The sequence below is a fragment of the Columba livia genome, chromosome 3 (assembly GCF_036013475.1).
Source record: "Columba livia isolate bColLiv1 breed racing homer chromosome 3, bColLiv1.pat.W.v2, whole genome shotgun sequence".
NCBI lineage: Eukaryota > Metazoa > Chordata > Aves > Columbiformes > Columbidae > Columba > Columba livia.
In genome coordinates this window covers 50,262,970-50,335,058 of record NC_088604.1, presented here as the reverse complement: position 1 = coordinate 50,335,058, position 72,089 = coordinate 50,262,970, and the positions used below count along the sequence as shown (strand labels likewise).

The 72,089-nt window shown below is 37.9% G+C and overlaps 3 long non-coding RNA genes across 4 annotated transcripts in view; 1 reads left to right on the top strand and 2 right to left on the bottom strand.

Moving 5' to 3' along the window:
* Positions 1–3,860, bottom strand: part of LOC135579037 (uncharacterized) — a 16,114-nt gene extending 12,254 nt beyond the window's left edge. The window contains exons 1-2 of the long non-coding RNA XR_010471302.1: positions 3,746–3,860; positions 3,063–3,141 (exon numbers count right to left, since the gene is read on the bottom strand). This is a non-coding gene — a long non-coding RNA (uncharacterized LOC135579037). The remainder of the gene's footprint in view (positions 1–3,062; positions 3,142–3,745) is intronic.
* Positions 3,861–14,065: 10,205 nt separating this feature from the next.
* Positions 14,066–37,786, bottom strand: LOC135579036 (uncharacterized). The gene is made up of 3 exons (XR_010471301.1): positions 37,611–37,786; positions 15,996–16,094; positions 14,066–14,265 (listed from the first exon to the last, which is right to left on the bottom strand). It is a non-coding gene; the product is annotated as an uncharacterized LOC135579036 (long non-coding RNA).
* Positions 37,787–38,389: 603 nt separating this feature from the next.
* Positions 38,390–46,163, top strand: LOC110364545 (uncharacterized). 2 transcript variants are annotated; one of them, XR_002423400.2, is made up of 4 exons: positions 38,390–38,731; positions 39,902–40,053; positions 41,633–41,739; positions 43,174–46,163. It is a non-coding gene; the product is annotated as an uncharacterized LOC110364545 (long non-coding RNA). The 2 variants fall into 2 exon arrangements; XR_002423401.2 differs by having other exon boundaries at positions 38,596–38,731; positions 39,923–40,053; positions 43,174–46,060.
* The last annotated feature ends 25,926 nt before the right edge of the window (positions 46,164–72,089 follow it).

Below are 72,089 nucleotides of genomic sequence, written 5' to 3'. Positions count from 1 at the left end.
GAATGATCCCACATAGGTGCAAATAGCTTTAAAAGGATGATGGATTTTACCTCTATTAAGACATGGAGTGCTGTTTTCCAGAAGAGAGAAGAGATTGAATGATTCACAAAAGATCTGATATTTCTGTTGCTTCCCTACTGTCCTAACAAAGCTCTTCAGCCCACCTAATTTCTCAGAGAAGAGCTGCCTTATTTTTCCAGCAGCACAGTGCTTGTGTGGGCAATAGACAGCTGCCCAGAACTAATGTTTGTAACTCTGTCTGCGGAGAACCATCTTTAAAAACAAGACTATTTAGTGTTGTTAAATATTTCTAAGAGGCTGTTTGTTTTTATGAATTTTTCCTTTTTTACATGAATCACTGGAGACCAGTCAAATAACAGGAGAGAGAGCCTTTTAATCTCTGGGCAACTCTTCAAAGAAGTCGATGGGAATTTAGCCACATGATGGCTTCCATTGAAGGAAGATGTACAATTAGATCTATGTATTACTTGACCAGTGATTTTTGATCTTTGTCAGTCTGAAAAGCTGTAAACAATTTCTGTGGAACATATGGTCTCTTCAGAAATTTCACAAACATGGATAGTTCCATGCCTGTATGAAGATGTTTTTCCATAATTTGCACTAGAAACAGTATGTGAGCTGCTTTAGGCATCTACAGGCCATTCTTCAGAGGAATTTCATGAACCTTTTCTATCATAATTCTGTGCAGCTCACAACAACTAAAGTGAAAAAAAGTCTTGCTAATTTAGCTTTAGATGTCAGTTTTCTGTAGCATTAAGCAAGTGTGAGTTATAAGCAGTACAGAACTTCTGTTTTTTCTTCACAACTTGAGAATTGTGTAGGAGAAGAACCTGTAGGGCCTCATCCAAAATCTGCTGAAACATCTGGGATCCTTTCCATCAACGGAAACTTTTTTGGTCCTTGTTCTGACGATGATTAAAAAGAAAATGCTATTCTTCACCTAGCTTTGCTTTACTTTAATTTATTTTCTGTCCTCTGGCTACAATTTTTTTGCTGGCGTAATGACTGTATCCTCTGCACTCATAACGACAACTAGACTTCATGAAAATCTTTCATACACTGATGAGGTTTTCTCACCAAAAGCTTTAATGTCTAATTGACACTGCAGAGAAATTTTCCTTCTTGAATGACTCCATGAGTTACCTGTCCTGGTTAATCAGCACTTGAAGTACCTTAACTTATCATGGCTTCCCAGCAGAGAAAGCATTTCAGAGCTACTTGTTCCACCATAGACTACCGCACACTTGTCTGTCACATCTTGCATCTTCTGCTGTGATTGTAAGGGCTGACATAACCCAGAGCTGAACTGATCTTGTGGTTGGCAAGATGCATTGGGAGTCTTCTGCATGGAAGTTGTTCTTAGACATCAGTCCTAGCTACTGTACATAATTTTCTTTGCTTACTCTCATTAGAACAAGTTATCTAGTTGGAACTATAGAGGGAATGAATTTAGGGCATTCAGAGTATAATTACCCAGGCTGGCATTTGGCCAGGACATGGGAGGTAGCAACACTGAACTTCAGAAAAATGTTAGTGATGTTCATATATTTCCTTTCATTGTTACAAAGAAATTGCTTTTTCTGTAGTGACTGCTGCAGGTGACTGCACATCTGACAATGCCCTTATGATGCATTATAGCTTTATTTGTATTTCTACATTGCTAGAGAGAAGATGTGTCACTGTTTTTTTATTACTGATGGAAGAAGTTTAAATTGCGGATGGACTATGGTTGAAGGTGAGAAAGGAAAGATTACCGAAATAAGAGCTCCAGCTGCAGTGAAGAAAAGAACTGCCAAATAATGTTTAGCTACTTCATGTATGGATGGGCTTGTTCTGGGGTGGCAGGACTTAGCCATTTATCTGCACATAGCTAAGTGTAATGTGAATTTAGGGGTGAAGTCACTCAGTGCCACTGCATACTAGCATGCCCACTTCAAAAAAGGAAAGACTGAAAATTGGGTTATTAGGATGCTTTTAAAGGCTAAGATTTGAAAGACCTCAATTCTGTCTTCTACCAGAAGCTCCCTGTGTGACTGTAAGCAAAGCACATTCAAACTTGGAGATGTAGATTTTGCACAGGAACTAAGTACCTAAAAGTGAGATGCAGTGCCATGGAGCAGTTGTAGCGCTCAAGTACATTTTGTAGACTTGAACCTCAGTCTCTCTGTTTCTTAGTATCTGCTGTTTGCAAAATACAAGTAGATGTCCTTTCCTACCCAGGAAGTATGGTGAATGCAAGTGCCAGAGAACAGATGAGGCACTTTGGTATCTGTATAAGTACTGTGTTTAAGACAAGTGGATAAAGACAATGATTCATACAGAAAATCTGCTTAGTGCTATGGACATTTCTTAATAAAAGTTAAATATGTTCAGTGCTTTCTGGTAGCTAACACATATACAGGATGAAAGTCTGGTCCTGCTCCCAGAAAACAGGATGACATTAATCTCATTTGACTCAGCTGACAACCTGAGTCTTCCTGTCTAAACTTGCAGATTCTGTGTGTAGTCAGGGAAGGGGGTGAGCCCTTCCAGAAGGCAGCTCATACCAACCTAAAATAGGTGTTGAAGTCAGAAGGGGCTGAGTACAAACCCTTTTGAGGGGCCTATCTCTTTTCACAAGCTAGTGAGGAGGGTCTCTGGATGACTAGCTCTGCCAAGACACCTACTTGTTTGGTGACTAAGTAAGATTAAATAAATCTCACTGAGGTGTTTCTCCAGGTGACAGAAGACCCTTGAGGAAATTCAAGAGTTTAATTGCTCCTAAGGACCCATGGGATACGGTTAAATTAAAAATCTAGGTTCATAGAAAGATTTCTTTTTATAAAGCATTCTTACTAGGTAGTCTGTGATTAATCTTTTTTCCTTAGCTCTTGAAATTATTTCTTTACATGACTTAAACAAAATGACTTCTGATAAAACTCCATCCACTGGAAAAGAAAGGTTAATGTAGTTGAACTTACTTTATTTTGGATGGACAATGACAAATCATACTCCTCCTGTGTCAGCTAAATAATTAAAGCTTGATTCAAAATGTTACTTACCTGTAATGTGTCATCTGTGGTTAAGAGAGGAAACAGCAACCAGAAGGCAATGGATGTTTGGAAACTTGACTCATTTCGCCTAAGCCGAAGAAAAATCATGTGAAACTACTGCAATACAAACCTCTTTCCAGTTCCAGAGACATGTATTCAGCCTTACATTGTCACTTCTGCGATTATCTGAAGACAGGAAAGGAGTGTGTTGATGCTGAATTGCTCAGGAGTATACAGCTTGATCATTTGTCTCAATTTTCATGCTGTAGCAAGTCTCTAACTCTGGGAAATCAAGCCAGGTTTCTTCAAAGTAAAAATCTTAAACTGTATGCCACAGCTTGAATGGTCTGAAGGACTCTTTTATAGAGACAATAATTTGAACAGTTCATGAAGGCTTATGGGCTGTCACAGGAATGAACAACATACAATGCTGCAGTTTCAGTTGTGAGAGAAATACTGCACTCACAGCGTATGCTGTGGTAGAGACACTGTGACATATTTTATATACACTGCTACTTTTCCTTATATTTTATAACCCTTTCAGCTCTCTGTTGAAAATATATGTAAAATATACTTCTCATGTATTTAACATTATTCCAATGAATTACTTAAATATCACAATAAAATTAAGCATGGACAAAGGCATCTTTAAGTCATTCAGAAAATGAAAACTGATGTATGAAGTTCCTCACCTTTTCAGATCCTTCTCTTCCATGTTCTCTATTATTCCTTAATTCAGTGAATATATGCTTCTACTGTGGACACTCCCTGTGACCCCCTGAAATACAAGATGTGTGAAGCTTTTATCTATATTCCTTAAAGAAAAAAAAAAAAAGTGGGGGGGGAAGTGATGCAGATGGATCAATATAAACATATATGACAGTAGCTTGGAGCTGCATGCAGTAGCATAAGTAAACAGAGTGACAGGATGACTTTTCAAAACAAGCTTGTCATGTTTATGCTTGTTATCAGCTCTCCTGACAACGATTTTCCCATCAGCTAACTACAGACTTAATTAGGGCATTAACACAGTCCTGCCCCCACACCTCCTGTCTTCCCCAGCTAAACACTGGGTCATTACTGGGAGGAGAGAACATAAGCAAGGAAATGGGAAAGAAAGAAAAGAAAGAAAGAAAAGAAAGAAAGAAAAGAAAGAAAGAAAAGAAAGAAAGAAAAGAAAGAAAAGAAAGAAAAGAAAGAAAAGAAAGGAAAGAAAGGAAGAAAGAAAGGAAAGAAAGGAAGAAAGAAAGGAAAGAAAGGAAGAAAGAAAGGAAGAAAGGAAGGAAGAAAGGAAGAAAGAAAGAAAGAAAGAAAGAAAAAGAAAGAAAGAAAGAAAGAAAAAGAAAGAAAGAAAGAAAAAGAAAAAAAGAAAGAAAGAAAGAAAAAGAAAGAAAGAAAGAAAAAGAAAGAAAGAAAGAAAGAAAGGGAAGGAAGGATGAAGAAAAAGCATGGTTTTGACTAAATTGCATAGGGTTAAAGGGAAACAAGCAATACTTTTCCATGTACCAGGTTTTGCAAGACAGTCCATAAGAGCAAGCAAGCCAGACCACTCCACTGAGAGAAATGAGACTAATTTCTGTGACTTCTACTTGCAAATTCTTCAAAATGCAAGAAATCTGAATTCTTCCATTATTTTTAAGATACATCCCTCACCCTCATGCAGAGTAGCTGCTCTGTCTAATGAAGATCCTTCCTGTGCTCAAGACACTACATAGCAAATTGTAAGATGTTTTCGGCAGGCTGTGCTTTTTGAGGGTATAGATAATGGTTGCTCACCTGGAGCTTGTACAATGGATTCACAGCACTGAAAAAAATGTGGTGCCTTTTGCAGTATTCAATTGCTGTGGATAGTTCTTCCATATCACACCCATACTAGAGCTTAATGGCAGACACTAATAGTGACTGGAGTAACCTTGGACATTTTCATTGCAATGTTTTTCTTCATAATGACAGATTTTCATATACTACTACTTTTAAACCACTGTGGTTTTGTAACCAGTAAAAGACCTGAATCTCCTGGTTTTCTTTATTATTTCAATGATTTCCTGTTGTTTACCCTTTCCAGTATAGATGGTAGGCCAAGTCTTTAGTAGCAGGGAATTTTGCCTTGCTAATCTTTCCCCAATTCACTGCCATAAGACATTTCCAATTAAGCCCAGGTACTGTTAGTTGCGGCTTATTGCATCTGATCTGTAGAATTGCCTGGTCAGAACAAGCATTAATGATTCAAACCTTTTCTTCAGTTGTGTTACTGAAGTGCACAGTTGAAGGTCAATGATATGGCAACCTGCTGGATGCACTGGACCAGGATAAGCCCAGAAATTATGGTACCCAAACCCAAGACTAAACCATAGCGCAGATTCCTCTGCAGTGTGCAAAAGCAAATGTTATATACACTGGGTCACTTCCAGGCAAATTAATAAAATGGCTTCTATTTGAGTAACCAGAAGGTGTTAAACAGTAACTGTTACAAACCCAGGAGATTTTAAATCCGTGTGTCCAGATGACAGGTTTCTAAGAAGAGCTTGGAGGAGCTCTTGGAAGAGTTGTTCATATTTGGTTTGACTTTGGAAAAGACCTGGGAACCTTCTGAGGAATAAGTGTGGAAAAACTTCCAGAAAAACAAAGGAAATACTTAGATCACCTTAATCCTGGTGCTCTAGCCATTTGTCAGTCTAGGACAGAAAAATGGAATGAACAGTCTGAGTCTCCATTAAGGAGAAGGTAGTGAAAAATAATTAAACTAGTACCAATCAACACATGGAATATAGAAAGTAAAGCATGTTGTTACTGCTTAGGCGAGTTCACTTGATATAGATAATAGCATCGATCTAATAGATTTCTGTAAAATGTTTGACTGATGTTGTACTGCTTTTTGCATTAAAACCTATATAAAATAAAATGAACATGACGTGTATTAAAGAAACTAAAATTTGGAGGCATACCAAATCTCAGAATATAACTGTAAACAAGGATCCATCAATGAACAGATGCAGGGTTCTGAAGAGATCACTGTTTTTCCTACAATATTTAATGTTTTTACAAAGAATCTGGAAGGAAAAAACAATTAATGATTGAGCTTACAAAAAGTACAAAGATTGAGGGAAGAATTATAGGTCACTGTTGCCGAAAAACATAAGCCAGTATGTTTTAGTCAGGTCAAATAAGAAAATATGGTAGCAAGAAAGCAGATACGTTTTATCTATAAGAAGAATCTGGAAAGGACAAGAAAGTTATGATCAGCAGAGTAATATCTTTGGTTTTGCTAATACTAATTAATTGATATTAATATTAATATTAATTAATTCAGCACCTAGGAACACCTGCCTTCAGCAAGGACTATGTGATGCTACAGAGATACAGAATAAAAATGCAACTTCTGTCTTCCTGAATCTGCCAGTGAAATTCTGCATCCAAAAGGCTTGTGCCATTTTTGTATGTATAAACAGGACTTTTTTGAATGTAGGGTGGATGAGCACCCAAACTGGGTGCTAAGGTGACAGACAGACATATGGAGATGCATTGAAACCATGGACATTATTAAAGGACTGGAAAACCTTCCTTACATTAAATGCTCATGTTGTTCAACCCAGATAGAGTGTCCGAGAGAGGCTATGAGTATCTTCCCTACACTTTGTAAGTTATGAAGGGTTGAATAGCTGATAGTAAAGGGCTTTTCCAATTTATAAAACAAGGATATAAGCTAAATGTAGTTAGATTTGACATAGCCCCCTTTTTAAACAGTATGGATACAACTCACAAGGTCTTAAGTGGTGAATCAAGGCTGGTTGTTTTTTAAGCATATGCTCCAGTTAAGAAAGAAAAAAAAAGTAATTCAGAGAAAACATTTGGCTTGTGTTGCTTAGGAGATCAGACTACATCAATACATGAATCTAAGAAATCTATTATCATATTCTTTTTATCTAATTCTCCCTCTCTTTGCCAATGAAGAACAATGACCCAAAGCTACTGTTATACTCAGGGAATTGAAATTTTAATGGGCTTTGATCTAAGCATCTTACCTCTTAGTGTAAATTATATCCTCACTGTGATAAAAGAAGTGATAGCATCCTGGACCATTTGCTCTTATTGATTGCAGATATTTATTAAGACAAAAATGTCAGAAGTAATTCAAGCATATTTTTTCCCATAGTGCTTCTCAGAAGGTGTCTGGGTACCTGATATTTTTATCTGTTGTCACTGGCTTTCACAATATCCTTCCAGCTGAGAAGGCTTCAGTGAAATTATATGTTCTTTTAAGATGGGTCCCTTAGCTGAAAGAAGGCTGAAAATACCGCATGGAGTTTCAGCTGCCTAATTTCTAGTGATTATTGAGGGACCGTGTGTTCCTGGGCCTTGGGCAATGCTTTGAAAGAGAAGGGCTTATTGCTCAATCTTTATATCTCTGAAAGGAGATAAAATTAGACCAGTTTTTAGAGTAAGCCCTGCAGGTTCACAGAACAGCTGCCTTCAGAGGAAATTTCCTTGTCTTGATAAACAAGAAAACAGAAGCACCTGGGTTTGGACACATCAGTCTTATTTTTGGGAATACTATTTAAAATTTATTTAAAATTCAGGTGGGTGAAAACAAGAAGGTGTTATCATCAATGAAAAAATATAATGTATCTGTATGTGCTTTGTCCTAAAGTGATATGAAGTTCTAGTTATATAATCCCATTAGCCCAGAGTAAAATCATCAGGGTTTTATGAGTAGTTGAGTTACCTTGGACAAAGCATCTTAGTTTATATCTCTGCTTTTGACTCTGTTTGTGGATGTTCCAAAGGCACTAAGCTCTCTGAAAATGACTATTTTTTAAAAAAAGCTTTGAGAAATTCTTGTTAACTGGAATAAACAATGCTGCAATCATAACTCATATACAATCCACTTGAAAGTCTCTGTATAGGTTGATTTCATTCAGGCAAACGTAGTGTAGGTAGTCTCTACCATTCAGTAGAGACTGTAACAGTGGAAGTAAGTGTCAAACCTCTCACACAAGAAATTAAATTACAGATGATGTGGGCTAATGGAACATAGTACAGTATTTCAGCAGGACAGGTGAGGTAAGATTAAAGTACATTTTTGTTTGTTGATTCACTTTTCTGTCACTCCAAAACTGCTTTTAGTATGTATTGTGGTTTTGAATGCAATAACTTGGTTTTATTTACTGCAAATCAACCAAAGGAGGCCAGTTTATATTTGGTTAGGAATTTAAGCAATAAAAAGTAGAAGTTCCTTTCAAAAATTTAATCTCTGGGAGTGATTTAACTACTGTCAATTAGAGTATGAAAGATCAGGTTATTTAGGGGATAGATATCTCTGTGCAGTGTAATGGTCAATTTGTATTTATTTTAACAGTGTTAATCAGTACCTCTAAGTGTCCTTTGCTGGTCATGATGAGGGTGGCTGGCATGTCTGAAGACACAGACAAATGAAACAAATTGCTCATTTGTCCCTTAGTTGCAGCACACAAACTTGAATATTTCTTTGCTCTTGACATAAGCAGCTTTCTGATAAATGAGTAATTCCTGTTTCTGATTTTGTTTAAAGTGTACTTACTGTCAGGAGCCTAGTGGGAATTACGATAGAAGACTGCAGTGAGATTTTAGTACACAGAGACTCACAAGGTGTTCATGAACATCTGTCAATAATAGGAATAGACAAGTCTAGCTCAGAAGAAGTCTTTTACCATACAGGCTGATACTGAAAGTTTGCAATGTCCACATCACATTTGCTTTCTCTCCTTTAAGCTGTGATCTGGCAGCTGAAGTGGTACAGCCAAGCAGTTCTGTCACTAAATTCCTCTGAATTATCAAATTAAATGTCTGACAGCTGACATGATATGGAAAAACACAGCTATATCCATTGGTAAACCGTCTTAGGAAACATCACAGAGTTTTACTCTTCCTGATTTGGTCACCTAGAAAATACTAACTCGAGCATCATGAAAGTATTTTTAGAAGGCATAAAGGAAAATTTTCAGCACTTCCAACAGAAGACTGAAGCCTGTTGTTCAATGTGATCCTCCTGGCTTTATCAGTGTAACAGAATGATGCTGATTTGTATCATCTGAAACATGTCTGGAGGGACTGAAAGATGTCACCTCGCCAACACTCTCTCTCAAAAAAAGAATAGTGATAACATCTCAGTAAAATTTCTGTGAATGCTTGTTTTTTGCTCTCTTGATAGAGCAAAAATGAGGAGTCAAAGCAAGCCAATGGCCTCAGAGCATTAATGCTAAAAGCTAGCACCAGCTGACATTTTTTTTTCTCCTTTTCTGTATTACACTTTTTGGTTGGCAGTGAGTTTTCACACATCTCTGTCTTTAACCTTGAATACTGCAAACTGACCTGGGAATAAGGATTGTTAGTCTGCTGGCTCACTGTAGCTTTGGGCAAACCATCGACCTAAAGTTTCAGAAGTGGCTTGTAAGTCTAGTGCTGCCTTAGCCATTGCAGACCTCTCTGACCATATGCTGAAGGCACCTGCTGTCAGAGATGGGGAGGGAATCTTGACAGAATCTGCTAATGAAGATTTCATTGGTGCTGCCTTTCTCTGTGCAGGGCAAAGCCTGTCCTGCTTTCTGTGGGTGGGTCAGAGGAGTGAACGGGGAGACAAATTCTGCCCTCTGCCCTCCTCCCTCCTGTGGACCTCACAGCCTTGCTGAAAGTCTTGTATCTGTTTTGTAAAGCAATATCTTCAGAAACTGATGTTAGGTGCTGTGATCCAAACAGTGACACTTGGTCTGTCTCTAGACCTCCAGACTTGAGTTAGTTGTCATGTCGCACACCTCACTGGCACACTGTTAATGTGATTTCACCTCAAAACACAGGGACATAAATAAGAATGATATGGAAATTATGACTGCAATAAAATGGAAAGAATAATAACAATAACAGTAGCAATAACAATAATAGTGATAATAATAGTAGTGTGTCAGAGTCACACAGTGAATTAATTTACTATATTCATACCATCAGAAAATTAATAATCTCTACAATGTTAAGTCAAGTGTACAGTAACCCTATGTGTACTTCCCTTCTCTTCCACTCTCCCACTCTCAACACCCTCTTTCTCTAAACCATCCTCCAGCATTTGCTGCCTCCTCTCCCACCTCTTTCTGTGCTGCTCAACACACCAGCCCAGCTCTGCATCGCCCAAGCCACCACTAACCTGCCTGCAGCCAAGCAGCCTGTGCCTGCAGGACCTGTGCTGCCTGCAGGAGTTCAGCAGGGCTTTGGAGAGGCTGTCTTCAGGGGCCTAAGGAAACAAAACAGCCATGCGATTCTTTAGACAAGCTTATTTATTGTGTAGAGGTAAAATATGACTGAGTTGTAAGAGGTAGCCAGCTTTACATTTGCAAAAATTCAGGCTGGCTTAACCCTTAATGTATATGAACCTTACCAATGAGTGAGAGTTGATCTTGTCTACAAGTAACAAATGGGCAGTACCAAGACTGTCATAGTGCCTCGAAGTAAAGCTATCTCTGCAGCATTTTGGCAGTGACTTCAAATCCCAGATGAATTACAGAGCATATGTTTCCATTTCCATAAAAGCTGATTGCTAAATTCCAAAAAACTTTAGTTTTGGGGTCTCTTTTCCAAATTACCTCAAAGCTAATTTATCTTTTCGTGGAGGCTGGTTGGCTGAAGCAACCTTGCAGTGATTGGGACCCAGCTGTTTTCAGTGCAGCGATAAGTAAACAGTATTTTATCAAGAGGTCTGTCTTGCAAATGATTTGATCAAGTGATTAATACAATGAGTAACAAAGTTATGTTCTACCAAAACCTTCTACTGCCTTATTTGAGTAAGTTAATTCCTTTGCTCAATGCTGAGGATAAGTGAAAAGAAAATAAAAATGCAAAGAAAAGTTTAATATTTAGGAATGTGTAGCTCCAAAAGAGTTATGGTCTTAAACTGGATCAGGCTAATCTCTGGTTTAGAAATTATTTTGTTTGCAAATAGTAACACCATGTGCTGGTCATAAATCATATAAATTTTAATGTCTCAGCAGAAGGAATGTTGTTAACAGTTACTTAACTTAAGAGGAGAAACAATCTTCCCTCTCAACCCCCGTTAGCCAAAATGGATTAGATCCCAATTCTGTAAAGTACTAACTATGTGCCTTTGCTTTTCAGGGAGCACTCACTTTTCTAAGTGCCTGGGAAGAACACTTTTGGCCCTGTCTTCCTTTTGCATCTAACAATTTGGCATAACTGATTATTTGGTGCTGTGAAGGTAGAGTTTATAGTTGCAAGCCAATAAGCGGCAATACTGACCTAACATCTTGCTGCTGTCACAGAAGAAGGTCCCACTCCCTCCTCCTCCCCATTCTGTGCTTTCCTTTCTTGTTCTTCCCTCTCACAGTCCTGTCCCCAGTGCTTTGTCTCACCCTTTGCATCTTTCTTTGAGTCAATTCAGCCAGTCAATTCAAAAGAGAATTATCCAGCTTTCTTATTATTTTCTTCCAAGTCATGGAGATGAATTGATGGACGGTGGCATCTGAAGAGCATAGTGGTCAGCAAAAGGTGAGTGGCAGTACTGCATAGCCAGGATAGTACATGGAAAACACGTGTGGGAGGAGGTAGGATCTGCACTTTCTTTCAGGAATGAGCTGTTAGATCCATCTACCACATCTTGCACAAGTGGACTGTGGATTATGTTTGGTCTGATTCTCTGCTGTCAGTGAAATATATGTGATTGTAAAAAACACACATGGAAAAGTGTCAACAAGTTAGGGCAGCAATGTTTTATCTCTTTCATTTGGATTGCCTCTATCTCCCTGTACAAGCAGTGGAAAATCAGAACAAACATACCAGCTCTTTTTCCTTTTAGGAAAGTGGACTCATTTTGAGAATGATAGGTGGTGCTTGAAGGGATAAGTAATTTTGGAAAAGGACTAAAAATAATAAATATATGAGCAAACATTATTATCAGAGGATTTGTTTTGTTTGTTTGTTTTTTTGTTTTGTTTTGTTTTGTTTTGTTTTGCTTTGTTTTTTGAGCTTGGAAAAAACCCCAAACATCTGTTAATCCCTCAGCAGTGGAACAGATAAAAATCACAATGAACATCTCCAAGATGTATTCCATCTATGAGTATATTCAACTGAGAAAGCAGAATTCAACCTTCAGCTTTGTTCAGCAATAAAGTAGCATCCTTGATGATGCATGGAATTTATATATTTCTTAATGTATGTGATCATTTGGTTGATACTCTTGGATCACATTCAGCTGTTGGCTTACTCCTGAAGGAGAGGGCAAGGGAGCTTCAGCAAGGGCACTTACTAATATGACACGTTGTCCCATGTTGAGATGCAATTGTAACTATATGTTTGTGCCACGATCACTCAATGTATAATTTTCTTTGTCCTTGATTATGTTACACTCTTTTGCTTACTTGGAATAGTAAAGTCATATCTTCATGTGTAGGGAGTGCAGAGTATCCTGCTTGAGGTCTTCAGTGTCATTAGAGGAAAACTTTGCTCTGAGCGTGGACCCCAATTCCCTGTCAAATGTCAGTGGGTCTATAAAGGCCTTTTGAAAATAGTTTCTGTTGTACTTGAATGTAGGGGAGACTGGGGAAGTAAGGTCTCTGATTTCAAGCTACTTTCTTTGATGCCTCTCAGCCTGAGATGGATTGAAACCACTGAGATCGCATTACTATGCCAACACTTGAGGACAGAAATAAGTTTGAAATGGAAAGGCTGAATTTGGCTCTGAAGATTTCAAAATTATGTTCTATGTACAGTTTATTGCTTTGGTGAATATTTTAAGAGTGCTTTTGAGCTCAATTCTGTTAATATAAAATCTACAGACTTCAGTGCATGTGTAAAGTGCAGTGGAAAAAAAAATCAAAGTTCTTTATATGCACCTTGTTTCCACCAAGCATGTAGCTTTGACCAAACTGTTTCTGTAAATTTCAGATATTTTTGCAATAGTCTTTGACCAGACAGCATGTAAGAGAATTAAATTATTATTCTCTCAGCTTTCCTTGCTGTATTTTATCTTCCCATTTCCAGACTATGGATTTTTATGATGCCTTTTGTAAGAAATAGGAAAGTGCTTTATAAGTATCATACACAACTGAATTAGCTGAAAACATTGTTGATTTCTAAAACAGACTGCAGCAGCTGCATGAAAGGACATAACAATACTATTAACAAATTTAAATTTAGTAGTAAATAATACTTTTGAAGCTGAGGGAACATTTAGTTAGGTATTTTGTAATTACCTGAATTGAAAACTGGCCAGGACACCATGGTTGATATTACATCTGTTATGAAAAACTCCAAGTGATCTGTTTTTGTCATAAGTGAACAAGACTTTGTTCCTTCCTAGAATAATTTTTTTTTTTTTTTTTTTGTCTGTGTTTTTAAAACCTGTTCCAACTGCTACTTAACCATAAACCTGCTGCTTTCAACAAACATCTGAGGACACTTACTTTCTCCCAGGACACGTATCCTGAAATGCTGTGTAGTTCCATCACAGACTAACGTCCTGGCAGCCCTTGTGAAATTCCTTTCAATTTGGAGGAAGGTTAGAAAGCCATATAATGTGGAAAAAATACAGGATTTGTTATCTTTGAAACCATAACTCCATAACCACCCTCCTCAGTGTTTTTCACTCCACCTAGCATGCATGGGCTCAAAATCAAACTCAAGAGAGATTGAAAAGGCTTTTTTTTTGGCGATAAATTAAAAGGCATTATGTTTAATGAATAGAAACATATTTCCAGTCCTCTCCAGGAGAAAATTCTGCCTTTGTTTATTTCCTATTCTTACCTTTGGCTTTACCAGCTCTGAAAACCTTGGTTGTAAAAGGAAGCCCACTCTTGACAGTAGGCCTGGACTAGCCACAAGGCAGAGTGCATAAAACTCCTGGCTATTTCACCAGCCCATGCAGCTGTGATGAAGGAAGATCTCCTGTCAACACCAAAGACAGGTTTGTTTGTTCTTTTTTTTTTTCTGAGGAAACCTTTGCCATCCTCATTAGGCTGGCAGAAAGTCATACCTACCACAGAAACTCACATCCCTGTTACAAGGAGATGGATAATTCCACACAGCTTCTGTCTGGAGCCCTAGTGTCAGCATTGTTTTTAGGCAGGCATGTCTTCTCTCATGGGGTGCTCTGGCTGGCACAGGGATCTATGCAGGTGATGCTGTGGCTGAGTTGGCTGCTGAAGCCTTTGTTCTTCTGGAAGAAGCCTCAGGCCTACTGATGATGGGAAGAAATAAAAGACAGAGGAGACCCCTGGACCCATTTTTTGTCTTGCTAGGAATGACACACCAGTTTCCTGATTTATGAAGCAGAGTTACCCATGGATATGTTCTGCTTGTCTCACAACAAACCGTGTGATGCACAGCACATAATATCTTACTCATTGCTGTTTTAAAACTGTTCCAGCTTTTTACAGAAGTCTATTCCCCTGTCTGACAAAGCTGAAGGTGTTAAATATGTTCTTACAAATGGATTACTGTATGATTTTAATTATCTGCATTTTCCTTTTATTCATGTTGTTCTCATCACAAGTAGAATAGAATTGACTGTATTTTATGCAGATAAAATATTGAAATGTACACCGTAAAAAACTATAGGGGGTTTCATTAGAAACTGAAGACTTGTCTTTAGTAGTGGCTGACAGCACCAGGGATTTTGTCCAGTGCTACTTATTTTACCAGAGAAATAAAGCAGAGAAAGGTCAAAATGCGCTTTGGCACTTCTACAAAAATGTCCTGTGAACTTTGCTTTTTTAAATTTTCCACCTCTTACATTCTGTGCAGTCTTCTGGATAGTTAGGTCCAAAAGCTGATGGTCTTTTGTCACCCTTACTATTTAGTATTCGGTCCCCTCACAAATGCTTTCATGCTCAGGCTATTAGATCAACTGAAGCTGGTTCTAAGAATTCTCTGTCCACCCTACAATGAACAGTTTGTTTCCATTCAAACTAGTAGTAATAAGTATCTGAGGACATGGGCAGATTTTTCACTGGACAAAGATTTAATTAACTGTTGCATACATATGGACAGACTTTGGGAAAAAAAATACACTTAGCCCAGAGGAGCTGTATTTAAAAAGAAAAGAAACAGACTTTGGCTACGTGACATTGCCTACCTATCTGTAATATGGAAGTTGAAGAAAGCCACATTTGAGTGGAGTTTCCTAAAAAATTTAGATATCTCTTCTACTATTGACAGGATTCTGTGCTCCTACTTATGGTAAACTGTCTGCCAGCATTTTCTGCTACTTTATTGCCACAAATAGGTCAGAACAATTCTCTGATGAAAGAAACTAAAATGTAAAACCTAATTTAGTACTTCTTCCCATAAAAAACGGATGCCAACTGCCTCTACACTACTTACTAAAACAGGTCAGGCACTGTCCGTCAGTTCTGAAGTCAGTTTGCTTGACACATTTCACACTGCCATAGCTAATCTCTGCCAGCTCCCCAGAACAGGGTGATTGCATTCAAACTGCCTAATGGGAAGGGTCCTGGCGTGTGTTATCTCCTGCTTCTCTACAAGAAATGGTCTAGGAGTGCTGTAGTTGGCTTAGGTTGAAACTGTGCCCAGGGATCATGCTAGTGATTTAAAAGCTCATGTAGTAGCGGTTGAGCTGTCCCCTGGCCATGCTTGCTTAGCTAGTTGAGATGTAGCCTAGGGTTTTTGGGTCCTCAGTCATGTATGGTCAAATGTAGCCATAGACACAGAGCCGGAATTACCCAGAGGATACTGCAAGCCAACAGAAAAAATGTTATTATAGTAGCCATTTTCTTAAGAGTTTGTTTAATGGCTTGATGAAAAAGAAGCAGGAAAGGAAGCTCGTGCAATGACATTGAACCTGAACAATTTCCCTCTTATCAGTCCTTAGCTTCAAATGCACATATGATTGACCTAAATAATGAGTGAATACTGGAGATTTTGTCTGCGATATTTAAGCAATTTTACCTCTCACAGTTGGTGGCTGTGCTTTGATACGTGAAGGATGACAGATGACTCCACCTCTTCAGAGGCAGGGAGGGAGAACAGGGTAGTTACCAGCAAATTCTAAAAGAAAAAGGCTTTAATAAATAGTACTGATACAAAACACCAGTCACATCATGTAACACACTTCAACTTGTTTATTGCTGAAATAAGGATGAGGCTGTCACTGCAAAGATTTTTTGTAACTTCTTGCCTATGTAAAAATTGCATCATTCTAGATAGTGTAGATCAGGGGTGTCAAACTCATTTTCACTGGGGGCCACATCAACCTCACGGTTGCCTTCAAGGGGCCGAATGTAATTTTAGGACTGAATAAATGTAGGAGTAGTTACATTTATCCAGTCCTAAAATTACATTCGGCCCCTTGAAGGCAACCACGAGGCTGTTGTGGCCCCCGGTGAAAACGAGCTTAACACCCCTGGTGTAGATGGAAGGTTTTACAAACATCAATACTAAGTTACTTTACTGATTAACTTGAATCTGACTCTATGTGTGTACTTTTTGCTTCTCTTTGATCAGATTATCTCCACGTTCTGCAGCATCCACTGAAGAATTATATACTGTCTCTCAAAAATCTGCAGAAAGGAAGATTCTGGAGGAAATCTAGGAAATTCAGACTACTTCCATGAAACTACTGGTTTAAATGAGGGTAACTTGACCTTGTGGAGAAGCAGTAATCTCAACAAAAATGTATTAGAGATAAAACATATCAGTCATTGAGGTTGTTACAACCACTGTTGGCTTTAGAAAAGGGGATTTTCAAATGTACTTAGATTTTGAAGTGCAAAGACAGGCAGTGTAATTGTCAAAGTGACAATAAATAGCATCAGTGATAATAAATTCTATGTATTTTATGAGTGTCTTTTCAGAACATTTAAAGTTGTGTTCAAAAGCAATAAAAGACAAACAAATAAAAATGGGGGGTAGGGGGGAGGAAAGTAGAAGAATTGAAAGCAGTGTGTATGGCAAAGTTTAAAAGATAAGCAATACTGTGATTGTACTTGGCTGAAATCCTGCAATTCTTCTTCAAGGGTGTCTCACTCAGACTTTGGTAGGCTTTTTGTTTATAAATGAAGACCTGATCCAGTTCCATGTAGAAAGCTAATGGAACATTGCGTCAAGCCCTGAGGAAAGACTGATGAAAGTAGCATGTGTTTTTATGAAGGATAATAACAGTGTTGTATTCTGAGAGTAAAATTAGAGAGCTAATGATGCAAAAAAAATAGCAGTTCGGTGGTCCTGTTGCACTCCCCTACAATACTTGAAGGAGACACAAATATTGCCTCTAAGCAATCTGAAAACTCAAACAGTAAAAATTTGTTCTGGTGGAATATCTCTTGTATGATGACCTCAAAGCCATTACACATATAGGCATATTTTTCTTCTGAGAGAATTGTCTGTCTTTATGAAGGTTCCTTCACTTCAGCATCCTATGCTGAAGACTGCTGATTTATCCTGTCAGAAAGCCTCATCCTTCTTAACTCCTAGCAGTTGTTTCCTGTCTCTATTATGTTTATGTTCACATTAGCAAATATTGCATCTAACAGACCTTATCTGCAGAGCAAAACAGTTGGTAATGAGGATCCTGTGTCCTTAATATGAATTTTTTTGAGGAGTTTATTTTGAACTAGTTGTTTTCTGCTCCTGTAGACTGAAAACTCATTCTAGTTGGAGTGCTATTCGATCTCCTGAAGTACAACTTTTTGGTTTAGTTATGTTTGAGACAAGTCTACTTATTGTGCTCTGAGACTGCTCCATAGTATGAACTGAAGGGCAGTAAGCTGGACAACTGCTGCAAATGAGTGACAAAAGTGTACTACTTATTCCTAGGGCAACAACGCAGAGATACGAAGTTCTTTTTCCATGTGTGTGCTCATCTTGCCTCTCTCATGTCTTTTTGGTAGATTTTTGGTCAGCGGAATTAAAACCTGGTTTTGGAAGAGCTAAAAGAGCTACTGTGCTACAGATATATGAAGAAATGACTGTAGGTCACTCTGTTCTGTTGGAACAGGAATACTCATGATCTTCTCTTTGTCTTCTGGGCTATCTTTTTCCAAACAATGCTCCAAATAATGGACATGAAGGGCAATGACAGCTATCTCCTGAAGAAATGGTTTAAGTGTGGGACATAACCAAAGGTCTGGGGCAAGTAGTAATGAGAAATATGTGAGAGAAATATACAATTTGCTTTTATAAGGAAAACGAAAAGGCAAGGCAAGACAAGAAACATGTTCTGTGAGTATGAAAGCTAAAGAGCCTGATTCCCTACAGATTTCCGTCTCTTGTTTTTTGGTGTCTAAAGAGGAGTAACCTCCAACTGAAGTTTCTCCCATGGTGTGACCATTTAGGAGAGCTCCTGTGGGAGTTTTCTGATGATGGATGAGGAGTATGCTCATGCTTCTTATCAGCCGGGGCATCTATGAAAGACATACTTATGCACATACAAAGTCTGCCTGAACAACCCTCTTTTGTCATGGCAAATATAATTAAGGAACATCCTACGCTCTTATAAAGTGTTCAAAATCTTTTTCAAAAATACATAAAAATTAAGGTCATTTTTATTACTGCATTAAGCATCCATATTAAATACTTGTTTTGAAGGAAACAGAAATATGTGTCCTGTCCAAGAAAGTGCTAATATTCACAATTATTTTTACCTTATTTCTTTTTTTTTAAAAAAAAAAGAAACACGTCTATGAAGGTACTTCCCTACTTGCATGTTCGGATGAAGGTTGTTGTTAGGATAGCATGACTAAGCTTATTTTTGCTTACTAAAGAGAGGTGCACTGTGAAGCAATTTGATTGTCTGTAAAACGAAATTACTGAAAGAAATAAAAATGCGTGAAAGGAAGAGTGTCTGTAATGTGAGTTTTGTGTATTTTGACTGTAAGTGAGAGCAGATTAAAATACTTGCCAGAACGGGTGGCTGCCTCAGTGGGCTGAGGTGTAGGGACAAGCATGGGGTGTAATGCTTTCCCCCAACTCACCTGCAACGTGTCACCATCTCCCAGGTGATGGCAAGAGGCAGTTTCTGGCTCCTGGACCTGGCCTGGGCTTCATAAGGGGTGTGCCAACTGCTGATGCTCCGCAGGTGCTGCTGCCAAACTCCACATGGGCATGGCCACCGTAAAACTAGAATAATTCCTGACTCTGTCTTGGATCTTGGCTTGTTTCACTTTGGACTTCAGAGATGCAGAGCTGTCTCTGTACACCAGGGTTGTCAAACTCATTTTCACAGGGGCCACATCAACCTGTTGGTTGCCTTCAAAGGGTCGAATGGAACTTTAGGACTGTATAAATGTCAGAGTAGTTGCTACTACTAAGTAGTAGACATTAGTAGACATTTATAGACATTTATGTCTACTAATGTCTACTACTTAGTAGTAGCAACTACTCTGACATTTATACAGTCCTAAAGTTCCATTCGACCCTTTGAAGGCAACCAACAGGTTGATGTGGCCCCTGTGAAAATGAGTTTGACACCCCTGCTTTATATTATCTTCTCTGATCACAGAAGTGTTTAAATTCTGCTGAGGTATGCACATTATTTTTTTCTGCTCAAGCTGACATGTCAGAACCACCTGATTTTCATAATTGTCTAGAATAGTTAAGTGTTGAAAGGTCTTTTTTTTTTTTTTTTTTTTTAATTTGATCCCCCTAATACGTAATACTAAAGAAAAATAGCTCAAATAACACCAGAATTTGACAATAGTAATAATTTGCTCATTGTTTTCTTCTTATCTCTCGTTGCTGTAAGACCTTGATTCTTATCCACGGAGTAACCTTATTGATTGGTGACATTACGAGGATGTGAGCCAAGTGAACTTTGTAACTAATCACACTTTTTATTTGAAAAAAAGTAATTTGGTTTTGTTCTCCATAGTCTCACTTTTCTTCACATTATCATTTCCAAAAGTTTACCTTTCTTCATTAAAAAAGCGTGAAGAATTTCCTCTAATTAGTTTCTAATGGCAAACAACATCTTGACCTCATTTGTCAGAAAATGTGGAGCTGAACTGTATAATTTAACAAGGGAATACCACACATGTATGATTAATGTATGGCACTTTCCATGACCCTATTTGACTCCCTTTGTGCACATTTAATGTACTTAGCATTGTATTTTCAATCTCAGATGGCACAAAAGTCAAGAGCTCATAGCATACAGTGGTTCATCTTACCAAACGAGCAACAATAAATGAAAAACAGAGCTTTGAGATATTTTTATAATAATTACAGAAAATAAAAGACAATCGAAAATGATAGAAAATACATGTATTCCCTTTCTCTCTGTTCATCTTAAATCTAAACAGAAATGTCCTGAGGCAAAGGGAAGGTGGTGATGAGGAAAGACATGCATGTAAAAAATCTGGCAGGGTATCCAGACTTCAGACTAGGAAGCAAAAGCACAGTAAGAGAATGCTTTGAGAACACATCAAAATCCCCTCAGCTGACAGACTAGGATGCCCTATTACATCAGCAGTAATAAATGGGTTGACCTGACCAAGCTTATGTCATTTGTGGCCTCAAATCTATTACCAATTTTTATGCATATAGAGGATGGGGTCAGCTTCTCCAGAACATAAAAACTTCTGTTGATGGAACAATTCAGTTACCGTAAGATCCAAATACATACCTCTTTGTCTTCTACAGCACACACCATTCTGCAGGAGGGTGATATCACTTCATAGTCTTCACCTTTTTGCTCTCCATCCTTCTTGGAACAATGCCATGCATATTACTCAGACAAAACTCCCATTGAAAGCACTGGAATTCTGCTTGAGTCCAACATTAAGAACCAGCTCTTGTTTTGTCTCAAGGACAAAAGTACAAGGAGGATTCCCACTATTTTTTATTTAGCTGGGGGCCACATTATATTGCTTAAAACTATGCATGTCCTTCTCTAAGCAGCATGGAGACTATGCAGCCTATAAATCCTTTTTGAGGTTCAGTCTTTTAAACATGAGAGCCAGTGCTATCTAAACGGTTTATACACCTTTAGGTACAAATAAATAATAATAAGGCTGGTGCATATTTTATATGAGCAAATAGGTGTCCACATTGTAACTTCAAATTTTCTTTGGAATTTTCTTACTCTGCTCTCTTCAGTCACTTGAGTGATCACAGCATCATACAGTATGATTTTATTCCATCTTAATTTAATCAGTGCTCAAATGTCAGCTCGCAATACTCAAACTCAGGTGTGACTGAAGACTGCACTATGCTACTGTAATTTGCTACTAATTAGTAATTTGTGGCTATATCAGTATAATTTGTCACTTTGTGGTCATATAAATTAACCCAAGCTAGAAGTAAATGATATGTATACATAATAGTTACTAAAAAATTAGACATACTATTCCTTTATTTATTTTTATTTTCTGTTTATGGTGAATACCATATCAGAACAAACACAATGTTAAGAAGTGGAATTGTGTTTTTGCAGGTGTCAATACCAAAATTGTCATTGGTTATAGTAAGGGCAGATTTTTTATATGTATGTAAATTTAATAAGAATGTGTTCTTATGACAATAAGGTTATTAATCTACAGATGTATCTACTTTATATATATATTGTTATATTTTCTCATTCCCATCAAATACTACTCATTTTAAGGCTGAGTATCTTCCCAAAATGTAGGTTTATTTAAATTAAGAAAAATAGAAACACATGGATCAGAAAAAATAAACAGCTAAAATAATGTCTAATGATTTGAGAAGGCCACATAACGCTCATAGATTTTATCAGTGGTCATTTTAACAATGTGGTGTGTTCCTGGCATAGCACATCCTTAATGACAGTAAAGAAAAACTAGCTGCATGCATACATGGTGAAATATGAAGGTGCTATTGCAGAGTCATTTTCAGCAGCAGTTTGTTACCTTTCCACACTTGATTTTGCGTCTGAATCGTGTTCTGTATTTTGAGGTGTGAAATGTGAATTACAGACGCATTGAGAGACCAAATGATCCATGAGCAAGCCCTGTGCAACTGGATCCTCACAGCCTTCAGCTGGATTCATGGGAGAGGGCCTCTGGAGGGCAGCATGGAAGACTTGGAAGACTGGAATTAGGTTACCTGTCAACTTTTATTTTAAAATGTATTTTTTGCAGGCCATGATGAGCCTATAAGCACTAGTTCCAGGAAGATATAATAAATGCCTTGTTAAGAAATTTGAGAAATATGTGTTGAAACAAGATCTTTTTTTTTTTTTTTTTTCCTTTGAGAAACAGCCACAATAGTCTTTCAAAGTCATAGTGGTACCTATGTTTTTTAAACCATCCTTTGGAAACTGATGCCTTTCACTCTATCTACACTCATCATTCAGAGCTATTCCCAAAAGTTATTCTTAGTCCTACACAGTGGTTTGCAGTTGTTTATAGGTAGTGACACTACTGCCTCAGAGTTCGTTGTTGTAAAGTAGTTCGTGTACTATTCCTGATTTGCACAATGTAAATTGACAGTAAAGCAGCTGCTCCTATGTAGACCCAGCATCTAACAGAGAGATCTCATTAATAGAACTAAGTGGCCCAGAGAATTCCTATTTTGCAAGATTCCTCAGACCACCTTGATTTTAAATGGTTATAAATCATCTTTGTGTTACACTGCAGGAGGAATAACTCCCACACACCCTCTTCTGAAACAATCCTTTTTCACGTTAGGACAAAGTCAGTTGACAATTTTTGTTATAGGTGTGAAGAGGAATATACCCAGTCTCTGCTGTTGTACTGCTAGGTCAAACTTCAGCTTAGGCCAAGTATTCCTGGGTAATTAATAGACACTGTAGCAGCAGATAGATAATATGGTACCTCTGAAGCAGTAGAGTGACAACAGTATGCTGCTAAAGACACATTGCTCCAGAGTATTAAATGACTAACACTTGACACAATATTTATTCACTTGTCATTTATCATTCCTGAAATGTTTCAGGGAATATCTTGGCATCCAAGCATCTTACAAGAGATTAGTATTTTTAAGAGTTTTCTCACTGAAAATGAGTGATTCCTTTTTGTGCCTTTGATTGCAGCTCTCTGGAGGTCATTACACAAGACCTCCTTGAGTATGTAAAGAGCTTCATGTTGCCTTTCTGCTCCTATGATACCATTAGCTATGATGGAAAGGTTCTTAGATGCAGACTCTATTGATAATAATTATTGAGTTCAATGGCACACTATCACTCCACTCTACAATACCACTTCATACAACATTGTCTTCATAACACCAATACTAAAGCAATTGAGAATTTCTTGAGGCTAATAGAGTTTTTGCTTATTACTTTGAAGTAGTGCCAGAGGAGCTAATAAAAAAATTACGTTCATGTCTCATGCTGTTAGTCTGTCCATTTAATGTGGCCTTAGTCATACTTCCGTTTATGATTTTTCTGTACAAAACCAACATTGGCAACACAGTATAGTCTTTCTTAACCCTCCTTACCTGGCTTTTCTTTCCCTTAAAGATGTTTCTGAGAGGTTTGAGGCCCTCTATTCTTTATGTCTGAGGGCTGTTGTGCAAGGATAGCTTGCTGTAAAGTGTGGGTTTGAAGTTTCTTTCTGACCTGCACCCAGACGACCTCTCTTAGATAACCAGCAAACATTTGGGCTGACATGATTACAGTACACAGCCATTTTCCATTAGGCATAAAAGTAATTTTTTTTACTTTTCTATTATGGTGCCCAAGCTTTTATTTCTATTTTTTTTTTTTTCCTACACAGAGCAGCTAATTACTTATTGTATAACTTCTCTTTTGTCTTGGTTCAATTTCAGTACTAGCAGGTGTGGATTACTTCAAATGATCAAGACTTCTTTAAACACTCATGTTCATAATAACGCAGTACCAACTATGGAAAGCCTGTTCTGGCATGGAGAAGAAGATGGGAGTTCAAAATAGATAACAAAATATACACAGATTGATCTTCCTGCAAAACTGCCCAGAGTGGGGCACTTAATATAACTTTCGATTTTGTCTACTTTGATAGCGGTATCACAAAACTCCAGTGCTTTATACCACTGAGACACCAAAAAAAGGTTTGGAAGAATGCAAAATAAGGACTAGTTTCAATAGACACATCTCACCATATAAATAGACTCAAGAGAATAATAATATCCGCTGTGCTGGGATTCCTTAGTGGGATCCACTAGCATGACCATGATGGATTACAGCCTGAGTATTGTAACACTGTACAAAATAACCACTTGGCACAGGATTTAGGAGATCTGCCATGAGTAAAATCATTTGACTGCTCTGAAGTTTATGCATAACATGAAAGCAAATCTCTCTTATCAGAGACGTGGTGTTTGTAAAAATGGTAATGACTACGGGATTCTCAAATACAAGAGTGACAGGGGCTATATAACTAACATGTTAAGATAGTTCACATTCACTTCCATTTTACTAGAGCATTATAGTCCTGTGAGCTGTAGAGATGCCTGAATAGATTGTCACATATCATTATTGGATATTTCCAAGGAAATAATTACATCTGGAGAGAGACAGAAAGTTTTATTAATATGAAGAATGGTTTATTTTGTCTATCAATATTTCCAGGGAACATATTATTTAAATGTAACTGCATGAGTTCTTGCTCTTTCTTAACTGTACCCTGAGATGCAGATAAGAACAAGGTCATAATCTCAGACCAAATGACATTTTTGTTTAATTTCGTTTGCATAAAATACACTAATCATAATTGTTCATGTTTTTGCTAAGGAGCCTCAGTGTAATTTTGGAGTTTAGAACCAAATCTGAAGTCACACGAGTTTCATTTATGGATTAAATATGAGTGTGCTCAAGCTTCTTCTCTAAAATTAATTCTTCTGGTACATACATAATGTAGCATCCTAACATGATGCAATAGCAGCTACTTGTCATATTTTGGATCAAATGTAATATAAACACTATTATGTAAACGTAATAGAAACACTGAATACTAGAGATAATGAAAATACCTGAGGGCATTTTTTATCATTGTTGTTCTGTTCAGTTCTCTTGAATTATCATTCTGTTTTTACTCTGGTGGTTAAATAAATGTTACACTTCTTAAGATTATTTCTGTTAAAATGTAAAATTGGTAGTGGAGCTAGACCCCACTGGTGGAGTTATATCTGCAGTGAAAGCACATGTTTCTGCTTCTCCAACTGCAGCACATCACGGCATGAAACTTCTTGGCACACACTCTCACAGTCCATAAGACCACATTCAGGTGGTGCCTTCAGGACATTCCCACAGCCCAGTCCCTCTCTGTCTTCTTGGTTGGCTTTTACACTATTTCACAGACAGTTGAACATACATAAAAGTACTTGCAGCAAAAGATCTGCTCTCATGTTGCCTTTCTTTTGGGCAGTGGTCCATTCCTGCTTTTTAGGGAATGCGTATGGGATTTTTAGCCATCTTTTTCCTCAAAGGAATTTCAATAGGTTCTCACATTTACTCCTAAAAAGAATGACAGGCTTACCCACTGTTGTCAACATGTTTTATATAAAAACACAGCAGTATTAAATTCTCTTTTTTAAAGGTCTGATCTAACAATTCTTAGACAGCGGAGTATTTCTTCCAAAATATTAGTCTGACTCATTACATTCTGCCCACATAAACCCCCTTCTAGTTTCATTTGACTTAATGGCATTTTTCAATTCCTGTCCTAAACTATCAGACAGTGTTTCTGTGAACTGTAAACAGTGGTAAGTTTTCTACCTAAGAAACTTCTGCGTGATGTGTAAAGGCAGTTTAAGCAGAGCACGCTGGAAGTCTTTGCAGTGTCAGAGACTGATCTACCCATCTGTAGATTCCCGGCAAGGGGAGGTGTCAAATTAAATTCAAAATCCTGCAAGGCCTTTTTTACAGGAAATACTAAAATAGGATTGTGACCCATCACAGAAAGATGGTCATCCTGATTAAGAAGCATATTTCCCTGTTATTTCTACAATATAGTCAAGGCAGGCATTTCACCCTCTTCCACATTTGATTGCAGCGACTCTTTCTTTCTCTTTGTACTTTGTTGCCTGGAGAGTGCTCCTTTCCCCAGACCACTGTCACAGGCCACTAATCTGTGACAAAACTCAGTCTCAGTCTCCCACAATGCTGAAAAAGGGAAAGTCACAAAAGAGCCCTTTTTTCTTTTTTTTTGGGTTTTGCTTTTTTCCTCACCCAGGCTGCAACAGGAACTGCACACAGCATGGTGATACCTTGCAGCAGATGAGAGAGGGAGGCATGTCAGAGGCAGGAGCCAGCAACAAGGCCCCAGAGTATCTCATGTCAGAGATGATGTTTCTGTCTCTGCCTTTGCCATTTCTGTCCCAGTAGCCTTTGCTTTCATTTCTGTCAGTTCTTGCTCTACCTGCTTTGCAGCACATACTCTCTGAAAAGTGCTGAGCATTTTGGTTTCCTCCTTCACACTTATGAGATTGATCCTTTCACCATTCAGTCACGTAAGCAAGGCTTAAGAATCCAACTATTTGGGAACAATTTATTCAAATAGAAGTAGCATTTTTGTTCTGGTTTTAGAAATGTATAAATAAATTGAAATTATGTTTGCAGGAGTAATTATCTGAATATTACAGAATTTTATACAGCTATTTTCAGTAGACTGACAGTTCAAAGTTCGCTGATGCCGCCAGGGCTTAAAGCTAGACACAGTTAATTCACTACTACTAATCACATAACCTGAACTTCACAGGACACTGTGACAGAGCAGAAAACCCATCTGAGAATTCGAGTCTGGGATTATAGTTCACACTCCCCTTCAGCTTTCTCAGGGGCTATTGCTTAGTGATTGATGGTTTCACTTGGCGTACTTGGATTACTTAATGTTGATCTGTTGATACAGAATTTTGCTGCAGTGAAGACACAATCTAGACCAAGTCAGGGCTATGACAGACCCCAATAGTCAGAGGCTTCCATCATCTCCTTTCCTTTCCCCTATGATATACTCACTAAGGTTCCTCACTGTCAGGAACATGGGACTGATTAGTTAAAATTGAATCAAACTGTAAATTAAAATGCCTCAAAGTTTAGGTATCTCTATATAATTTTGTTCTGCAAGTTGATTTGCTGCCCTTATCGAGAACCGCCTCTCTCCCAGGGTGCCCAATCAATGATACCTTTCTTCTCATTGCATCCTATCAGGGTGTCCTGCTGAGTTTTGCTGTGGAGCTTTATCTGGCAGACATCCACAGAAAGTATCTTCTAAAACTGCAGAGGTGATGACAAGCTTCAAATTATGTTTGCACATTTGTCCTCCTTTTCTTAATACAGTAGTATCATGGTTAGAGCACCCAAAAAGGAGATGGGAAACCAAGGTAAACTTCCTTCTCTTTTTGATGGGGCAGAGTGGTAGTGGCATAAATTCAAATAACATAGGATACCTTCTTCAGTTGGCTACTACTGTTTACCTCTGCCTTCCATAGTCTTCATGAGATTTCTTGACTATGAGATCTCAGTGCATCTAAAAGGCCCAGTGCTGAAGATATCCAAGCTGACATCAATTTCCTGTGTAAGCATTTCCTTGTAATCAGAAAGATAAAGATTCTTTATTGCTTCACACAAGGAAGGGAAACAGTCTGTTTCCCTCCTGAAGGCAGAATGGGAGGGAGACTAATTTTATTCCATCTGATCAATTTGGCTGGGGAAAACTGGAATCTTGAGCTCTATTCCTCACATCAAGGACCTTCTCCAATTTCTGTCTCACTAAAACATCAAGAACAGCTAGACAGACACAGAGTATATCTAACTTAATTTGTCTCTTGAATCAAGGTTTGATTTTTATTTTACTCATCTGATTATTGCCAATCTAATGTCCTTATCAGGCAACAGCATTTTAAACTCTAAATGAGATATCTAGCTATATCCTCCATGTTTTGGAATGTAGATTATGCTTAGGAGCCTTAAATGTGATTAATTGTCTAGTTGTGCTTTGTATGCATTTACTTCTGTGCTACATTTATGTACAGGAAAAGATGATTATTGATGCACTTATAATCTTAGCCTAAGCAAAGTAGTATGTTTTTTGGTTACATTCCGTTATTATTTAGCTTCACATGGTGGAGAATGCAACTCACTAAGCTTTTTTTATTTTTTTTCTTTATAGTTTTACATGGTTATATGAAGTCAGTCCTGGAGTAAATCCATTAAATCTAATGAAATTCACTTCAGCATTGGTTTGGCCCAGTGTGTTTCTATTTTTAAGTGATAGATTTTCCATAAGAAGCACAGTCTTTTACTTTGCATGTGGTTAATTTCCCAAGAATGGCAACAATCATTTCTGAGGCTCAACATCCTTGGAAGTATCTTTGTGGGTCATGATGGGAATGAAAAATATTATGTATACATAGAATCAAAGACACTGCCATAAAGCTATAGTTTAAAAAGTCAGCATTCTTGTGGTATTAAAAGGAATTCATCTGAGGAAAATGGCAGAAATCATTCCTCTGAGAGGAGCAACACTAAGCAAATGTATGCATGTTAAAATGTCTAAATGTTTTACTGTTGTCTATAATTGAATTAGGTTCCAAGTGAATGAAAGGAAAATAAGGCTGTTTGAAAAGAACAATCAACAGTATTAGTCAATGGGAGATTAAAGAGGGAATGTGACAAATTGTTGAACCTGTGACTTTCCTTTACCTGAAAATAAGGAGACACTGGTCATGTTAAAGCAAAGCTATCAAAGAAGTTTTCTTCAAAATAACATCCAGGGCATTTCACATTCACAAATCATAGCATCATAAAATGTTTCAAGTTGGAAGGAACCTATAAGGATCATCAAGTCAAACTCCATGCTTCTCACGGAACTGCTTAAGTTTGAACCATGTGACCAAGAGTGTCATCCAGACAGTCCCTGAATTCTGACAGGCTTGGTGCCATGACCACTTCCCTGGGGAGCCTGTTCCAGTGCCCCAGCACCTTGATGTATGACCTGAATGCAAAGATGAACAAATACATCTTTGACAGGGAATTATCATAGTTATTTGTGAGGGGAATGACCAAATCAATAGTTTATGAAAAAGACATTAATAACCTCACTTCAAACTGATTCTTTATGTGGTTTTCTTACCATACCAGAAAATTCTGTGCTGAAATCAGCACATACAATGACATTCTTAATGACTAGATTCAATTAAGAATTAAAATGCTATAGTGAGTGCTTCTATTTACTGAACAAGCCATGAATTACACCTTGGTTCTCAACACACTTTCAAATCAAGGAAATAAGGACAGAGCAGTAAAGCTTCTGTCTCTGCTATTGAACTATTACAATGCAGGCCCTAGAATTTAGAGACTGTCATAAACTCATCTTGAAATTAACCTTCTCCTGTGGTACCATTGTTCTACTTTGTACAATCCTTCAAAATCCATGCAAATAGTAGCATACCTAATGATCATAACCCCCTAGTGCAATGGCTAGTGTATTCCTGGAGAAATGCAAGACCAGAACTTCTGTCTTTGGTCCAAAATGCACTTATTGAAAATGGAAAATCAACGGAAGATATAAGAGCAAAATATTCTACAGCCTACTTTCCTTAGAAGAGAAGTTAATGAACAAAAACCAGATGTAATAACTATCTTTTACAGTGTTTTTCTGAGAAGCATTTTTATTCTTCTGAAATGCAGTGCATTAGCTTAGGTGAAAAACCTGAATAAAATATTTCTTACAGAATTTTTTTTTTTTTTATTCTTTCCAGACTGCGTTATTTTCCTATTTAATTTTCCCAAGATTAATGAATTTAAAATCTGTTCTTCACAAGTTCCCATTCCAGACAAAATCATTCAGTCACAGAATAATTTAGGTCATAAGTGATCTCTGTGGGCCATCTAGACTAATTTCCCACTCGAAACAGGGCTGACTTCAAAGTCATATCAGGGTGCTGGGGCCTTATCTAGTCAAGTTTTTAAAATCTCCAGGAAGATAAATTTATTTTAATTGCTCTTAGAATAGACTATTAGCTCCTGATTTCTTTATTTAAATATTTTGGGCTGATATGTGATAAGAAGCTGTAGTGATAAGACAGTTTGTCTTAGATGCTAGCCATAAAGGACAATTTTATCTTGAAAAGGATGTGGTCTCTATACAATGAATGAACAAAATGTGCCCCCTGTGTAGTGTTTCACACAACAACCTACACTAGCTGCTCTGGGTCTCCTCTGAGGAGGTTCCCTCTGTGAAACTAAAGAACTGTCCTGGGTCTGGGTTATCCTTTGATATTCCATATTCACAGACTGCTCTTCAACACAAGCTTGCAGAAAATTTCCTGTTTCATTATTTTGAGTTGTTTTGATTGTATTTATCCTTATATAGGAGTGCTTGTATGACTTCGCCACATGGGTTCATTTTATGCTTACTGTACAAATTAAGACTTGTTTTGATTTCGAGCCAGGCAAGTCACCATTTATTTGTGCATCACCATATATTTGTGTGTGTTTCCAGAAATTACACTGTAATCAGTTCCACTATTTATTTTGAAATTCATTGTTCATTTTTTTTGTGTCACCAATAAAAAAAAGAAAAACAATAGCAGCAAAACTTAGACTTCTGTGAACATTTACCAAGAGAATGAAGTAAGATGGTGGTTTGTCTCTGCCTCACAATCAGAGCTTTATTTTTCTGCTTGTTCTCAAACAGATTCAGATTTTGATCTCTGCTATTTCTGCAGAAAATCATGTGGACTCTGCAACTAATTTGCTTTCTTTACAAGACATGATACCCCACAGCCTGATGCCCTTGTGTTTTGACTGCCTCCACATTTACTGTGTTTGTTGTTGCTCTCTCTGCAGTTTATTTACGTTTGCATTCAATCTTTTTGACTTTGCATCCACTTTGTATCAGATATATCTCAGTCCTTCAGCTATTTGCAAGCACTTTGATTTCCAGTTCCACTTCATCGAAAACATCCTCTCATTTTTTTGGAGAGGTTAGGTCAGTTCCACTTAGTGATATACCCTTTAACACTGCTGTTCCTGAAATAATTTTGTTTCTAATTAATCTCTTCATTAACCATTGCATTCATGCTACTTAGTTCAATTGGTTAGATTTGCAATGTAATGGTCAACAGTGTAAGCTGCCTGCTTTTGCTTTTAAAGATGTGTCTTTCCTTTCTGATCTGCTATTTCTCGTCTTTCCCGGTGCCAGGTACCCTAGATGTGAAGTATTTCTTAAAATTCACTGTTCTGTTTTCTGGCCAAGGGAATATTTCTTCAATCTTCTTGCAGTTCCAGTTTTGAACAATTGGGTTGTATTCCACATGGTTTCTCCATTGACCCTTGAATCAGACAAGAGACCAGAACTGCAGGAATAATTTTTCTAGAGATTCTTAGTTGGGGTTTGTCATCCTAACTCTGAGCTCTACCCTAAAGACACTGAAACTTTCAGCTCAGTTCTATGTTTGATTTCTCATAGATTTCATGTAAATTATTTTTAGGTTATATCACATACTATTTAAGTTTTCTGTCTTCCCATAATACTTTAAATTAAAATGTATTAATTTTATTCCTTCTTATTCTGTGCATGTGTCTTTTACTCTGTGTCCAGCTTTCAAGTCTAATAGAATAATATACTTTTGTTAGTCTTAAATTATCTATAGCTTGGTCTTTCTCAAATATGGCTCCATTTTGATGGTAGAGTAGACCTAACAGCCCTCTGTCAACAAAAAAAATATTTCTCTTTGCCTTTCTGGACTGTCCGTGCCAGCTCTGTTTCTTGCTTAAGTACTTAATGGATTCACATGATTAAAGAAGCTGAAAAATTATTCTTTTCCCAGGTTAGTTTTCTTTTACCTTAGTGATCTGACTTGTCTTGATAAAGTACCAGACGAATACTGCATCCAGAGAAAAAGAAGAGGTAGGAAATGGAAGACAGTGGCAAATGCAAGAGTCTTCCTCTGTGGTGGTGGGGACTTATTGGGACAGATCAAATGTGCTCATGGAATTGCAACTTTCATAGCTATTTAAGGCTAGGGACCCTACTTAGCAAAATGTAACAAGCTTTCCTGCTCTTTTCTGTGTGTTAATTTCTTACTCATAAAATTTATTATGTATTATTTAAGATGTCTTGATATTTATGGTCATAATGTGTTGATATCTGTGATGACCATTTAATAGATCAAATTTAACTTAACTCTGTGCATTTGATTTTATACACATTGACTGAAATATATTTTTCTTAATACTTGCTAACACAGTGTTAACAAGCTTTATTAAATCTACAGCAGACTATGAAAGAGCAGAGGCAGATCTCCTTTTCCTCCTGTGATTTAGTTTCTCAAGTCTTAGGGTTAGGTCATTCCTTCCTTTCCACAAATATTCAAGGGGAACATTAACAGCTCTTGATGTGTTGTTGTTCTTGTCCATTTTCACTATTTTCCACCTAATTTTGTTGCCTGAGTCTTCCACAGATAAATCCTGTCTCTGAACATTGACTGTGCTTTCCTTTTTCTTTTTTTAATTCCATTTTAAACTCGTTATATTACTCCATAATTATAATCTAAAAAATGAAAGGCTTTATTTTTATCTTTTTGTGCTCTCAACCTGGTATCTTTTTCCCCACATAGTTGTCTTTCAGAAACCCTTTTCAAGTATTAAACCCTATATCTCCTCCATTATGACATACAAATAGTTTATCTTTGTTTCAAAAGTCTTTTGGATTTTATTTTATTCTATTCTATTCTATTCTATTCTATTCTATTCTATTCTATTCTATTCTATTCTATTCTATTCTATTCTATTCTATTCTATTCTGAGTGGTATTTATAGTCTCTTCATCAGCTCTCCTTATCTCATGTCTGATAAATTCTTTCTGTAGCCTTCTCCGCAGTTTTAACACAATCTTTTAAAGTTTTAGGCTTGTTAATCTACTATATCAGCCTTTATTTTGTCTGTCTTTGATATCGTATAAGTGACTCCTCTCTTTTGTATGGTTCTTTCATGTTTCTTGTTTTCTCTCACTTTCTCATTAGTTCTTACGAAAGTGGCTGAAGTCACAGTTAGTTTTTGACAGTCAGATATTACTTCTGTTTCTTGAAACAATAAATATACAGGACTGATCATGGTACTTTTTTTTTTTAGTTACTTTGTTTAGCTTTTTCAGATCTCCAGTGAGTTTATTGACTCCAGCTTCTGATCAATAAGATGTGTTTCCAGGAAAATCTGGAAATGTCAGTCATCTCTACCGCTCTCCACCACGTTCCTCCCTCATAAAAGTCTCATAAAGATTTTTCCCCACTATTGTTCTCTTTAGACATTCAGTTTTCTTAGGCACCATGCAGCATAACTATGATGAAAAGGGCTATTGCTAGGAGACAGTTCTGTGTTTCTTGGCCACGCTCACCTGACATGTGCCAGTAAGATTACCAAATCTCATATTCCCTCATCATATGACAGGAGTCAGTATCCGCTTGAAACAAATGGCTACTAGCTGAATGTAGCTCTTGGCAACATTTTACTTTGTAAGTGGAAAACCATTCTTTTTTTCTTTTGATATTCATTGTAGTAACATAGCAGATGAACTTTTTTTTTTTTCTTTTGGCATTGACTGAAGTTTTATGGAAACCATTGCAATTTAGTATCAATTAATATCAACTTATAGCAAAGTGTTGACAATAACTTTCCAAAATTGTGAATTTGACATTTAGTGGCATCATGTAAGAGAGCAAGAGGAGCTTTCCAAACTATAGTTGAAAGTAAATTAACTAACTGTGATATGAATGTTTATAACTTTAGTCACTTACTGAGTGACTAAGGAAGCTTTTGTTACGGCTGGAGACTTCCACATGGATGACATGAGATACTTCCTCCACAGTTACCTTGCCAGACATTATGTTTTGCCTCAAGTATTTCTATTTAAAATGCTCATTATTTTAGCTTCCACAGTTGGAACTCAAATTCTGTGTACCAGGGCCAGTGTGCTCAAGGGATTTCTCTTTTTATTTCAAATCCTGTAGCAACAGGCTACTGCTTTAGTTCATCGTCCACTGTGAAGGGGTCCTAAGCAAGAAGTTTGGAGAGACTGGAGATCATACTCAAATAGCAGGTATCTGTCTCCATCAGTACTTGTGCTCATTTACTAAGTTACCATAAGAGCTGTCATATCCTTAATTTATACTTTTACCCAATGGCTGAATCTTAACCATGTAGTTTTTTACACATTCACAGAGAACCCTGTAGCCTGTTTGCTGAAGAATGTCTTTAAATGGTATTTGCCTGAGCTATGAAGAGCTCTAAAGTTCCTCCAAGTAGTTAGTTTTGTAGAGAAGGGATTTAATCCTTTCTGGATTTTCCCAACAGATTCCAGGGAGAGGAACATGGCATCAGACGTTTGTCTTTCTACACCTCATCAGTATTTGAAGAGGTATGAGGCAATAATTGCTCTGTTAAGGCATTCCCTGATGTCAGTAAACAAGAGTCCACAGTTACACTAAGTGATGGAGTGGGAAACTGCCAACACTCGTCTGACAAAATCCTCAACGTTGTTGTTGAGGCAGAGTGTATTGTACAGAGGAACAGTCATGAGCTTCAATCTGGAAAGTAGGTAATGTGTGTTTGCATCCTTCACAGAGGCGCTAGTAAAAATAGCTAAATTAACCTCCTTATTATTTCATTCTGAGAAAAAAAAAAAAAAAAAAAAAAAAAAAGAAGGAATGCTATATTTACTAAATGACCAGGAGATGAACTCTACTTGTCTACTTTTATCTCATTTAGGAAGACCATATATATGACATTGCTGTGATTATGATGGTCTTTAAATGTATAAGATGTGTCTTTTCATCAGCACATGAGCACCACTAAAATGCTATCAGCAGACACACTTATGCAAGTGCAACATGTATTTTAAATATAGCCTGAATAAAAGCTTTGCACAGGTATTTGTTTAACCAGCTAGACTCCTTCCTTCCTTCCTTCCTTCCTTCATACCTTCCTCCTTTTCTTCCTTTTCCTCCTTTTCTTCCTTTTCCTCCTTTTCCTCCTTTTCCTCCTTTTCCTCCTTTTCCTCCGTCCTTTCTCTCCTTTCCCTCCTTCCTCTCTCCTTTGAAAACATTTTCCAATAAGTAAAGTGAGAAGAAAATTAGTTAAGAAGAGAAATGTTTATCAGATAGTCTTTTCTGCAGCCCTCCTCCAGTCAACATCCACGCCACCCTGCTCAGAGAAGGAGTGTGACAGAAGTGTGTCAGGTACTTCAGATCCTCCAATGTATGGCATAGTTAATTAGCTCTTCTCTGTGAATTGCATGTTTGTCCAGGGGTAAGAAATTGACCCCTTATCGGGAACTCGTGGCCCTTTAGCAGTGGAATGTGCAGACAGACTGCAACAGGAGATTTATCTGGGAGTGATACTTCCATTGAATGTTTCTTTTCTGCCTATAGGGCCGTTCCTCCCTCCCTGCAACCTGCCATCCCTCCACTCCGTACATGTCTGCCTAGTTGCCTAAGTCTGTGATTTACTGCCTCTTTTTGAAAAAGGAAGCCTAAAGCTCTTTGTAAGTATAAAAATATATTCTGTCAGAGCTAAGAAATGAACTTTTTTTCCCCCAGCTTTTTGTTTGTTTGTTTGTTTTCCTCTCTTATATGTGTAGATTTTTGTAGACATGCTGCTATAGATAAAATGTCTTCAGAATATATGTGATCAAATCAAATGACAAATTCTACAGTATCAAACGAAAATCACAACCTTCTTGCTCCCTTTCCATCCAGGTAAGTTTCCAAGCCTGCCTGGTCCTCATGCCTGTCGTTCTGTAGACTTGGCCGTTAAGGTATCAGTGGCATGAAAAGAATTTTATCAACACAATAGCAGGTCTTTATATCTCTAGGGATATCTCTAAATGAGTCTGTTCTGGTGATCATTAGGCATAAACCTCATATGCAGAATGCTTCACCAATGATGAATTTGACTGTCCCATTTGAATGAAGTGCTATTTGTTTGCTTTACAGAGACAATGCCAAATAGACAAATATTTCCATCACTTGGCTATATCAGATGGGTTATTGAGACTGATCAGGCATCACTGAATAATCAAGGAGAACAATGCTGAAGGATTTAAGACAAATTGCTGTGGAAAACAGAGATGTACTATATGTGATAGGTGGAATAAGTCAAGGCCTTTTTTAATGTATATGATGTTTACTATCACTAAGTGAAGTTGTGAGGACCTTTTAAGAGAGAAAGCCATTCTTGAACCTGTCCTGACATTTTTTTCTCTTTCCCTTTTATTTCTGCTACTTTCCTCCTGAAGGAGTATTTTGCATTGCTTGTGTATGATGTACATGTCTACCTCCAGCATTTGAAAGCTATGTGTGCTGCTTTTCAACAGAATGAATGCATGGTTGCCCAGTGTGCTTGAATAGTGCTAACAGTTCTGTATGAAGAAATGAGAGATTTTACTTTGGTTACAAACTGACATTTGAAATATGGCCCTTACATGCCTCATCTTGTTTTTTCAGACATCTGTAAAGGCATGCACACAAGCAGTGCTCATGGTATATTTAAGACCTCACAAACGTGCATTATTTGTTAGTCTGTCCTGATTTGTTTTCTGCCCATGTCCTTGCCGGTGTTTCTCATATGGGCAGGTGAGACAGCTCACTATGGCTACCAGGTTCTTGTCAGATGCAGTTCAAGGCATTGACCATCAGCTGTATAAGAAACCTTCCCTTTGTCTGAGAGCTGAAATGTTTTCCCCAATAAAAATAGGTATTGTTATTTTTCTTTTTTTAGAAAAGCATAATTGATTTTAACAGCTAATTGAATAAGCTCTAGTGCCTCCTCTGTCTTTGGATGCTGATCTTGACATGGATTATTCTTGTCTAGTTTTTAAGTTATTCCTAACACATTTCTAATCTCAGCTGTCCATGTTAAAATGTGATATTTGGAGGGCAGGAACTTCATTGTCATACTTGATTTATGTAGGGGGCACTGATTCTGAGACTCCGAGTTATTGTTGCCCCTTGTCTTTCCTCTGCCCTCATACTCACTGGAAATGGGCAAAAAATCTTGAAACAGTATGAGAGACGTGACAATGAAAAAAAAAATTATATGGACCACTGTGTTTGGTCCAATGTATTTGTCTCAAGTGGAATGTCTAGTATCTTGTAGTTGTCAGAGGGAAAATTCACATCTGTCTAATACTGTCCCAAAACCACATCCGAAAGCTGAATATTTCATCATTTCATTAACATCTCTATCTAATGTTGCTATATGCTTGTGCCAGATTTTTACACAAAACAGAAAAAAATGAGATATGACAGTGACATGCCTGGCACTTGATGTGTCAGACACCTGTGTATATGGGATAAGAACTATCCAGCATCTGTGTCATGTGCCAGGAGACTTCTAGGGAACTTCAGAGCACTAGATGCTTCTTGTGGGGTTGATTACTGCATGTACAGTAAATCCGGTGTACCCTGGGAGCTCCAGGCTTACTCTTTATGCACTCAAGGCTGATATACCAGTGTGCAGAGGATGTATCCAGAATGTCTGCCGCATAGCCAGGAATCCCAGACAAATACAGCAAATTCTGCCTGGCAGAATTTCTAAACATAAGAAAGGAAAAGGCAGAAAAACCCAGTGACATAGTAGCCCTCATAGTCAAAACAGCTACCCACCTCATCATGTAGGAGTATAGCTTCCGTATATTCCATATGAATCTCAGTTATGGGTCATTTCATATCCCCTCTTGGGTGAGGACCATGTCTGTATGTAAGACTAAAGCCTGAGCCTGCGTAATCTCTTGTAGTTTCACCAGCATCAGCAGGGGGTATGCTGGTTTACTTCTGCCTCTGGTTTGGCCCCATTCCCTGGCTTTTTATTAACTGATTGTTGCTCCTTTTTTTTTTTTTTTAAACTGTCGCAGAATAGTAAATGATAATAAAAGATTACTGCATGGATGTGTGTATCAGCATATGTTTGTGGGGGGATGTGAGAGACTGAACTGTGGGACGACCTCCCTGACATTCTCCAAAGCCTTTTTTTCTTTTCCCAGGCTTTTTGGGAGGGTGTTTGTCTGAGGGGGAAAATTCATTAGGTATGCTGGGGAAGAGATTTCTTATGTTTGCTTGCAGATCTTTATAGCTTTCATGGAGTGGGATGCATGGTTCCCATAAATATGTGATAATGACCATTTGGAGTGTGAATGTTAATTTGTGTAATGGGTTCCCAAAATATGAGCCATGTGGCTGCTGAGTACGTTTTATTTTAAAATAAATGTGCATACATAATACACACACAGACACATGCTGCCTGGCTATGCATCCATAATTAAAAATCTAAAATTATAATTTGTTTTTGAAGGAGACAAAGCAACAGCTCCCCCAGTACACTCGTAGCCGTTGAGCAGGAGCCCAGCCGTCAGGATGGTTTTGTGAGCCTTGCCAGAGATCACAGTCCCACACGGACAGCTGCAGCTACAAAGCACCCCAGTGACCTAGATTCAGCTGTAGATTACTGTCTGCTTTGGCCTGTGCCTCCCATCGGTGCACCAGGAGTCTGATTTTGTTGCACAAGCTAACTTGCTTACTGCTCTGACCCATTTTACCATAGCAACCTGGTTTGCTGTACCAGAGCCTAGAAAAAGCACACAGGCGACTTTTTCAGGATTCCAAGATTAAGTTCACTCTCTGCTATTTTTTTTCCTTCCCCCCGCCCCCCCAAATGTGCTTAGCAGACATGACGAAGAAGAACTGACACTTTCCAACAACACTGGAAGCCAGGAAAAGATTTAGGCAAGGTATTACTTGTTTACTTCTAATACATTGTTCATCCTGATTAATGTTTTTGACTTATTTTTCCCAGCAAAATGAGCCAGATGCTTCCCTTGCCTCAAATGTCTCATTCCTGATTTTCACTCATCCATCCGCACTCCCTTTCCCCAATATCCTGCCCATTTTACTTTCATAAATATATTTCATTATGTCCCATATTTTTTATTTTCTTATAATACATGAATAAGTGCAATCAGATGTTCAGAAATAAAACTGCTTTCACTATAGTATGTTAGCTGTTATCCATATATTTGTGTGTTTACATGGTGTAGATATTAGAAACAGGAGGAGGCAGTTTAGAGGGAGCTCTTCAGACAATCTAGTCTTTTGTAGACATGATTCTGACTAGCAAAAAAAGAAAAAGATAAGCCAAAATGTTATCGATAATGGTCGTGAGATTTCATGAAATCATATGTTGATGATTTTTCAAAACTATCTCTTTTTTTTTTTAATGTTGCTGGGGAAACACTTCATGTTTGCTGAGCTTGGAGATGTGCATGTAGATGTAAGCATATGCAAAAATACATAAAATCACAGGGAAGTCAAAGGAGATAAGTGTATGAAAGAAATTGGCTTTTGCCTCCAAGTTTCACAGATTTCTGAGGTGCTCTTAAAACACCTGACTATTTTTGCTAGTCAGCCAAAATAACTTTGCTCAGCACCTCCCAAGCCCAGCCATGACTCTTTCTGCCTCTATGGGTCCTGGGAAAGGCACCGTCAGGCTTCCAGGCTGACAGGCATCATAGGTGCATTTAATTTTGTAAAATATTTTGGGAATCTGTTTTGCAACCCATACAGAGAGTCATAGATATTCACAAGTCATGACATTTTTGAGTTTTCTGGTGGCAGTGCTGCTCTGGGTGAGTGGTTTGGTTTAGGCTTGTTTCTGCTGTAGTTAGATAGCTCCAGGTTGTGTTGGTTCATTTATTTTTATCTTCTAGAAACTGGTAAGCAGTTTCATGTTTTGCTAATCATCCTTGGTATTGTATAAGGCTCCAGTTCTATATCTTTTCCAGCTGGCTAGTAAAACAAGGTATGGAAGTGGTACTATGTAAGACTCTCAAAATATTAGTGCAAGGTGCCAAAATGGTTTTGATGTAATTGAAAAGTACATCTCTCAACATTCCACCCTTCAGAAGGACTGTCCTTATCTCCAGGAAAGTAGATGTTTGAGCTGTTTGGACTGAGCACCCTTTCAAGCACTTCAGCTCTCATACAAGGGGAAGGTTTCCTACACAACTGGTGGTCAATGCCTTGAACTGTGTCTGACAAGAAAGTGGTAGCCAAGGTAAGCTGTCTGATCCCCCTGTGTGAGAAACACTTCCAAGGACATGGGCAGAAGAACAAATCAGCACAGACTAAGGAATAATGTGCATTTGTGAGGTCTTAGATACGCATGAGCACTGCTTGTGTGCATGCTTCTACTCCACAGTGAATGGGAAGCTGTCCAGAAGTCCTGTGAAAGCACCTCTCCTTGCCAACATGTTGCAAGGCAGTATCTGGGCTTACCTCAGCATAGCGTGTTGTCCCATATTCTCAGAATCGAACGGGAAGTTGGATCCTGTGTAAATGCATTTCCTAAGAGGTTTCAAACTGTAATTGCACGTGGATCATACATGAGCAAACCATTCCAGAGAGGGGAGAGAGGCAAAGGTGAATACACCAAGGTCTATTACATTCAGAAATTTGCAGGCTCCTTGTCAAAATGAAAGATTTCTTTAAAATCACATCACTGCTGTCATTTAACCCTGTGAAAAGACTGAAGCACCTCAGATCTTACACTTTATTGACAACCTCTCCCCAAAGAAAATAAAAAAAATATGTTGAAAAAAAACTCATAGCAATTACTACTTATTCACCTCAGTGTCTGGGTATTTGCCATCATTTCCACTTACTTGGACTGCAAGTCATCTACCAGTCCTTATACAGAGAATGTAGATCTGTCAGACAGATCTGACAGCTGCCAAGGCCAGCAGACCACTGTTGGTGGGCAGCAGTCCCATACCTGGTACTGGCTCTACAACTTCCTCCTCTACCTCCTTTGTCAGATGTAACTGTGAGCATTCCCTGTCAGCATAGCATGATACTCAGCTTTGAGGAAAGTAATTCTCTCTCTTCTTTTATTAGTGGAAAAAAAATGAAATTCCCTGTCCAGAGCTAGCCTTAATGAAGTCAAACAAGTCAAACTGCAGCAGGGAGGGCTTCCACAAAAATGGAAAAGAGGCACTAAGTTGATAGTCATCACTATGTTCACAGTACTGTAATTCTAAGATTTCCTTTGTCCTCTAGGCTGACCTAATTTACATGGTGAACATGGAAGTCAACAAGAAAGTAAATTAAAATGTTAAGGCTTGAAAACCTTGAAGACAGAATTACCCTTCTCAAAGATTTTGGAAACCTAAACGCTACTATATTTATCCTGATGAATTCTATTTTCTAAAGATTGCACCCGAGTGTCATTTTCTAGGCTTTCTGAAGGATTTAAGAAACGGTTATGTGTAAAGTGAGAGATATTCTCTCTAATGCTTCCACCGTCATATGCCCTTCAGTTATTTCATGGACTGCATGGGATTCATTAACCAGTCTTGTGGATGGACTCACCTTAGTGAATTGATCATTTCTTTACTGTTTCCTGGGGCTATAATGCCATAGGGACTTCCATAGGCACTTAGTCATAGGTTGCTTCCAAAATGAAGAACTGTCATAGTTGTAGTTGGCCAAATATGTGTTTTAAAGGAAGAAAGTGTATGCAGCCTAAATTGAATTTCAGTGGTCCCTGGCACTGAAGTCTTTGTGCAGGACCTTGAAAACCCTCAAAAAATTAGATCTTTACAGGCATAAATGTTGTCTTTTCTATCATTTCTCAGGTAACATGGTTCATGCTCTGGACAGCAACGTAACATACTCTTGGAGGTTATATTTGATCACTTCACTGGAAAGACTTCAGAGACTAAAAGTTACAGGTTGTGTACAGGTAGGTGTAGGAATTGTCTTTTACACATAATTCTCTCTTATCACTGACTAGAGAAATGTCCACCCAAAAAGCTATCAGACTCTGTGTCTGGGAATCCTCTTATGGCAGAGAGGTCCTCTAAAGTTAAGGAATAGGAAACCACTGCTGTGGGAAACTGAAGCTGATATCTGCTTCAGGGATACAGCAGAAATGTAACAAAATCCCTAAAAATCAAAGACAATGCCCTTTTTTGACTTCCTCTGAAAAGTGAACTGAGCCTCTTTTGCTGAGTGTCTCTTGAGGGGATATATCATAAACTGCAGATGCTAATTTATGGATGCTAATTTTACTGTTCTCACCCACCACAGTCAAATGGCTGCAATTTACATTCCCCAGTACACATCACCTTTGCTCTGGAACAGTCTTTTAACTAAATCTCACTATTCTTACTCATCTTTAGAAGCTAGTGTGTTTAACTTACTATTTTGCATATTACCAAAGCACCTAGAGGTGCTGGGTGTGGTCAACAACATACAAATTAAGTTTTCCATTTCTCTGTGTCATACTGGTAGAGGATAGGCAGTTCTTTTGTTTTTTTTTCTAAACACATAGTTAGAGATAAATCAATATTATCTAGTTAGTTAGAAAAATATAGAAAGCACTAGAAAGCTGTGGAAAGAGATGGAAACAAGTAAAGGAGAACATGATAAGCAGAAATAATAAAGCTGGCACAAGAGGACTTGAAAGAGAGAAGTGTGAGGAGATGGAAATATAGGTCTCAAGAGCTTGAGGAGGAAGATCCTCAGCTGGCAAAAGTGAAGCCAGAGTTGGAAAACACTGTTAGTGTCCAGTGCTTATGATGATGTGCAGCTGCTTCTGCTTTGGATTAATCCTTTATGCAGCTGCCGGCTCTGCCTAGGAATGTCTTCTGCCTCTGGGACTGTATGATACACATCAGTTTTGGGAAGGGACAGAGGACTGGCAAGTCTTTATTTCCATCGCAAACTTTACTGTCACACAGGATGAAGAGAAACATTTCTTGTTCAAGTAATAATTTAAAATAATTATTCTTATATTTCAGTTTATTAATTAAAGATTCCTTTTTTATTTTTATTCATGCCCACTGTCTCTAGCTGCGTCTGCATCTGCTCACTTTTCCCACAAGTCTTTTCACAGTAGGTAGGACTGTAGTAAGGCACATTTAAAATCACATAGGAAGAATAGTTTTCTTGGTTAATATTAATCCAGCATGAACTAAAAAAAAAATAAAACCAAGGTCATTTGCAAAGCCAATGAATTAACTGCTGACAATAAGAGTGGTTCTGGTTTTGCCAGAAGTCAGCAGTGCACGTCTCCTTTGAGCGGGGTTGGGTCTCTGCACACACTCCAGCAATGTTCGGATTAAATTTCAGTAACATATTCCTGTTTTAAAGTCTTTCTATTCTTCATTAATAGGTGCAACAACAGCAAGGGTACCTTGCCTGATGCAACACATTGAATAAGAGAAGGATGAACTGGGCTTCCTAAAAGCAAGGACTGGGGATTCAGAAGGCAACTGAAGTGAAAATAAGAATGGAAACACCAAACTAGGCTTTGTGAAGAGGAACGAAAGGAAGCAAAGACTTTTCTCCTGGGGTCAAGGTGAAGTTGATGGAGAAAATGCAAATGAATTTAACAGCTCAAACATCTCTACTCCCTGATTAGCCCCTTGTGGGAAGTAGCCTTTTCCAGAATCAACACTACTGAATGTACTGCTAAATACTGATTATCTGTGAAAAATTAGACTTGACATCCTATTATAAAGAAGATTCCCATTTTTCCAGAGTTGCACCATATTATTCATAAGGTTATAAACTACGTATATAATGGGCTTTATATTTTACCTTTTGTGTTACAGGAAAATATCTATGGTCAAATGAATGCTTCCGATTTAACAGATGAAGGATATGATATTATTTTAAGCTTCTCAGAGCTTGTGATGTGACACTGGTATGTAAATTTTTATACAGAAACAGCAAATATTAGATAGTTGTCACATTTAATAATTCGGTATGTGTAGCATGATCTGGTCAAATAAGACCAATATTGGAGGTATTAGACAGCTGTAAATCAGATGGGGCTGTGTTAGCTGAACAGTAAATAAAATTTCAGTTTGATAGTCATAGTTCTGTCCAGTGTTTTCTAGTAGCCCAAATATTTTCAGGAGAAGTAGAATTTTAAAATATGGCATAAATACAAAAACATAGTCATGCAAATCGTTTTCATATGCCTCCAGTGAAAGACTCCAACATTTTCTAATAATATTACTTAACCGCTAGAGGCATTTTTACTCATCAGACCATCTTTAGAGTTTATAAACTCAAGCATATAAAATTATGGTGCTTGAAAGTACCTGAAGTTGTCCACTAATAAGTGGACATTCAGTTTTTTTAAAGGCTTATGTCCACATTAACAAGTGTGCAGCTCTGTCATAATGGGGGCATAGAATGAACAGAAAGCTGAGCACTGGGTGTCTGTACCATGCATTTTTTCAGAGGGGGTTACTTTAACTCTCATCTAGTCCTATGGATCAATTTTAATTATGATTTAGAAAGCAGGAGAGGAAATATTTCAGAATATCTTTCATCCTAGCATCATCCAAAACCAAATCTAGTTCAGATGTTCCGAGACTGTTCTGTGATACAAACAAACCATTCATTGTAACTAAGGATGCACAAGGAGATTCCTTTAAAAATGTACTAACATGCTAACGGAGATGCATCCTGTTTTAATGAGCATCAGAAAATCTGTTTCATGTGACACAAAAGGCCAAGAAGTTCAGTTTTTGTCAATTATTCTTAAAACTCAGGTAAGAAACTTCCTTCCCACTGCAGACATAACAAAGCTGCCATGCATACAGAGCAAGGTCCAAATAATAGTATTGTTGGTTGTAGTTTGAAGCGAGCTAGGCATGCCTTATAAAGGTGAATATTCTGAATATTCTGGTCTCATTTACACTGTTCTGCTATGTTCTTCATGGCAATTATTCTGAGGTTAGGGGTCTGGTCACTAGAGATGACTGCAGTTTAATGACGTTTGGTTGCCAATGAGTCATCTTCTAAAATTCTTCATAGCACAGAAAGGAATATAAAAGGATATTTTTATTTTTTCCACTTCATATAAAAGAAAGCATAGAGTAATTTGAGTTTGAATGGATCTCAGAAGGCAATCTGGACTAGACCCTGTTCAAAGCAGGGCTAACTTCAACTGTCTTCCATGAGAACTAACATGTGCAATCATAAGGCTTTCCCTAGTAGCTTAAAAAAGTATTTTCCTTTTTCCTTGTCTTGATTGAGCAGTCTATAGCAGATGACCACCATTATGCCCACTTGTTAGCTTTGCCTCTGATCCCAACTCGTGTATCAGGGCCATACAAATCTTCTGCAACTGTGCAACTGCAAATGGATAAAGACTCTCCCTCCTCTTGTTAGAAGCATAAGTTTCCAAAATTGTCTGTCATGAAGTCCCAAGTCTCCATCACCTCTAGCCTAGATGTTCCTTCTTCTGTAAAATGCAGAATGTAGTTTCTTGACATGACAAGGATTCAGCAAAGAGCCACTTGGTCTCCTGCTCATCTTCCCTGGTGCTGCATAGTCTAGTCATCTCCAATATCAGATCTTTCACCAGGTAGCTCAGTGATTTGACCATAAAACACCTCCCATTGATGAGGTGACTATCTGTGGCAGCCTGTAAAAGCATCCTATTAAAAAACGTGTCATTCAAACTAGTGATGTTGAAGGAAATTCAAGTTATAAACAAGTTTTTATATTTAAGACTACTGCTGCCTCTCTGAGAGGCTAATTTTTTTTCTTGATTTGTATTTTATACAAACCCTCGGACACTTCAAACTCAGATGCAGAAATGATTTCTGTTGATCTGAATGTGGATTTTAAAGATAAGAAAAAAGCCAAGTGCAGGAACTCTCACTAAGATAATCAGCTTTGATATAAAGTTTTGTCCTTTCAGATAATTTCTCTTTGGTTCCTGGCTTTCACAGTGTCATTTTATGTTTCTTGTGAAACATTTTGTCTCCAGCTGTTTACTACTGCAGGCACAGGCAATGCTAGTGAAGGTTACAAAGAGCTTCTGACTTTGGGTGCTGGAGATGCACACAGACCAAGATGTTACTCTATTTTTCTGTAATGCTCAAAGATGAGCAAAGAGGCAAGACACTAAAATTGTCAGCGGAGAAGAAGAAAAAAATCATCAGAATCTACAAAATCCTCATGTGTACATAACTAGAATGCAACGTAATTTTCTTTCCCATTTTTATTCAAAAAATAAAGCTTATTTGTTTGTTGCTTATACCTGTGAAATTACCTGAAGTAGTGCAAAAAGAATGTAATATATGCAGAAAACACGGCTGCACTAGAAGAAACAGAGATTTAATAAAGTTTAGGAAATAAGGTATTTTGGGTGCCTCTCTGAAGGTGATTCCACGGAGGTTAAATGTATATTGAATGTGACACATCTATATGTTATTAAATAGCTGTTTATCAGAGTAGTTATGTCAGAAAAGTGAGCATTTTCCTAACAATTTTTCCTTATGCCAAATTTTCATTACCATTCAGTGGGAAGAAAGTAGGGAAAGGGGTGCGAAAGTTTTTTTCAACAGCTCTGAGGAGAGGAACATGTCACATCCATGCTGTATGCACTATTGTATATGCTCAAACAAGTTGCAGGGACAAGGGGAACCATTCCAGGTCCCCTGTAAAACTTGTGTCCTTCCTGAAGTGAGTAGACGTCAAGGGATTAGAAATTTACTCATTTACATGATGCAATGAGGTAGCTATTTTATGTTGCCTTATGTTTTGGAGGTATTCCTATAAATATTGTATACATCATGACTGGTCTTTGAAAACAAAGCTTTTATTTTATACCAAAGCCCTGAGATTCAAAATTTGATTTTCTTTACCTCTTTTACACTGAAGTAAACAATGAGACAGCAGGAGTTACTCTTGTAGGTCCACTAATTGGAGTGTCATATCTCCAGCATAACACCTGTGTAAATGGGGGTGGGCTTCACTGTTAAACTGCCTCTATGGAAAAAATTATCTTTTTTGGGGGATCACATTCCCAATAACAAACACTTCCTCTATTTACACCAAATAAGAAGTCCTGTAACAATAAGAAGATTGTATACCAAGGAGTGTGTGTTTCTTCTTCAGTTTTTAGTAGTTTTTCACCCCTTTTTTTGAAGCCAGACCCTGGGAACTGGGCATGGAAATCTTCAACAAAAAAGTCAAATGCATGTTAAATAGAAGTCTGCATAACAAATTAAGCAAGAAAAAAACGTGGTTATCTCTTGAATTATGAGGCAATTAAAATTATTTTGGTGGATAAATGGCCTGTAATCGTTACAGCAGTCAGGAGGAAGATCTAGTAAGAAGTTTGTGTAGTTAAAAGAAATACAAGAATCAAGTCATCTCTACAGAGAAAGACAGGAGGAGAGCTAAAGACAACCTCTCCCTCAACAACCATTTCACTTCCAGAGTTTTTTTTTCCTTTTACATGAAAATTGGAAAGTGTTCATGGCTTTAGCAACAGGCTTTTGGGGGGTTTTGTGTGAGGCTTTTCATATGATAATGGACAGATTCTATGGCAACCATTGAAAACGAAGGCCGGGAAACAAAAGCTGCAGCAGAAGAGGATCAGTACATATTCACTATGTCTGCAGGAATAACAGCAGAGACTCTTTCTTCAGAAAAGTATCTGATGGCAGCCTGTCAAAATAAAGGGTTCGTTTTAACTCAGGCAGAGTTAACTCAGTCTATGGTTAGTGCCAGGTTTTCATTACTCCAATTTTCAATCTAGGTTTTTTTCTGCAGAAAACCACATCTATAGTAGATGTGCAGGTAATGAGTGGTTAATACTGCTCTGCTCACACTTTGGGGTGTATGAAAGAAATGGGAGAAGGAAAAGAACATGTTTAGCAGCCAAATGCTGCTGGCTCCTTCATGACTGGGTACAGTATCAAAAGAGACTTCTCATATTATTACTGTAAGCAGGATTAGGTCTATAAGTGGTAGATGTCTTGTGAAATCACTGCTTAATCACATGCTACATGTACTTACTTATCTCTTGGCCCAAAAGAGAGTTTGTCATCTGAGCAAATGGAGATATGAAATATCAAGCCTAGTTGTTTGCAGAACAGCAAATTACTGTTTTGAAAATTGTGCTTTTGCCACAAAGATGGACTGAAGCAACAAACTATATAGTGTCATGTAAAATGATGATGCCAGTCATGAAATAGCCTACAGGATGAGCTAGTGTAAGTGTTCCTATTGACTGCAGAAAGAATATAAGTTCAAATCAAGTCTGGCTTTGGAAGAAAACAAAACAAAAACCTCTAAAGTAAGAAGTGATACAGAACACAAAATAATTTTAAGAGGAAATTAAAAGATAATGCTTTCTCTTTGCTCTCTACTGTCACTGTTTCTGTACTACTTAGTTTAGAAACCATCACAATGCAATTATACATTGAACTGGTCATTGCAGGTGGTTTTGCTATTCTTGTTTCTAAAGATTTGCTTTTTCCATGACCATATTGCAGATTTTCAACAAATCATTTTAAAAATAAATATCTCATAAACTTTTAAAAAGTTTTCATACCAGGGAAGAATTTTGCTAATGAACATGATGATATATTCTCTGTTTGAAGGAGTACTGCGACTTTATTACCATGGCTTTCCAAAAGAATGCTGTATCACAAGAACAGTACTACAAAAAGAAAACCAAAAAAACCAGCTTCATCATGTTTCACTCTCAGATGACTAGCAGTAATAATATCTATCGAGATTCAGAATGATATGCCAGTTGTTGAAAAGTATTGGTCTAGATAATTTTCCTAAGTCACTTCATTTACAAAGCTCAGGTTAACTATTGTATTTATAAATAAATGAATAAACTCTCAATGAATGAGTTCCAGGCTCCTAAGTCAAAGCCAGGGTAGGATTAGGTTCAGATTCATTGATAAATGCTTTTGAAAACTTCAAGCCCACTTACGCAGAATCCAGGTGAAAAGAGAAAAGGAAGAGTTGAAAAGCAAGGCTGAAATTAAAAAGAACAGTGCTGTGAATAACAAGGTTCCATTATCAAGGAAGGATGATTCACACTGCAGATTTATTTTTCAAATTTAACCAGTTTATTTAAATATTTATTCCACTCATACAGATATGCTCTTAAGCTTTTACATGAGTCCTGTGAATAGGTACCAACATACCCTTTTTTGCTCTTGTTTGTGCAAGTGTGTCCTTGTTGTTCTGGATGCAAAGAACATTCCAGTCCAAAGTTCATTCATTTCCTTGGTGGAAAGCTAATCACACAGTCCTCTAAAAGCACAGGACCCAGGGCTTCTATGACCCAGGCTTCCTCATGTGCCTCAGTAACCTAAGCTCACCCTCTCCAGGGTGTCCTTTCCATTCAAGATGTCTTTTGGTCTGCAAAGTAGTGAAAGTAAACAAACATGCATGTTTTATAAAGTTTCCAGAATAATTTTTATTTTTAATACAAAATTATATAGATGTAGTCAAACCATAAAAGTTTCCCACATTTCCCACAGTAGTTTTTCTGATCATTCTCACATTGTCTTTGAACTTAAGGAAAGTCTCTTTAGCTGTTTAATCTTCCTGCATTGGGCTTCTTCGGACTCTGAATTCTCTGCTTCTTCCTGACCCCTCTCTTCTAGTCCCTCTGCAGCCTCTTATTAATGACTGGGGAGAAACTTTTTCCTTCAGGCTCACCTTTTCACATGCTTTATCAAGTATTTCTGATTAGCTTCATCAGAAGACCCAAACTCTCTCCTTCTTCCCCTAGAACCTATTGCTTAATTCCACCTCCCTAACTTCAGACTTAAAATAAAATTTAAAATCCCAGGTGGCAGCTTTAGTTTTATTTTCAGGGACTCTCTACTGAATGGATGTTCATCGGACATTAGCAACACACTCGTTAGTCCTCTCATAGGTGTAAGTATTTCCTTTTTCAGTTCTAGTGAAAGTTATTATAATACAGAGGTGTGGAATAATTGGGATATAAAAAATTCACCTTTCCAATGCAAAACAGGCTTTGAGAAGTATCACTGTTTTGTGTTCCTAAAGAATTTCCATGTCAAACTGAATTCTTAAGCTGTATAGAGCCAGAAGTCACAAGTCACGGTAAACATATTCTGGATTATCATTTTTAGGGAAAAACATATTCAACCAAGTAACTGTTGGAAAATTGGAACAGCAGAGGAGGTCACTTAAACTGTGTCCTGTACAGTGTAGCTAAGTTAACATGCTCATAGGTGCCTTTTTTCCTTATTCTATTTGTCTTCTCTACTCATTTAATGTATCTTTTTTTGTAGTTGTTCCATTCCCTATTCCTTTTTCGATGTCAATGTGACAGGTGTCACTCAAAGACTCAGTTGGTCTTTTTCCCAGTGTAGCTGGAGGATTCATGGAGAGTGAAGTGGCTTCTGAGTTCTGCAAAGCACCACAGAATGGTTGAAACTGGGGGGACCTCTGGATGTCTTCTTGCCCAGGCCCTTGCTCAAGCAGAACCATCTAGGGCAGTCAGCTCGATGCCAGATTTCTGAAGATATTACAGAATTCAGCATAAAAAAAATCACACCAGAAAGAAACTGGAGGTGTAAAAAGCTTTGAGACCAACAATTAGCTTTAAAATATTTTAGGTTTTTTCCTTCAAAAAGGTCATGGTTTACACTGCAGCTTGTGGAAATTCCACCTTTTCTCTCTTCCTTTTCTCATGTTAGTGGATTTCCCCAAATACATTTCTGAAATAAAAAAGCAGAAGTGATGAGTGGACATTTGTGAAGAATTCTGACATAAATATGAAAAAAAATTTATTTATTTAAAAAGACAGATGAGCTATTGTCTGTTTGTCTCCCTGTTGTTTCCCCACAGGTTTGGACTTAAACTGATAATTCAAGTTAAAACAGAACATTCTCAATATTTCACTGCAACTTAATAGAAAGTCATTACTCCTCCATCCTCACACCAGATGTGAACATTGTCATGTCACCAAACATTTTAATCCAAGACTTGTTCTTTATTCTGTGGGAGTAGATTACTTTTCTGCTGAGTTGGACTTTATGAAAAAATGTGGACATGATATCATTTTCATGTAAGGGTGATGAATATGGTAAATCAGGTCATATCGTGTCTGGTCTGTGGTAATCAGACATGAACATGAAAGTCTTTCCTCAGGTCCCCAAAGAAATGCATCTATTGTCACTGGGGATGCTCAAGGCTGCAGGGAATTATATTCTTAACTTCTATTTCTTAGCCCAAAAGCATATGGTTTCCTTGCACAATGTGTACCACATCTGGCAATCCATTTTTGAAATACTGTAGTGTGTGTCTGAGACAGAACTAGATGACTAATTTTTGATAACTTCTATTGAAGTAGATCAAAGACTGTTAGACAACATTCCTGGGTACTGAAATTCAGTCCTCTGTGCTGCTAAAATCTTGCCACAGCACAAGGCAAGGTTTCGTTTCATACCTGCTAATATTCCTTAAATAAAACTTGGGCATAACTTGGCAATTAGTAGTAGCCAAAAGCAATTCCAATCAGTGTTTGGATGTTACCACTGTATTTTGGTGGGTGAGAAGGTTTCACATCATGGATGCAAGCTGATCTATGCTATTTGACGTTGGTGCCAAAAAATGGTCCTTCACTCTTTTAATTCACTTATATAGGCATTTCTAAATCCTAGTACTGCAAAGCCAATCACAAATTCTTTGGATAAGTTAAGTTTGACCCAGCAGAGTAAGACGACACTAGATAGCGATTTGTATGATGTTTTCGATGTGGTATGAGGAGTCCTAAAGCCAGACTGACTCTCTGGCTGAATCACATCCAGACTAAGTTAAGAACATAGTTTTCTACCCAGTGTGGAAATACTTCCAACATTTCAAAACAGCAGCTGTGTCTGAGGTGAGAAAATTGTGCTGATTCAGCTAACATAATATAGGTATACGTTTAGCGGAACCAGTACCACCGCAGTATGCAAACCCTTCTGTTTTGCTTGAAATGTGTCATTTCCACTTAATGGAGGTGGATTTCTTATTGCATTCAGCCATCTAAATTAAAGTGATTTCTTAATTAAACTGGTTACATATTTATATCACGTATCTGACATATTAATTCTTTAAATGGACATCAGGCTAAGTGGTCATAACTGGTCTGTGTAGATTTAGTAAGGACTGAAACTAGACAAAGTCCCTGGTGGTTTTCTTTGTTCTTTTTTTAAAGGTGGTTGGTATACACACATAATTCACACTACAGATGCCTTCTACTTCAGTTAGGGTCTAGGGGAAGCAGAGTGTTTCTCTCAGCCCAGCTTCTCTCTACTCACAGAAATGTTAAAAACAAGAAGCACTCAGATGTAGCTAAATCACAGAATGACAATAAATCTAACTATGCTCCAAAAATTCAGCTGTTCATTAATACTTTTATATTCTCTATGCAAAGCTCAAATAATGGCCAAAAGAAAAAAATCAAACTTCAGTTTGGAAGATGTTCCATGTAAGAGACTTTCTGCTTGCTTCCCGCAGTGGGCTGGAAGCATGAGTAAGAAAGGGAAGAAAGTGAGAAGATATTTTTTTAAAAAATAAGGGTATCTTCTTGTATCTTCTTTCTGGTAGTAATTAACTATATATCAGACTCTGCCTCTTTTACTCATGGTAAATACTATCTTGTTCTGCTGTTAGGAGCAGAGTTTCTCTGTCAGTGACCAGAATAACCTGCAGCAATCTACTATCAGAATTGAGTCAGGTAGGATCTTACTGCTCCTGGTGTTGCAGGTGCAAATGACCATGCCATCTCCCCCAAAAAAGCACCAGAAACTTCTAGGCTAGTGGACCACTATGGTCATGTACATGCCTCTTGGTTAACAGACAGGACCCTTGACCAATGAATTACCTTGGTTGAGAGAAGTTTCTAGGCCATTACCATAAATGACCACAGCCCAGCTTCAACTTAGGGTATAAATAGAGCCCACCAGAGGCCCCTTTTGAGTTGGTTGTCTTTGAAGGAATGGGTCAGTCTCCTTATTAGGCTGGGATGCCATGTGAGGAAATTTCCTCAAGAATTGATACACCTTGCCTTATTGCTAAGCAATCTTCTGAGTACCCTTGAGAGTTGTCACATTTTATGAGTGGGAAGATGCACATTTTGAGTCATCACTGTAGAGTTTTGGGATCCCTTGAGTCTGAATCAGCTATGTAGTAATTGAGCTCCTAACCAGTATTTGAATCTCTTTTATGATGTTGTTGGAGTGCTGAATCATTTTTGACAAATCCCATTTCTAATTGGTTCTTTGCTAAACAGTTCTGCTTACAACAAAGTCTATTTTGAGCTTAACGCCAGCATAAATTGGTTTTTGGGTGCCTCTGTGGCACCTAGACAGAAATGATTAGTAGCAGAGGAAAAACAGATTTTAAGAGGTTAATAAATTATATTAAAATGTTAAAGATTATGGCAAAAGGCAAAAAAAATGCTGCATTTCTAAGACATATTTCTTTCATTGTCCTCTGTTCAGTAAGATCATAAAGCACCACACCAGCTTGACCTAACAAAGTCCTTTTCCTAGTCTGTAGAGTTGAGTTGTTTTTTTTTTTATTTCTGATCCAGCTTACTTATAATGGTTGTTTTGTGTCTGCTCAGTTTGTGAGAGAGACTGCCATCAGGCAGACACTAACATTAAAAAAGAGGACTAGATCCTTGTTAAAACAGCAGCATCCCTGTCCAGAAGAGAAAATCCACTCTGCTCACATCGGAAGCTGAAAGGCCAACTCTAGAATCAAAGTTACGATGTAAAAGATGGTATGAATTATTAAAATAATATTGCCATGATACATCAAAATTTTTTTCTTATGTAATACCATGCAAACAGGAGAAATTAAAACATCATAAAAACAATGAAAAAAACCCTGAAAACGATCCTCGTGTTAAACTGAATGTGGCATATCAAAACATGCTTTATGCTTTGCTTTAAAGACAGCAATGCTATACTTTCAGGACCAGGTGAAAGGTAAAGAGTGAGAGAGGTACTTATTGGTGCTTGGCATGATTGCTAAAGGTTGAAAACACTTCGGCTTTGAACCCTTCTCTGTGAGTTATCTGAGCCCCTGTGTGTCACCGTACCTTGGATACCAGGGCAGAGAGTCAGAAGGTCACAAAAATGCATTGTAACCTTTTTTACAGGCAATGCAGATGGAAATACTATCCTGTTCCATTTTAAAATGAAAGTTTTCTAGCCAAATGTGTCTATTGACCTAGAAAAGTTAGTTTGAAAGACTTTTAAAAATCCCTATTAGATAATTGTATCTTCTGGCTAATAGAAATAAAGCATGTTCACTTCACATATAAAACATATTAACTTCCTTGCCTTTGGTCTGTGTATTTTATATATTAAATGTACCATATCTGTAGGAATCTTGGACTGGTATTCAAAATTCCCATCAGTAAAAGTAACTGGTTTGGGAGTACTTATTGCTCAGGTGAATTAACGTTGTTTTTTTCCCAACATTCAGATGGAGATACAGACTGATGTCCATTTTGTGTGTGTGTGTGTATCTAACTTTCATTTCTATAGTATTCTGTGGAACTGGGGAAAAAAAAGGGCTAGCTAACAACAAAACTGTGTCCAAAGATACAGCCTCATATCTGTGTTTACACAGGACTGGATGTTCTCTTCATGTGGTACTTCATATAATAAAAACGTGGGCATGTGCTTAGCTTTAGGAATGAAAATATTTCTCTTCAAGTAGGAATTTTCAACCACTCAAAGTAAAGCATTTGTTTAAATGCTCTAATGGATGAGGGCCATCGTGATGTTTTCTTGAAAGTACCTTTTGGTGCAGGCTTAATTCTAAAGGCCTTATTTCAGAACAGGAACATGGAAGTTTTCTCCTACAATCATTTGGTAGTGAATTTCCCCTGGTGAATCTCTGACCAATTGAAGATTGTGGCTGATCCTACAAACTGAGCTGCTTCAGTTTTTCATTTCATATTTCTAGGACTGGATGAGTGAAATGGCAAAGCAGGGAAAATAGAAATCCCACTGCTCTGTTTTAGCCCAGTTCTCTGTGTCATTGAGTTTAAGATAATTCTGTAATGGAAGAAATAGAATGGAAATAGAATTTGCAAGGTAAATATGTACAAAGTCTGAGCACATTTCACCATTTCAAAAGTTGTTTGTAAGCTTGCCATCAGTAAGTAAAACAATTGTCAAATCATCTTGTGGACCTTCTTGACAAAAATCAGTATTAGGAGACAGCTGAGAAAAGGTGTGCAGATCTTCTTCTTACCTTGCACGCTGCCACACTGCAGAGGTATTGCCAACAAGTGCATTAGTGTTGGAGCTGATAACAGTAAGTACCAGAAAGAATCCAGTTTGAGTCTCAGGTCCCTGCCTGAATTTGCAGAGCTGGTGGATAAAAAATCCTTTGCCAGCAAACGTGTTATGGCTGTTGCTAAGACTAAAATGGGAATCTATGAAATTAGCTCTGACTCCTCACAACAATATTATAATACTGACATTGTTCACAGAGCATGTGAGAGAAAACTCATTTCCTGTGAATGTTCATGCAAGCAGAGTGTTGGGGAAAAGAGGTATCAGCATAAAGAAGCTAATTAATTTTTTAAATTTAAATGAATATTTGCAGGTCCTTTTTCTCGGAGCATTTTCACAGCTCTGAATAACACTATTCTAATGACAAGGTTTCACATTTTTATGCTCTGGTAATTGATCTCTCCAGTATACATGTTGCAACAGAAAAGTTCCCTGTGGATTATTTCCCACCTGTCATATCTGTTTCTGGAACCTGAAAAAACCCAGCCATTAAGCATCTTTTTTAGGAATGGAAGCTTTGAATTTTGTCACTACCTTTTAATGATCTGTCCTTTAGAGAAAGAGGCTTTGGAAGAGGGACATTATAAAACACAGTACAAAATACAATCCCAGCTTGTTCTACAGATTGGAATGGGGGACTCTGTTAGAAGCAACCTGTTGTCAGATTTTACTGTTCATCTGTTTTAACATATATTGACATTTTTTCACAGTCCCTGGCACTGAAACTGTAATGAAGCCAAAGCAGAAGCAATTTCAGGTTTGAGGTGATCCATTACTGTGATTGCAAGTAGGTGGGGAGACTAGGCAAGCAGCTCCATGGAGGCTGACAACTAATTCATAGCAGCAAAGCTACAGATTATCATACAAAATAAAGCAAAAAACCCCCACAAAACTGAACATGAAAAGAATGAAACAAACTCTAAATAAAGTGAACCATGAGAACATTGCTAGGTCAGCAGGTTCATATTTTTTTAGTCAATTTTAGTGGGATTTGGACTTGATGGCAGAGGGTAAACACATAGAACTCTGAATCAAGATGATCAGGATTTATTTAATAGATATCTGCATCTAAGTGCCATAACTAATGAGCGTGGTAGAGTCTGGAAGGCTGGAAGACAGAAAGAGACCAGTAACCAGACTGCCAGACTTGCAAGGAAACCTTTGACTGCAAAGTGTTCGCAGAGCATTGCTGAAAGTTTGCCTGTATGGAGCAGGATGCTCCTGAGAGGATTCACTTATCTATATGTCAACCAAATACACAAAGCTGTTAATAAAAGTGGGCAAATTCTGGTTTGTACCTCTCCTTGATGGCCTTCGATACTGGATTTGTCCTTAAGTGACCTGCCTAGCTTAAATGAAACTGACTCCATCACCAGGCCTTTCCACTTTTCAGGAAAGCTATTCCGTAATAAAAGAGAAGTGACTGCTGTGTTTCTTAATGTTACCTGGCATCTGTCCTAAAATACAAAGTAATATTGAACACAGAACGTAAATGTAGCTCTAGCCCTATTTTAATAAGGTGCATCTTTGGCCTGTTTAGCTCCTGTGAAAGGGAAGGCAGGTCTTCAGGAAACACCTTGCAAATTCTTCTTTAAAATTTTCTGAAGTATTTTGCCTTATTTTGCATTATTTTTTTCCCACTAATGACTGGTTTACTTGATCACCAGGAACAGCTATAATCTGCTAGTTAGAATCTACTAATCTCAATATTAACTTTTGAGTTAAATTTGATATATTTTGAAGCTATTTACCATTACTCAGTTCCCAGGTAGTAGTCAGTCATATTACATTGGTAGTGATAATATAAAGAAAAACAACTTTCATTTTCTGGAAGGATTTTTATTAAAGTATCTTTTAAATGGAAGATGTCATATTAGGTAATTTGTGTTGACAGCATTTAGTCAGCTAGTATTAGCCTAATTAATGTCTACTTGTGGGTGTTTGAGTCTGTATGTCTGCTTCAAGTAACCTTTACACATCCAGTGAGGTTCCTACACAGTCTAGATGTGCTCATATCCTTGCAAAAGAGAGAGGCCTAGAGAACGATCCCCCGTAGCTGTTTCCAGCATTCCCTGGTCCCATTGTTAACCTTCATGGGCAGGTTATAACAAGACCATCTCCTTCACTGGAGAACTGAGATGACCATTTGCCCCTTCTGCTCATAGGTGTAGCAAGCCTGTTTCAGCACTCAACTCGTCCCCATGCCCATGAGAGGCACTGTGACTGTCACAAGCATAATATGTCTTGACATTTGTTCCTTAATATAGCTCAGTCTCATAGGAACCTGACATGTGGCTTGCTGTGCTAAATAGACCGCATTTCCTTCAAACACTTTCATTTCTGTAATCCTAAGTGTGCAATGTACTGCCCTGAAGGAAGCTTACCTCTATTGCTTTGCTTCAAATTGAGCTGTGGCAAATTGAGCTGTGGCAAAACGCCTTCCAGACGAGAGGCTTCAGTGAGGGTTATGTTAGAGGTGTAGGTTTGTGGAAGAGCTACTTCTTAAAGGATGTGCAGTTAGGCCTTTCAGAGGCTGCTTCAAAGCCGGGGAACGTTCTCAATAACGGGGAGGTGGGAATACCATGCAGGAAATGTTGAGTGATCTGGATAGCAAGTGGGATGGAGATAAGAACTATGGTAGATGGGGTCATGGACTGAAGGGGTGCTAAGGGTCTGGGATGTCATCAGTGGTAAATAAGGGAAGAAGAGAAACTGGGTGCATGAGCCAGCTATGTGATGGCTATGAAATAGCACTGAGAAAGAAGCAAAGGGAATTCTAGAACAAAAACTGGAGAAGGCTTTTTGAGTAGTGGTAAGAAAGTATGACTTCACTGTGCAGGACCCTGGGGATGTCTTAATCTAAATATTGTATACAGTTTTAGTCAGCCAGGTTTTGGCAGGATAAATTGAATGTGGAGTGGTTGTAAGGAGTAGATAATTTAGCAGACAAGTGGAATACTCACGTTACAATAAAAGTCTAAAAAATATTGCTTCTCTGAATGAAATCTTGTCATCAGTAGGTCAAAGTAGGTAAAGGACAATGAGGGATAAAGAAAAATTTAAGGTAAATGACAATGCTGGCACAAAACCAAATACGTATAAATGCGCAAGAATTCCTTGCAGTCTGCTGGAGAAGTAGCTGAGCTGATCCTGACAGCATCACACACCAAATTAGGAAGCGGTTGGCTCAAACTGACAACCTGAGTGTCTTCACAACACATCTACAAGCACTGTGGAGTTCCTTTCCATGGACTGTTGTGAATAAAACAGTTTTCATGATCTCAAGAATCAGTCAAATTAATACATGGAAGAAAAAAGCCCAGTGTGGTCTATTAAATCCCAGAACATGGCTTCCAGCTAAGGAAATCCCTGAGCTAGGAACGAGTTAAAAAATCCTTTAGCTAGGAAGCTGCAGTTTTTTCTGGGGGCTGTTGCCACATGCTTCCCCATTGTTATTTGCTCCCATGGATGTTCATTGTTGATCGCATTTAAAGGCAGAACACAGACAGGTTAGACATAGTTTTATTATGAGCCTGAATAGCCAATCTTATGTTTCTACATAGCTTCAGACCAGCCAGCTCAGTTCTTGGAAGTGCTCTCACCACGTGCCAAAAGCTCATTGTAGGCTAAGCCACCTGTTTGCTTGACAAAATATGCGGAAAGCACACAGGTCACAAAATGAAAATATTAGACATTAATTAACATTAGTTAAAACATTAAGTGTTATTGATACATTTTCCCATAAAGCAAAAACTAAACGAAGAAATAATGAACTAAAAAAACCCCCCAAAAACAACAAAAAGCACACAAAAAACCCCACAAGAACAAAAATAACACCACAAAAAAAAAAACCCCAAACCCCCACTTTTTTGTTTCTATTAAATATAAGCACAGGGGGTTTTTGGCATAAGGAGTTTCTTTCCTGCCTGTACTCTCCAAAAACCAGAAGTATCCATCAACATGCTAGACAGTGACTTTAGTATGGAAGAACACCCTGTTTTAAAAGGTATAATAAGAGAAGTAGAAAGCAGCAGCCTTTGTCATTTGAGGAAGTGTAGTTCAGAGGGCATCAGAGATGCAGTGGAATAAAAAAAGATGAAGCGGTGTATTAGACCTTAATCATGAAATTGCTGGTTTTCAAGGACAGAAAATGGAGAGCTGTAGCAGAAATTGTTTTGGTGCCTTTGCTACAGAAGTGATTGCTGCAACACAATAAATGAGCACGTTGGTAGATGAGACTTGTGGATGTGAAAGGGTATCTAGGAGTCAGTTCAGTAACAGGACCAGGTGATCAATTTCTATGTAACAAATCCTCCTTGTCTCCTCCCCTAGGGGCCACCTATCCATTTCTGTATAACCTGTAGTTACTGTTCAAGAATAGAGAACAGAAGTGAATCGTTGGGGAGTCAGTAGGTTTTTAGATTTTTTTTCCTTTTTTTTCTTCTCTTTCTCTCTTTTTTTTTTTTTTTCTTTTTTTCTTTTTTCCCTCCTTCTAAGGCAAGGGGCTATTTATTGCTATTCCACATCAAAGTGGGACAGTCAGATTTCTGGCTCCCAAGTATTCTGCCTCCAGCAGTGAATGGCTAATACTAGCTGCACCTAGTAGAAAAGATGTTTAACATGAACAATTACAGAGTAACCTGTTTCCAGAAAAAAATTTCCTCTTTACTGTCTGTGCTTGGAAATTTTTTTCTGTAACTTCATTTTTATATTACTCTTCACTGTTATAATTCTAGATATTCTAGTTATTTATGAAATAAATTTTCTTCCATTTTGAAAATTTCTTTTGATTATAGATGTTTCACTGCTCAGTGCATGGGCACATTCCACTGTACATGATAAGGAGAGGAAAATTCTGATTGCCTTTCTGCTCTCTGCTGCCTCAGCCTCTGTCTGCTCCCATCAGGCTTTATCTTTTTATCTCTTCTCAGAGAGTCCTGAACTTCACACCTTCGCATGTTGATTTTTCTATACCCTAACACTGATAATGACTTGCCTACAACTGCAATAATATTTCTGGAGTGAGGAGACCATTGCTTTGCAGAGTTAAGTCCAAGTGAAATAACGTCCCATCTTAATGCAGCAGCATTGTGTTGGTTTTTTTTTTTCCTCACCATTTTTCTCCTTTATTTGTTTTGTAAATCCTAATGCTTTGCATGTTTAGCTGACTGCCACTATTTACAGACCAAAGATCTTCCCTGAACTTGCCAGTGGTCCAGCTCAAGTCCATTTTATGACTTGAGGCAGTGGGTGTTAAATTCTTTGGCTGCCATTGAGCTGTGAGACCTGAGATCATGCCAGCTGCACCCTGACTGTGTACCAGGACCCCTGTCCTCTTCCAGAAGGAAACCCGAGAGTCATGGACCCAGGTCTGAGGCTGGGAGGAGAGGGCACCTCAGGCAACATTTCGAGCCTGAACCTCACACAACCCAGGAGGTGGCCAAGCAGCAGGAGGGGCTCCAGTTCTGGCATCACCAAGTCCTGGCTTCTGTTCTGCAGAAGGATACCACCTGCCTGGACTCAAGCTGCCTCTTGAATCTTCCTACTTACAGGGCTTTGCAAAGTTAGGAGAGAGAGAATATGAAAGGAAAATGGAAACAGGAGGATATAGGTGTTTGTGACAGATCTTATTGAACAGGGCAGTACCCATCATAGGCAATCTCAGTCCCGATGGATTACGTAAGGTTTACAACAGAATTTGTTGTCTTAACTGTAGATGTCATTACTTGTTCCTCATGTTCCTACCACAACAAATGGAAAAGGAATTATAAGATAAATTTGAAAGCATATATTAACAAATTTATTAATTGCTTTGATTTTGATAGTTGACTCTGTTGAACTTAGCTTGATTCATTTCAAATACTTTATTTGGAGATTTTTTCATCAGTAAACTCCCTATAAGATAACAGAAGTTCTTCAGATAGAGTACTTTTTTTATCAAGCTACTATGGTTACTGACTATTCTGATGATGACTTAGTATCTTGAGAGGGTAAAAACTGTTTTTATTCTGAAAAATTCAAGATGTCATATTTTTTCTTAATTAAATTATGTTTATTTACTAACAATTGCTTGAAATGTTAACTTTTCAACTGATGGTATTTTTCTTTCAGTAAATATTTTAAATAAACGTGTCCACATTTCAGTGTGCATATAAACATGTCCGGATTTCAGTAAAGAAACTAGTTTTCAATTAAGGACACTCCCTGCTCCTGGGTTCTCCATTAAAATAATTTTCTTTTTTATATGACATGTTTCATTGCAATTACTTTTGAATAAATATATATTTGAAGTGGGACCCATGTTGTCTGACCTGCAAATAGTAAGGGGGAAAAGCTTGTGGATTTTTTATTCTTTTTTTTTTTTTCAACATTTATGATGGTTTCCACTCATAGTGTGTCACATAGTCTCTCTGGAGAGCGGTATAGGATGGTGTCTTTTTTTACATCATTTTGAACACCATCCATGATTAGGCTCATATTCAACTAGCATTTATTTTTACTTATGCTAAGAAATTATGTAAGGGGATCTTAAATAATAAGAAATTCAGAAAAGTCACGTAATTTTTCTGGGACTACTCTTAACTTGTTTCGCCTGTGAAAAACAAATCTTAAACACCAACATTTGTTTGGTCTATATCTATTGGCTCAGAAAATAGCTACGAAAATTACATATAAATATGAAAAAATCTGTTAGTCTTAGAATCTAACATAAATTGCCTCATTCTAATGCCGCGTCTGTGATCCCCCTTCCTCTAGCCTGTTGTGTTTCTCTGAATGTATTCATCTTTGGAACAGTTAATTACCATATTGACTTCTCGTTTAAAACGTAAGAGATTTCAAACCAAATAAGTTCCATCTTCAGGCATTAGCAGTAAAGAGCATCTGGATAACAGAGCCAAACTAGAGATATGCAGCAGCACAAATCCAAGCCACATTCCTTTGAGAAAAATTACTTGATTCTTCTCTCCTGTCTCCAATGTGAGCACTGCAGCTGTATTGTGCCTTGCAGTACGGATGTGTGACACAGTGCAAAGGTTGACACAATGCTGGGAAAACAGAAGAAAAGTGAATGGGACTGTGAAACTCCCTCTTTTGGCTCAGTGGGGAGTCTTCAGAGTTTACTTCAGCAGAGAGGAACTCTTTTTCAGTTTTCCTTAAACAAAGCAACACAGTAAGAGAGCAAAACTGCCCCCTCTCCTTTTGTTTGTGTCTTTTTTTTTTTTTTTCATTTAATCACTGTTAGCATGAAGGTTGTACAGTTTCTCACCCCATGAGTATAAACAAAGCTGGTACTCTCCTTGCTTCCTACAAGATTTTTAGCAATTCTCTATTTTTTTCTATTAATGACCGTGTCTCTCAGTCCGTTATTCAGCTGCTCCCACAAACCACACGTGTGCGAACACATACACACATTCAGTAGATAATTTCTCTGCTGCAAATTATAGAAGTAATTAAAAGCTACAGGAATCTTAGTTTCTCTGTCCAAATAGCTGTAGGCACATTCATAATTTGTATCTACACCCTTTTATGGCAATGACATTTTATTTCATCCTCACATTTCTAGTATCTAAGTCCCTAAATTGCCTTCCTACTAATCTTCAGTACCTATTATCATAAATAAGAGGTCTTTTGTGTCTTGAGAGGCATATACAGCAGTCTCAAAGGATACTTATATTGGTAGGTTATTTAATAGTGTCCCTTTTTGTTAGTTTTTTTAAAAACATGCAATTATAAAATGTAATCTCTTATATCTTGAAAAAAAAAGGTTTAGCTTGGAAAAGTATTTTGACAACACTGTCATGAATGGTCATCCTTGTTCAATGCAAGTAGAAACACAGAACTTTAAAAATCCCTAACCTCAGTAAACCCTAACTCAGTTTACTGAGCATTGTTCGTTTAGCCAAGTGAAGGAATTGTCTCATCACTACAGAAGGTGTTGGTCTGTTGACCAACGTGATCCTAGCCCTAAAAACATGAGAACTCAGGTGAGCAGCCTTAAGCTGCTTTCCTCAGAGAGCAAGGAAGACATTACATGTCTACTACAGATCACTAGTTGGTCTAAAACATGACTTCATTAGCTACCTCCAGGGTAGCTGCCAAACGCACTACAAGTTGAAAATCATCCACATAAGAATGTTGCTAATAGAAATGAAAAAAATTATAGTCACCACTTTATGTGATAGTGATCTAAACATATTACATTACTGTTCAAAATGGAAAGAAAGAAAGAAAGAATTTGGGAGAAACCAAATGCATACACCAGGTCTCATGTAAAGCCAAGTCAAATCAATGTACAAGTTCTATGCCCACCCCTGCAGTTTCTTCAACCTTATAATTGGTTGGATTATCACATTATAATTTTCCTCCCTTCCTCTTCTTTTTTGTCCCACTCTTTATTTTATTCTTGTCTCATAAGTGGAAGTTCATTGAAACAGGACTATAATCTCCATTATAATAGATCTATTTAGTGTTGCCACTAAAGAAATTATGAACTTTTATGGGATCAGAGTTACTGTCTCCAGACCCATTACATCAATTTACTTCAGACTCTCATCATAAAGGGAAGATCAAGCAGAAGTCAATGGACGATGCAGGCACTTGGAAACCTTCTTGTTTATGAAGACGTCGCTGCAGGAATAGCTCTGCTAGGAACTTACATTGCAGGTCCACTCTTTTCACTGTATGTCTGCATGCTTATGGGAATTCAGGATGGCAGGTGAACTATTTTTCTGTTCAACCCAAAAGGTCTATCACAGTTATGGTTTAAACCAAACTGTCATCTTCTTGTTAGCATTTAGCATCACACATTGCAGGTTACATAAGAAATATGTCAAACCAAGAGAACTAAAGCAGCTTGATAGAAAGAGGAGCAAAGTTAGACTTTATGACTTACAAGCAATAGCAGTCAATATGGCTTGCAAATAGACAAGATTTCACTTAAAACAGCCCACAGCTGTGAAAGACAGCTTACAGAAGAAGGAAGACATCCCAATTTACGAGACAAGGTTGTGGGAAGGAAAAGCAGACACCAGAAAAGTGGTAAAAGAACTTGGCCCTCTTGCAGATAATGCTTATCCATGTGTTCAGCTTCAAGTATATTTCTAGTTCCATGAAGCATCTCAAGACTCTCCACGTGCTGTATAGTTACATGCACACCCAAGTACTTGGCTGTCTCAGAGTGCTCATGGCAAGGAGCAAAGGGTCTCCTGATGTTGCTGCTGAAGTATCACTGGAAGATTTTGAGTAAAGTAAGAACTTATTTGACAAATTTTCCTATCCTTAAAATGTTTAATCTCACCAAGGTATTGCTCAGCTTGTTTCTCTTTAGCTCTGAATAAAACTGGCTATGGGTTATGTGTGGTCACAGAAGGTGTAGAGATACTGGCGTGAGTGATGGGTTTGATTGTCTGTGCTATATGATTGTTAGCATGCTTCCTGGCAGTTTTGATCTGTATTGAGCAGCACTGTAACAGGCAGTGCTCAGGCATGATCAGGAGACAGATCTAAGTATAATATTTTCCAAATGGACAGTGGGATGCAGGGGAGAGGGGGAGCATCATATGAGTAGAGCAGCCATGCCATACCATCAGCCTGATCAGCCAGCAGACAGTTCTCCAATCTCTTCACTAGTGTATTTGTAGACAAAGCCTACTCTGAGAGTGAAGGGCATTGCATGAATTTAACCGTCAGGTCATTTGAAGAGATTGCCTTTCCATCAGAGCAGCTGGGGCACAGTGAAACCAAAACCCTTGGCACGGAGCTGGCTCCACTGCTATCCTTTGTATAACACTCCTCACCAGCCCAGGCTCCCTGTCATCCTTGGCTTCTCTTTTCCACTCTCCAGTGGGGCAGGAGACTAATTTGGCTGTAATTAGAGAGGCAGAGGTGGTACCAGGGTACTGTTTCTAAACATACCAGCTGCTGTAAACCTTGGAGTTTTTGTCGGTGTCTCCAAAATGGCTCTGTTAACTGTTTGTGCAGTGGAAAGGGAAAGAGACATGAGAGATACTGAGTTCTCAAGTTGTTACTATTAAGTTGGTGCGACTTCCCCTCACCACACCCCCCCCCTTTTTTATTATGTATGTATGTTTTTTATTATGTATTCAGTATATTCCCAAGTTTCCAACAGCTTTCCTCTGAGCTACAGGAACACATTAAACTGAGCTTATTGAAAGGTAACCTTACAATAAAAGAGAACTAACATTTGTCTTGGTTTGAAAAAGGGTGGAATGATTCATCAGGAAAGAAAATACGTGGCAACAAGTGAGGTCTTTCTAAGACATCTGGGGTTTGTAAACAATGAGATAAAGAAATCAGAAAGCAAAGACAAAGCTTTTCCCAGCTTTGAAAGCCCATTTATTTCACTGGGTGTGGGTCCTGCTCCATCCCCCTATTCCTTGTATCCTCTGTATTTCTGAGGAACAAGATTTTATGCAACATTCAGAGTTCAGGAACTGAAAAATTTGTGTTTAAAGTGGATACTTTCTCAAACAGAAAACAAAATAAAAAGCATCTATGTTTTGTTTTTAACTCAATTAAATAACAAAGATCTTTATGTTTTCAAGACTGAACTCCACATATTAAGTATATAATGAAAGATCAGGTTAAGAATTGTAGATGTCTTAAGGCAAGAAAGCTTTATTTTCTTCTGATAATGTTAATTATTTTGCTCTTGTCTACATTCCCCAGGTATATAATGGATCCAAAAGTTATTTTCCTGATATACTGTTATTGCAAGTAGATTACGAAATCTTGTCTGGAAAGTAAAGAATGTGTGATATGCATAGCTTACTCCTACTACACATACATCCTAGCAGCTTGTGTATACTAGTATATTTCCTGGTATATACAGTTAAAATATAACTTGTTGTGACAGAAAAAAACACATTAAAGCTCACTGTCCACCCTGATTATAAGCATACTATATTTCTTTCTGTGAAAACGTAAGCAATAGAAAAAGGTAGGATTTTAATATCCCATATTGGTCATACCCAAACAGCAGAAATATTACTTTCCTATCCCCTACTAATGATGATTCATTCACCCATTTCGAGTGCGTATGCAAAATCGCAGGAAATTTAGTATGTTCTTCTTTGCAATAATTGATTTGTCAGTCTATTTAAATACAAACTACCTTATTACCTTATTTATCCATCCATACAGCCATCCATTCTGCTTTTTTTTTTTTTTTTTTTATTTTAAGCTTCTTAGCTGCTGTTTTGTGTCACTTCCAAAAACATGGAAGATACAGAAGAACATTTTTTTTCTGTTTATAAAGCATCTCCAGAAAGGCCTTCTGCTAGAATTTAATTTCAGGTGTAGATCTAAGAATTTACAAAGCTCAGTCAGAGATTCATAAGCATTAGAGTTCTTGTTTTTGATGGAGTTTGGGGTCAGATTCAGCTAATACGAAGGGAACTTTACTTCTGGGAGTGAGCTTCTTAAATCATTTGGCCTCTTTCCCTAACTAACAGCTATTATCATGACCAACTACTGCATTATCTAGCTATGAAGATCTACCATGACCATGTTGAAATGATATGATGCACTCAGGCCTTGTAAATCACAGTGTTAACCTGCTAAACTCACTGATGGTGACTGGTGTAAGATATAAAGCAAGCTGGCAGTTCAACTGAAAGGCAACTGATAAAGACTGAATGAATAGAGAAATTTTGGCCTGGGTTACTTAGTTTCTTGCCAATCTTCTACGGGCGTGATGTTGCCTCTCTGCCCCAGAAGCTTTGCTTTAGGCTGGTGTGAGAACAGTCAAGCAACTTTTTAACCTCATTTGAGGAGAACTGGAGAAGTGGATAAAGTGGAATGAAAACAAGTTTTGGAGAACATCAAGAATGCTTTTAAAAATACCTGTTTCCTAGAATCAGTATCTCTTTTGCTTGGTAGATATTTTACATGTACTCCTAGTTCTAATGAGGATGTGGGTTAGCAAATGACAGTAAAAGAGAAATTAAATGGAGATTATTTATTTTTCCTTTACATGTTTCTACACTCCTTGGAGCTAAATAACCAAAGACGAAATCACAAAATAACAACAAAACAAGAGAAAAAGAAGACATGACAGTAAATACAAAACATATTTTAGATTCTTTTTTCTTATCATGGAGAAGCTGGAAGCACAGGACATTTCATTAGATTTTAAGAGATTTCTAGTATGATTTCTCAAATCCATAAGGTATAGCTAAAATTCTACACATCAGAGGGTTTTCATGTCTTGTGGTTTATCTGACTAGGTATTCTAGCAGTCTGTGATGGATATGCACCAACCACAGGGATGAGTCAAACAGAGAAAAATTAATTCATCATTAACTAAGATGATTTCACTTGAGACTTCTTAGCAATCAAGAAGGGTTACAATATGACATTGTTGCCAAAGATAAAATATGCAGAAGTAGGCATGGGAATAATGCCCATATTTTGCTGGCTCTAGAAACCTATTACAGAAGAACTAAACCTCTGTGCAAAGCATTTCAGATGCAGTCAGTTGGGAACGGCAATAAAACTACAAACCACTGCTCATTATTGAGGGGTAAAATCCAAACAGAATTAACATCTGGAAATCCCCTGACTTTTTAACAGCTCTTTCCATTTTTAAGTTAAAATGCATTTTTACAGTTGATATAGAATGGAGCAGCCAAGATAGCTAGGCTATAAAAGCATTCATTAGTGTGTCAGAAAGATGAAGTTCAGCTTGAGTCTCTAGCATTAAGCCACACCGTCCTTGGCTTTTTGTTCACAAAAGCCATAAGGTGTACATCTCTTGTTGTGTCCTGCAACCTTTTAAAGAACTATACTCCCTGAAGTGTTACGGCATACAAATCTCAGGATCACAGCTATTTTAAGGAGAACAAGATGGCCCCATTATCTCTACCCACAAGGAAAGGTTGTAATTTTAGCATTTACTTTGCCCCAAATTGCAGCAAACATTGAAAGATTTAATGTAAGGAAGAGAGAAAGAGAGAAAGAGGGAAAGAAAGAAAGAAAGAAAGAAAGAAAGAGAAAGAAAGAGAGAGAACGAGAGAGAAAGAAAGAAAGAAACAGAAATAAAGGGAAAGAAAGAGAAAGAAAAAGAAAATATTCAGAGATGTTGACATGAACTATTTTGAGCTAAGCAAAACACTGTACTGTTTCCAGATGGAAATGTTACTTTAAGTTATTCAGTCAATTGTGGTTCAATTTTGGTGAATAGAAATGGAGATGAGAGATTGTGGTAGAGAAAGGGAAGTGAAGTTGAAGAGGATGTGATGATGACCAGACGCCATCTGGGTCCACAAATTTTGGTGACCACAACAACTCATTTTTTTACCCAATTTCCAGGCTACCTTTATTCATAGCTAATTTATACCCATTTGGTCTTGGGACAACTTCATCTATTGGTTTAAATTATTTGTTTCCAGACCTGCTGTTTGCCCAGTCTTGTCACACTAGAACAATTTCCCCTTAGCTGAGTGTGGCTTCTCATTTCATGTGACCAGCTAAGCCTTGCTACCTTTGCCATTTCTTGTAACATAAGTTCTTCCCTTACGTGATGGTATCCCAGCTGTACATCTGCTCCCATCTTGAACACAGGAGACACTATGACAGATTAGAACCACCAGTTTTTTCTCTTTCTTTATATCCCAGTGGTTATCTGCCCCATACAATGCTCTCAAGGTACACCCAGCATAGCAGAGGAGACATTTTGCACCGTTTTATGATGTTATTTACTACTTATCAGTGCTCCCTGAAAATTAGTAAAGACACCAAGCTGAAATCACTGGATCAGTGCAATTTCTAATTGGTCTCAAAGTCTGGGGCTTAGAGCCACAGCTGACGTGTAAGTTCATGATTTTCAGAAAGACTAAGGGTGACCAACAGAAATTATGCACTAACATCCTGCCTGGCACAAAAAAACCCCCAAATAACCTCTTTGACCTTTTCATTGTCTTAAAGCTCATATTTCTTACCCATTTTTGTTGAGTCAACATTCAGGCTGGAGTGACTACTGCCTGTCAACAAGTTACTTTGAACACTTTTTTAAAAATTACTTTCTACTGCTTCCTGGCGTGTGGGTCCACAACAGAGTACAGTTTATGTGTGCGAGTGTATACCTACATTTGGAGGTAAGCCAGACAGTGCTGGGCTTCACGCTCCTCTGTCTAGACTGTCTCAGGTCTCCAAGCTGACCAGCTTTACACAGGAGCCTCTAAATTAGCCTTAAGTAATATCTGTGATCGTGGAGTTGTCATGCCCAGCATTAGAAGGTCAAGAAAGGTCTGGGAGAACTTAAAGATCACTACCTTCCAATTGTCTGCTTCTCAATAGTATGCAGCTTACCAAATAGCATAGCTTGATGCTTTTAGCTTTAAAAAGCATCTTAAACTGTCTTGTTTTGACATGTGAATACTTCTTGATTTCTGAAAACCAGACTTAACAGCATGAATTTTGGTGCCGTCAGCTGTCCTCAACACCTTCTGTTACTGAGTGGATGTAAAAAAGCAGCTGATGCTCAAGGCCTGAGCAAGTCCTTGTCCTGGACATCCCTTTCTCAGAGGAACGCAAAAAAAGCCCTGGTAGTGACTTTTCAGGTATTTGTGTAGCTCAGATTCACTAAAAGTCACTAGATTTTTATAGATGGTGACACTGAGTTTCCACAGATAGGCTTATACAGAAAGACAATTTAAAAAAAAAAAAAAATTAATTTATTTTTTTTTAAATTCAGAGAAGGTGCACTTAAACTTGTATGTAAACCTAGAGTGAAAAAACAGCTGATTGACTCATGTGTTTACTCCTATGGCAAAGAAAAATCCACAGCTGGCCCAGGGAAGTCTAATCACCTTTGTTGCCCCCACACATAGGGGATAAATAGTACAATCCCAGTAGGAAATAGATATAACAAGACAGAAATTGCACTCTAGTAATTCCTGACTGCTTCTTTGCTCATGACCTTCTTTGTTATGGTTCAAAACATATCTGATGTTGCTCAGACAGTAGAGAGTTCTTCATAGAGAAAACCCTCACTGATGTAGTTGGCACAGCAAGTAGAGATGCCACTTACGTAAAAATACTCCAAAAGTATGTTTATCAGAATTATTTGTGAGCAAAACAATGACATAAGTCTGGGAGCCATGGGGATCCCTGTATGCTGGGGGACGGCTTGTGCCACCTCTTGTCCTCAAGAGCAGGCTAGAAGAGGTGGTCTGGGGAAAGGCTGGGTTTTCTCACAACAGCTTTGCTCTGACCTCCAGAGCCAGTGTGCTATGGCATTTGGATGGGGGAAGGACAGAATTGAAAATAAAAGCTCCCTTGAAAGGGAGAGGTGACACAGTCTTTCGAATGGGCCAGCACAGCTTCATAACAAGCAGGGATGTGATGCTAAACAAACCGCAAAGCACTCATTTTTTTTTTCTTCTTTTTACCAAAACATTTTAGAAGAGACAAATAATTTAAACCTTTAGAGTGATCTTTGAGAACACCTTGCTTCTCGTGAGACTCTAGCTCAGCCCTCCTACACCCTCTGCTATCCAAATAAACTTTACAAGGGAATGTTCTTTACATTCCCTGTCGAGCATGTATAGAAAAGATAGCTTCAGCACAGCCCGCTCCCTGTTGACGACAGTGTTTCCTGTTATTGTGAAGGAGTCACGGTCCTGCCTCCAGTCCAGATCTGTGGAGCGGTGGTGTCACAGATGTTTTTTCAGGTGTAAAATTCCTGTTGGCCACACAGGCTGTTTACACAGGATAAAACCGGCATCTTCAGTTTGGCTTGGTGTGTCTGTTTGCTCAATGCCACCCTGAACCAGATCCTCTTTTTGTGGCAGTGATGAAACAGAGAATGTGAAAGGGAGTTTAAAACTCCCTGTTTCAATAAGATGTGTTCTGAAAACCTGAGATTTCACTTTTTGTACTCATTGTGGGTCAGCTAGGGAACAGGGAGAAGGACGGGGAATTGTAAGTTCAAGGATTGCATGATAGGAAAGGCTTTCCTTCTGCTGAAAGAATGTGGTTGAACTTTCTCCCTGAAGAAGATTTATCCTGTTGTGATTTCAAGGACCCTTAAAAAAGCCAGCATTAGAGAGCCACCCACGCAACGTAGCAGTGTAGCAGCTGCATAACAACACTAACATGGTTAATGGCTGCAAAATACAGTGTAGTATTATGAGAAGGTCACTGTGAGAGGGTATTCCACTGTGCGAGAGCTTATGCAGGTGCTGTGGGTGTATCCATAAAAATATCATATCACTGATAGTGGGGAATTATTAGAGACTAACTTTCCCTGTATCAACCTGGAGAGAACTTTGCATTCCATGAACTTATTTAACCCCAGTGTAAGTGCTTTTGCAGTGCAGTAGCTACTTCACTGAGCAGAAAACTCATCTCACTGTCACTTTGATCCACTGTCAGAAATGTGTTTTTCTTTTTATTTCCAGTACAAAATCATTGTTACTTCATGAGCACTTTGTTTGTGTTAGATAGATAAGAATACTCCTCCTTCTTAAAATGATTGTTTTGATGAAATGTAGACTTGTCTGATATTACTTTTCCAGTAAAATGTGACAAGAAAAACTGTGGTCTGCTCTAAAAGTGAAAAACCATTGCTGAAATGTGTTTGTTTAGAAAGAAAGCTGCAAAGCCTGGGACCTGCTATTACAATGAGGGCTGTCTAAGAGTTCAGATGATCAATTTATTCGTTTTTTCACTCAATTGTTTCTTGACAATGGTTCTTCTGTTAGCTGGAGACATTCCTGAAGCTGACAGAACAGTCAATACTTTGTATTAAAACACAATTGTTAAATATTGCACATGGGAAAATAAACGGTTATTGGGCATGTTTCTAAAATGTCATCAACTCTTCTTTGCTATTCAACATACTTGCAGCATTCTTTGGTGAATTCATATGAACAGAGGCCTAAGATCAGTGAGCAAGCCCAGAAAAATATAAAGGACTACTGAAGACAATAATGATATTTTCCAAATA